This window comes from Meriones unguiculatus, assembly GCF_030254825.1.
Source record: "Meriones unguiculatus strain TT.TT164.6M chromosome X unlocalized genomic scaffold, Bangor_MerUng_6.1 ChrX_unordered_Scaffold_31, whole genome shotgun sequence".
NCBI classification, from domain to species: Eukaryota; Metazoa; Chordata; class Mammalia; order Rodentia; family Muridae; genus Meriones; species Meriones unguiculatus.
Genome location: NW_026843707.1, coordinates 2,444,099 through 2,516,187, shown reverse-complemented (window position 1 = coordinate 2,516,187; position 72,089 = coordinate 2,444,099). Strand labels below are relative to the sequence as shown.

The window sequence follows — 72,089 nt, the reverse complement described above, 5'->3', positions numbered from 1 at the left end:
TCTTCATTCTAGATACCATAGGTCAGCTCCCAGGGGCATGAACACCTTGAGATATCTGACCCAGCTGACCCAATGTCCCCAGAAAATGCTTTCCATTCTGAAGACTCCCAAGATGAAGGCCACACTCGGAGAAAAAAACCAGCAAGCAACTTTTAGCTAGCTTCCTGTTGGTTCCTGTATTCTGGTTAAGGGAAACACTATGTGATGAATTGGGAGAACCAGAAGGGGTTTGTACACCCCCATTCGGGCAATTAGGAGACAAAGGATATTTCTTGGTAATTGGGAGGTTAGCCAGAGCTATCAGTTGTTTTCCAACTTGCCTTGGAGGCCAGCAGGTGACCCCTGCTGAGGCTAAGAGGCTGAAACTTTGGAGTAGCCCAGAACCTTGAGCCCAGAACCTATGTAACAAAGCCAAGGCTTCCCCAGGGTGCCAGAAAGTCCTAGGTTTATTCAAAGAGGCCTCTGAGACAGCCTCCAATCCATTAAATTCTCCTAGTCAGACTATTTAAACCTCTATGCAACACCAATTCAATTGCTTCTGTTGTCATGTCTGTTTTTTGTCTTGTCCTTGTCTGATCTGCCACACTAACTCCAGAGTCTATGTGAGCATAAAAATGTGCTATATAAGCATAAAATTATGCTGTTAAGACGAGGAGACACGTTTCTTATGGGAATCCGCTCCCTGGAAGTCCCTGAATGTTCCCCCTGGCCATCTACACCAAAAAGGTGTACTCTGAAAATCCTGCTTTTTCAGATGAAGGATTGAATGAGCCTTTTGATTTTTCTCTATGATTCCTGGTACAGCACAACTAACTATTCAAGGAAATATATTTTTGATAGATTATTAAAAGCTTTAGCAAGAATAGAGTAAAAGAAAAGTAATGAATTAGATTTAGTATTAGAAAGCATTACAAGAATAGTGAAAAAATAATGGGCTCCTTCTTAGGAAAAAATAGCATAAGCAAGTACAGCAGGCTTGAGCATGCCTCCCTTTAGCGTCTTGTTTCTAAGGAAGATTAAAAATCTTTAGCAAGACATATGGGAGGATGGTTGACCAAGGTGTATTTAGATTTTAATGTAGAAAAAGACTTTGGCAGGTATTTGACTTGGCTGGGAGGACTATTACAGCTTCTGACTTTCCCCTTCACTAGTCAGTGATAATGAAACCACAGTTTGAGGTTTTTGTTTCGTTTGCATTGATCAGAAAGTTACTAGGCCAAGATTTCTTGTGGACACTGCTTTACACTTGGCTACACTATTGCATTAAAACATAAACTTTGTATCCTTGGTAAAAGTTTGAATGTTTTGGAAAGCATGCCAACTTTAAGGTGCTTCCTTATGAAATCACTATAAAATTATTAGCCTGACTTCAGTAAAATCGCAGCAGTAGAATCACTCTCCAGTGTGGTCTCTGACGGTCATTTGCCTGAAACTGTGCCTTCCTGCTGTCCAAACCTCTGATTCTCCCGCGGACGCAGGGAACCCGACTGGGCTGGTCCGTGGCACTGATCCTTCTTCGTGTGTTAGGACTTGGGACAACAAATTTAGGAGACCAAACAATATAAGAAGGACTGATGGACCTCTGAAGCAGAAAGTCCAATTGTTAAATGTCCTCTTAATTTATGTATCTGATCTGTCTTCAGATGTTCTGACTTGGGGCTGTAAGGCAGAGCTGCACATGGGTCTTCAGGTGTCGCCTAGTCCTGTCCCTACCTGCTTCTAGCTCATAGCAAACCTGAGCTTAGAATTTGTGATGTTCTGCCTTACAAACACTGATAAATTACTTTACAATCAGGTCATGTTTTTGTAAAACATAAACATCTTCAATACATTTAAATCTATGCTTATTATCTGTGTTGCTTGTTCTAACATTTCTGGACCACAATAAAATCCTTTAGAAGGACATTTGTCCTAGCTTACATATGAAAACTACTTTCCTTTTTTTTTTTCCTAAAACTTTGACATGGTTCATTGTTGTCTTGAAGATGTATCCTAATATATAGTATTAGGAATTGTATAAAGTATTTTTTGAAATACTAGAAAATGTAAATTTCCATCTTCACTGAATCTTTTTTCTCCTTTCCCATCTCAAACCCAATCCTGGGGAACCTAAAACTCTGCTTACCTCTTTATGGCCCAGTCATATACTTCAGCATCTTTAGTCAGTCAGGGATAATTGGGTAACATTCCTTATCATCACAAGGGATAATTCAACATTTATAAGAATGCCCAATGGCAGGGTAGTAACCAGATCTCACAGCAGAAATCAGCATTTCAAAACACAGTTGAATCTTTCTCCAACATATGTCAGTATACAAAGATCTATACTAATGTAAGTTTTGGCTAGTAGTAGCTCTATAGTTTAAGAGTAGATTAAATAATCTACCCTTTTTCCATATTATTCCTATATACCTCCTTTTTTTCTTTCCACCCTTTCCCCCCAACAGAGATAAGATAAAGAATAAGAGAGAAATTTCTGAGCCTGATCTCCTATGCCTTCTTTCCAACTTGATCAAGAAAATTAACAATTTGTAATTAAATCCCTTTTAACAATAATTATTACCCAACAAATAACCAAAAACTACCCACCCCACATTTTGGTAAATGGGGCATCTTTCTCTAAATATTCCTTTTTGAACCTGGAGATGTTGTTTTCCTGTTTTGGGGGCCCAAGAACACTGGGATATTGGCCAGTCTTAAGAAAGCTAGCTGTAAACCTTTCCAGGTCAGTGTTTGTGTGCTGAGAAAGTGCAGGCTTAAAGGAAGTCTTGAATGGAACAGTCTGAGAGGCTGAACCAATAGTGGTCATTTGGGGTCAGCACCTTCCTTTGAAGTTGTCCTAGAAGAAAGTTTTGATGAAATAGCTATTAAGGCAATCTGAGGTTGATTAATAGGATTTTGGAATAAATGTGTCTTAGTGTCTCATTTGCCTTCTTAGCATCCTGCAGGATGAATCCTGTCAGGGCAGCTCCAACTTCACTGCTGTCTGGTCCTTTTGTTCTGTAAACATATCAACTTTCACAGATAATGTACAATATTGAATTAACACTTGTATGGAAAGTGAAATGTGTACAGATCAGCTCAATATGATTCTCTGATTTTTGTATGATCATGTAAAAGGCATCTGTCATTCTCAGTAAGTTAATTTGGACTGTATAACTGTCATTGTTTGGCTTTTATTGATGTGAAGAGACACTATGACCAAGGCCACTCTTATAAAGAATGAAAACATTTTTAAGACAGGGTTTCTTTGTGCAGCCTTGGTTGGCTTCCTGAACTTGCTTTGTAGAGAAGGTTGGTCACAAACTCAGAGATCCCTGTGCCTTTGTCTCCCCAAGTGCTAGGATTACAAGCATGTGCCACCATGCCTGGCTAGAAGAAAACATTTAATTGGAGCTGGCTTACAGTTTCAGAGTTTCAGTCCATTCTCATGATGGTAGGAAGCATGGCAGTTTGTTAGCAGACATAGTGCTGAAAAAAGAGTTGAACATTCCATCCTGATGCACAGGCAGCAGAAGGGCACTATCATATGCACGCAGCCAGGAGGATGTTCTTATCTGCACTGGGTGAAGCTTGAGCTTACTCCAACAGTGACACATTTCCAGTGAAGGCACACCTCATAATAGTGACACTCCCCATGGGCCAAGAATTCAAATACATGAATCTATGGTAGCCAAACCTATTCAAACCACAATAACCAAGTTTTTTTAATCCATGTCATAAGAAAGGATGGCATGACCAGTCCTGAGAATTTAGAAGCCAACAAGATTTATTGACTGCAGAGCTGAAGGTCATGTCCCCAGCTAGTCTCAGAGCTTTTCCCTTGCAGAGGGATCAGCATTATATTACCTGTTGTTTGTCCTCTTGATTTCTTTCATGTCTTCAGGGGGTCTCCCCTGGTCAAATATTATTTTTATATATTTTGATAGATTCCAGTTTTTTTTCTTGCTGTTCAAAGAGAAACAAAACCTTTCCCCAGCGAAAAAAAACATTTCCTCTCTTCCATTCTGATATTAGGATATTAATATGCACAGGACGACTTAGTTCCGTATTTTCCTACAACCCAATATCTCTCGCCAGCTGTTTTTTTTTTCTCACTAGCATTAAAAATTAAAGTTAAAATAATAAAGGATTACATAAGCAATATTTAGGAGTCTTTGTTACCCCTTTCTGTTTGTTAAGCATCTCTTTTAGCGCATAATAGATCTGTCTACAACTGCTTGTTATGAAGGATTATACCCATAATATGCTTTATATTATGACATGTAAAATGCTTCATTTTCCTAGAGACATACAGGAGCATTGTAATTTTCAATTTGTACAGGAAGTCCCATAAATGCTGTAACATCCAATAAATGTCTAATTATAGAGTCAGGGTTTTAGAACTTAAGCAGTTGCCCAGTGAAATACTGAGTATCTGTCTATGTTACGGTTCACATATTTGAAATTTTCAAACTGTGAAAGGAAACATATCCATTTACCAAATTTCATTTCTTTGGGTAAACTTCTGGGTTACTATCTGCAAATAATGGAGTTTGGTTATATAAAGAATAAGTAGGACATTTTCTTATGATTTCTTTGGCTTGTTGTCAAGACTCCTCTCCCTGCCCCCATTTTTGCACTCAACATGGTGTTTTTTATGAAATTCTGAAGCTTCTAGCACATTTCCTATCAATAGCTGAACAATTTCATGATTACCATGTGCTAAAGGATTTGGTACACATGTATGGGATCTGACATATGTTATATACAATGGATGATTTGCATATACTTTTTGGTAGTTGAAAAAGGTTAATTTTGAATCATCCTGAATAAGTCCAGCAGTTTCTATATGCAAAACAACCTTATGTATACTGAGGCTAAGTAACTATGAGATTCAGGAAAAGGTAATATCGTAAGAATTGCAGACAACTGATTTTTGAACATGTGGGCTTTGAATTACTTATTTTTTTCAGACTTCTAGCCAGCCATTCTTGATTTATTTCTATCAGTATAAACTCTAAGTGCTTCAGAAATTGGTATTCTCACTAGATGGAGGAGAACTCAATTAACTCTTTATAAACTAAACTCACTTGTTCTTATACTTGCTACGTTGTCTCCAAACAGTTCTTATAAGCTCTTTGCCAGTTTTCATTGTTAACCCTTAATGACATAATCTCAGCATTAGTGCCAGGCACTATAATTTCTGGTAGGTCTGTTCATAACATTTAACAAATAAGTTTTCCTTTTATAATGAAATCAGAAACCATGTCTATATAAGTCTTTAATTTTTTTTGTTTGTATGCTAAGATCCATTCTAAAATACTATGTTCCCTTCACATAATGAACCCAGTAGGAGAATGAGCTGAGGGCAAAATAACCAAAGTTCAGAAGTTCAGTCCCCTGTGAATGTCTTCCGAAGTCTCTGGGATGGGGGAGCTTTTAACAATCAGCAGCATGGAACCCACATGACAGCAGAACTAACCTAGAGACACCCTACAGAATGGATCCTCTGGTGGTATATGAGATTTTATCTCTGAACAATAAAATGATTTTATTTCAGATGTTGCAGATATAGGGCCTCTCCCTGATGTGGGTGTGGACCCTCTAGTGTGTGTGGAAGTTTGAAGTCTCATGGAAGCCCTTCCCACACTGTTGAAAAGTGTAGGGTTTCTCCTCCGTGTGGACCCTCTTATGTGTGTGGAAGTTTGAGGCCCAAATGAAGCCCTTCTCACACACTTCATGCTTGTAAGGTTTCTCTCTGGAGAATAGGTAGTGGATGTTCAGATTCCAACTTCAGTGGAAGCCTTTCTCACAGCTGTCGCACCAGTAGGGCTTCTCGTCCCTGTATACACTCTTGTGAGTTTTAAACTTTGAGCTCTACTGAGACTCTTGCCACACTCATGACACTAGTAGTGCTTTTTTCCTGGATGAGCACTGTGTTGAATGGGGACACTGGAGCCCTGTGTGTACTAGGTTCCGGGGACTCCTTTCCTAAAACGACCTGCTGATGGAGTTCTAAACTGTGCCTCTCAATTATGGTTTCTTAGCCTTTGCTGCCCTGGTTAACCCTTCTGTTCTATACACACATGATGTTGGGTGAGGGGTGATGTGGGAAAGATGACTTTACCACAGTCACTGCTGCTGTGGGCTTTGTCTCTTTGATGCAGTATATTATTATCGTGTTGGGAAATAAAACTCAGAATGTCAACACCCTGACCAAACAATCATGTTTTTTTTTTTTTTTACAGAGTCTGTGGACAGTGTTTCTGTCTCCCCCTAAGATGTGTTTTACTCCAAGCATTCTGAGCTCTCCCTGAGAGAAATTCCTGATTTTTCAGTTTTATTGGAATGGTCGCTAGTGAGACTCTCAAGACAGCCATCATTCTCAGAGGTCAGGGAAGGCTCTTCTGCTCCGCAATGGAAGAAGTAGCAGTGCTCTAGGAAGTGAGACACCATTCCTTGGGTGTTTATGACAGCTTCTGGAGCACTGACCAGTGTGTTGACATCATGGCTTGTCACTGGCCACCACTGAGGTCACCTCAGTGAAGGGCACCTTAATTCCGTTGTATGAAAAGTCTCCATCTTGTTTGGATTCTGGCCTCCTGAAAAAAATAGAGAATAGAAGGAGGTATCAGCAAGGATGAGGACACTGAGAGTCTCTGTCCTCACTTTTCTTTCTGGAAACATTAACTAGAGACCAGCATCAAAGATGAACTTCCAAGTACTCTGAGGAACAAAAATCTACAACAATGAGAGTGTACACTCAAGAGCAACCCATGTTTGACCATGGTGTGAAATCTTGGGTCAGCGCAGGAGCTGAGGCTCACAGTCAAATTCAGCTACTGCTGAGTACCTGTCTTGCTGTGCCTATGTGTAGCTGTGCAGAGTGATAACGAGAAGGAAGTACTTTTCAGCACCTAGGTTTTTTTACTTGAGGGATGGTGTGGGATGAAATACATAAGGGTCTGACACCTTCCTGAGCCTGGAGCAAGAAAACAAAACCAGACCTGCCTGGTCCTAACCTGTCTGCAGGTGACATGAAGAGCATCTGGTTCCTCTGACTCAGCGCTGAGGTGAGAGTGTGATGGGATGGTACAAGGAGCGTTGGAACCTGAGGGAAAGAGGAGTTGTACAGTGATTTCTCAGAACAGCAAAGGCCCAGAAGCTGATGTCTAGCTCAAGGAAGCCACTGTGTTTTTGAGCAAACAGACGTGTAGGAGATTGGAATGACTTCAGCACACAAGCTTGCTTAGAAACTATGAGAAGAGAGCTAAAGCATTTAGATGGCAAGACTCAAAACATGTCTGCTGATTAGGAAAGAGCTAGTCTGGGAAAAAGAAAGAATGCAACAGCTTGAGCAAGCGGTTTCCTTAAAATTCCTGGTCTCCAAACTAAGATCACCAACCTCACAAAAAAAAGGGGGGGGGGTGGATGGGGCTCAAAAATCAAGGGAGACCTCAGCTGCCAAACTAAAGCAGCAGATATCCTGAAGGAAGAACAAAGCTTGCAATACTATCTGACAGGTCCCTAAGGAAATGAAAAATGACCTAAGAATAAACTGTGTTGCAGGTCCCTGTGGACAATGCTAAATTTCACACAGAAGCTGCAGAACCCCACAGACCCTGTCACTAGGTACTGTGTCCTCCCCTTCCCTCATACAACCCTGACAGCTCTCAGCTGACATCAGCCTTCTCCCTACCCTGCACCTCTGACAAACCAAAGTTGGGTTTAGGCAACTTCCACCTTGCAAAGGTAAACCGAACAACTTCTGAAGCTGAAAACGGAAACAACTGAAGTAGAAGATCCATTGAAGGGACATAAGAAACTGTTTGATATGTACCCAGCACCCAGTATATGTCCAGCACTTTCATCATTGTCTTTGTTATGCCATTCCATAAAGGCTACAAGTGAAAGTTTCAGAAAAATTGTATTTTTAATCACTTACCAAAGTACCTAAGATTTTTCAAAGTGTCCAGTTTAGGTCAGAATACAGAGAATCAGGGATATCTACTGCCTACAAATTATCTGGGAAAATTACCTTTGTTTTTAGGAAAACAAGCATTTACTCCTTGGAACTGATTATACTGGGCAGCTGAAAAAGTTTTCTGAGCACCATGTCAAATACACCCTTTTGCACTAGTATTCATGTTTCAATTTACTGAGCATGCTTCCTGCATTGGAGTATAATATATGCACTGAGTTGCTGGTGTGTTTCCATCAGAGCACAGGCCTCATCTCATCCTGGCTTGTCTGTGCATGTGTCTGTATGTCTGTCTTTACTGCACTCCTTCATTACCTGAGATGGGTCAAACCTAGAAGTTGTGCAGATGGCGGCAGCCAGACCGTCCCTTGTTACTCAGGATATAAATGCTCAGGATGCCAAATGCAGGAAAGGAGAGTGAGCATGTTTCTGTGCATATGTGTACACATGCATGTAAAATACTTATGAGGGTGCACATGCATGTAGAGGCTAGAGGACAAGCTCTGGTATCCTTCCTCAGGTGCTGGCCACCTTTTCTTATTTTTGCTTTTGAGTAAGGGTCTTCCAGTGGCTTGGAACTTGTCCAGTAGGCTAGGATGGCTGCCAATGAGCACCAGGGTTCTGCCTCTCTCCACAGAGTCCCAGAAACAGTAGAGCCCTCTCCCCAGTCTCCTTCTTCTATTTCAAAATATATTCACCCTTTTATACTTTCACATGTGCAGTGTATTTTGTGCATATTTCCTCCACTATGCTCTTTTCCCTCCTCCAACCAAACCTTTCTTCTCAGCAACATCCCCCCATACTTCCATGAAGTTCAGTGTGGCTCTGCTGCACCATGCTTACCCAGCATGCAGGGGTCCTGTTTTCAATCCCTGGGACTGGGGGCAGTGGGAGATGCAACCTGACTTACCTACAACTTGGTCATGGTTCTCTTCTTCCCTTTGAGATGAGGCAGGGCTCTGGCAAGCAAGCTGGGAGAAGAAAGGTTTTCATGAGAGCTTTGCTAGGACAATCAACCACATGTCTTCCTCAGCTTTTCCAACAGCTCCAAGTGCTGGCCTTCCATGTATGGGCCCATAGACCTGGATTTTCTACCTATTTCCTATTAACCAGCAGAGTAAGCCTCCAGGTTACCAAGCTACACATGCCTCACCTCACTAATGGTTAGGAAAGCCCATATTTGCTGCTTCCAGCAACTTCCAGGTTGTGGAGTGCTCTGGCCCAGGAAAGCAAATTTTAAGGAGCTCTGAACACTGTGATGAATTCTGTGTCTTGACCACTCTCAAAAAGATAACTGTGATGGTTATCTTACATATCATTGTTTCATACAGAGGACTGAAACCCCTGTTTCTTGCTCTAAAAGGTATAAATACTAGTAAACTTCGCAGAACAGTCTTCACAAGTTCTTTTTTACCATGTGCATGAAAATAATGACCAATAAAAACCTAAACCCAGCTAGAGAGATAGCTCTGAGGTTAAGAACACTGGCTGTTCTTCCAAAGGTCCTGAGTTCAATACCCAACAACCACATGGTGGCTCACAACCATCTACAGTGAGATATGGTCCCCTCTTCTGGTGTGCAGGCACCATATATATGCTGTATAAATAAATAAATAGATAAATAAATAGATAAATAAATAAATAAATAACTCTATCTTAAAACAAACAAACAAACAAAACCCTAAACCCTTGTAAGGAAACGGGAGTTTGGCCCTACGGGAGTTTAGCAGGTGAAAATGACTTCCACTGAGCCTCATCGCCTGAGTTTCAGTCTCTGCACACCACATGGTGGCAGGAGAGAGCTGACTCCCACAGGTTGTCTTCTGATTTCCCCAATACACAAGCTGCGGCACGCTCCACTCTCGAAGTAAGTAAATACATGGAATATCATTTAAAAATAGCAGTTACATACCTCTTAAAGCTTCAGGGCACTGGCCTTCTGGCGTCACAGCTCCTCCGCCAGACTCCGTGAGAAGCTTGACTCTACCAGAGCTCCGCAAGCAGCTGAGATGGTCCAGGAATCCTGAGCAGAACTACCAGAGAGAGGACCCTGCCGCCACTCCGCCTCCCGCTTCTTCCCAGGCCACAGCCTCGATCCGCGAGGGGAGACACCGGGAGCAAGAGCATTCAAGAAGGGCCGCGGGACCTCCATGATCTCACCTCACCAGGAGGTCTGGCAGGAAGCACACCCTTACTTGAGCACAAGCGACCTTGGCCGCCGCTGGCGCCGGAACTACAATTCCCAGAAGGCCTCAGCGGAAGCCCCTAGCTCTGGTACCTTTTTCCGGAATAGCGTCCATAAATTCCGGGATGTTTTAACTAGAGTGAGGTTAGCGGAAATTGCTTTTCGGGAGCTCGCTCTTCCACCTTGCTTTTCGCCTTGTTTATTTTTGAAATGTCATGAAATACAATTGTTAATGCTTTTTTGGTGTTATTTTGTTTGTTTGTTTTCTGAGACAGTTTTTCTATGTAGCCATGGCTATCCTGCAACTCCCTCTGTAGACCAGTCTTGCCTCAAACTCATAGAACCTCTTAGCACTACCTCCCCAGTGCTGTTATTAAAGGCGTGTGCTACCTTGCCTAACTGTGCATACTTCTTAAAAACATTGAAGTCATATATTATATTGCATTATAAAAGTTAAAGCACAAACTGCTCAGCTATAGGAGCATGACTCAACACTAGAGTTAAGAATCTATGCCTAGAAACCTTCAGTGAAGGGCTGTGGGCCCTGGTGGTAAAACTAAGGCTATCTGCATCACTATTGCTGTAAAGGCACATCATGACCAATGAAACTCTTAAAATTGAGAAATTTGAGGGGTTGTTTACAATTTCAGAGGCTTAGTCCATTAACATCATGACAGGAAGCATGGCAGAATGCTATGACCAACCATTCAAATATATGAACCTATGTGGGCCAATCTTGTTCAAACCACCACACTCCACTCCCTGGCTCCTGTAGGCTTGTAGCCATATCAGAATGCAAAGTGCATTCAGTCCAGCTTCAAAAGCCCCTTTAATCACAGAGTCAACACTGTTTAAATGTCTAAAGTTCAAAATCTTCTGAAACTCATGACAATGTCTTAACTGCAATACCCTGTAAAATCAAAGTAAAAAAGCAGATCACATACTTTGAACATGCAATGGCACAGTGTTAGGAACAATGTAATGATGATGGGCACAACAGATTTTATATGAAAGAGGTTTATTGGATGGAGATGAAGAGGGAGAAAGGAGAGAGGGAGACATGATAGGGGTAAGAGAGGGGGCGCCCTGACAGAAAAGGGAGAGAACAGGAGAGGGAGAGAGGGAGAGGGCAAGAGGGCAAGAGAGAGAGACAAATTGGCAGTTGATCCTTTCATGGAGCTACTGAACCATGTCTGCCAGTTGTGGCTGCCTGGTGGGGAAACATGATGACATCATAGGTTGCTAGGCAACCCAGAAGTAGGATGTCTAAATACTAACACACAGAATATACATTGACATGGCAAAAGGGACGAGGTGAGGTATAGTGAGGAAAGAGTGGGCCAAAGGGAGACTGAAAACCAGAAGACAAACTCCAAACTCTGCATTTTCATGCTGATGTCAAATCACTCATGAGATCTCCGACTCCTTTCAGCTTTGTTGACTGAACACTTCTCTCTCTTGGGCTGGGTTTACCCTCCGTCTGTAGCTCTCCCATGCCTCTGGCATCTCCAACATCTTGGGATCTACAACATAATCCTGGCTTTGTCTTCACATCCTTGATGCAGAGACACCCTGCCTCACACCCACCTTTTAGCAGCTTTCCTTAATCAAGGAGGTGATAAGAAAAGGCCTGATTCCTCCCCATCCCTAAAAAAGTTATCAGTCCCAGGAACTAGGCCTTAGGTTACCAATTTCAGGAACAAGACCATAAAATCTCCTATGCAAGGAATAGCCTGTAGATAACCACAAAAATGGAAAGGTATCTTATCTCAGGGTGGGGCACCTGTGCTGGGCAGCCTTATCTTCATTAATGCAGCACACCGACCACCTGGGTGCAAGCTAGTCAAAAGCTGACCCATGTAACTTCTCTGACACCCACCAGTTTGGGCTCCTTTGAAACAGTTTAGAGAATCCCCAACCCCTAATTAAGCCCTAGCTAGCCCTAGGCAAACATGGATGCTTTTGACCTATGCCAATCACAATGAAGATGACCCTACTGTCCCTGAAATTCCCCTAGTTTCCTATAAAAAGACCTGCACATCTTTTCCTAGGGTTGCCATCTTGCCTGGATGGCTCCAGCATGCTGGTCTTCTGCAGAATAAACACCTTTTGTTGCTTCCATGCTACTTGAGTCTGGGGTCGTTCTTTGAGTGTCTTCTGGACTCTAATAGAGGGTGATTCCATAACCCTTTTCTTGTATCCTTGACTCTAAAGCCAAAACCAGGAGGCTAAAGCTGCCAAGTTCTGCTGCTTGATGGGTCTTGTTCCCTCCAGACCCATTTGTATCACCTTTCTGAAGTTATTGGTTTCACTCACTGCTTCAATTTGTATTTAATTTCTTTTCACAAGTGGAACCTTAGCTGGGTGGTGTCTTGCCCTGAGCTCATCACTCCCTTGTTCTAGTCCTCTGAGAGATGTGAATATACATGTACCTTTCTGGTTCATTCTTGGAGTAGCAGCTGGAAATGTACCTGCAACCTGCTAATTCTAGATGGTCTACAGAGTGAGCTCCAGGACAGCCAGGGCTATACAGGAAACCTTATTTCAAATAAGCAAACACACAAAACTAAAAACAACACCAAAAATATATTCTAACAAAATTCTTAGACCTCCTTCCTTTGTTTTGCTTTGGACAGCTGAACCCCACATGGGGAGGGCTTCACCCCCTATGAGATTATCTTTGGAAAACCTCCTCCACTGCTTCTCAGGCTCAGCAACCAGCACTCGGCAGAAAATTCTAAACATTCTTTTGTCAAGTCACTACAGGGCCCTCCAGTTCTTCCTATAGGCTATTCATCAGGCTATCCAAGAGACCGAAGAGAACTTTGAATCCACCACCAGGTTCCCTTTGTTCACTGATAAAATCTCAGTCAAAAGGGTAGCAAAAGGAACTACCCTGGAATGGTCCCTACATGGGGATTCTCTTAAATTCTATGCTGTGAAGGTAGTTGTCATTACCTCATGATTCCACTACACTCACGTCAAGAAAATGTTCCTATGCACCCTGGACTACAAAAGAAAAAGACCTGCACCTGTCCTCATCCCACTTCTGGTTGTAGCAGGGAGAACTGGCTCAGCACCCATAGGCATACATTCCTTTTTTATGGGATATAAAATCTTTAAGAAACTAAGTAGGCAGGTTGATCAGGACCTACATGCATTATAAGTTTCCATTTCTGGCCTTTAACCTCAGAAGAATCCTGATCTACAGACTGAGTTCCAGGACAGCCAGGGCTACACAAAGAAACCCTGTCTGAAAGAAACAAAAAGACAAAAACAAACCTTCCATTTCTGACTTAAAAACAACAGTTAAACCCCCCTACAGAAGTGTTCCTACAAAATCCAGAAGCTTAGACCTACTTCTCGTGCGATAAGGGAGACTATGTATGGCTATAGGGGAAACCTGTTGTTTCTATGCTAATTGATAAGGAGTAATTAGAGAAATCTTTTCACATTTAGGAAAAACCTCAATAATAAAAAAAGAAAGAAAAGAAAAAAAGAGACAAAGACATAAATCAGATAATTAATACCAGTCCCTATTCTCTTGGTTTTCTTGGTTAAGTACTCTGCTATCAGTACTGACTACACACCTTTCTCATTCTGATTATAATAACCACGACCCTAAAATCTTAAGCTATATATCCAATTATATATCAGTTCAGTAAAATTAATGGTCTTTAGGACTAACTTCACCTCTTTAAAACAAGATAGGACCATTATTTGACTCTTTTACCAATAACAATGGGGAATGTATCAGGTCCTGAGACTTTAGTACAACTGACTCCATGATGGAAATACCATCAGGCTGTAAAACTCAGCAGCACATAGACAACACCTAAACAAAAAGAAAGATATAATCCATCAGAGTCCATAGATCTGGGAAAGTCTCTAAATGTACTAGCCTTGCTTTTTTGTTTCTATAGTTCTGCTTCTACTTAACTATTCTTGTGAACTGAAGTATGTCAACCCAGTACATGGTCTTTGTGCTTAAAAGCTCAATCTGAGAAAGACTCGAGGCTACAATGGGATTCTGAAAACCTGCTGCCTAATAAAAACTTGTGATTGGTTTAACCCCATGTCTAAGCAGTCTCCTCTCGTGGATACTCCACAACACCTTTCAACAGAACCCATCTTCATGGAGGAAGAGACAAGTTTCTATGCAAATATGTCTCATGGTACACTTGGGGTTGTGTTAAACGAGGAAGCTTTTTTCCAAACTGCATTGTTCTTTAACATGCTTGAAATAATCTGCCTGGGGCCAGACTCTAGAAGTTTGAGTCAACACAGGTTCCTGAGTCCTGTTTGACTAGACTTCATTCTTGCCTCACAGGGATGGTTACTCTGCTGGCCATGGTGTCTGCAGAGACCCTGACAACTGGCACCCTACTCTAAGGACTCCACCCTTAGAGAAAGTAAGAAAAAATTTCTTTCTTTTTATTTTTGGCTTTTTGAGAAAGGGTTTTTCTTTGTAGCCTTAGCCAAACCAGAATTCACTCTGTAGACCAAGCTGGCCTCGAACTCATATATTGGCCTACCTCTGTCTCTTCAGTGCTGAGATCAAAGACATGTGTCACCACCTCCTTGCTAAGCCAAAGCATTTTATTTAATTATTGAGATGTTTGGTAAGATCCAGAGGAGAAAAATACTCAGTGTTCCTGCTCTGCAACTCTGTCCAGATGACTGCAAAATTCAGTCCTTGGTTTCTGACCAAATGAGTTTCTGAATCATAGTTCTGCCATCTCATGAAAGCACTCCTAAGAATACTTTAATGCTAAAACTATCTTGGGTAAAACTGGTCTGTCAGACCAGCCAAAAACTCGTACACCATGTGACCCTGAGCTAAGGTTAACTGCCTGATCATTAAGCTGTTCTCTCTCCACTTCTGTAAACCAAACCTGATTGCTGCATATAGAGAGCTGCCTCTCTATATACATACCAATTGTGGGGGCTTTACCCTTAAAAACTCAAAACAACCTAGAAGTCAAGGTCGATTCCTGCTTAATCTCCTTGGGACAATTACACCAGCTATTAAAGTTAATAAAGATTCCATTTGATTTATTCAGGTGTCTTGGGAGTATTTTCTTTTGGTACTCCATAACATTTGGAGGTACCAAGAAGATTCCTGAGTAGAAGACACCTGAGCCTTGAGATGGGCTCCTCCTAGGCAATGGTAAGGGGTATCATATTTAGGGAAGAGGACAAAGAATATGTTCCTAGGCTCCAGAAAAAGACTATCTCTCACCAATTTTCCCCTAAAATTTTTCTTTGAAGGAGCATACATGCATATCTATACTTGGGGTTTCAGATTTAAACAATTAAGCCAGGCAGTGGTAATCTCTGAGTTTGAGGCCAGCCTCTTCTGCAAAATAAGTTCTGGGACAGCCAGAGTGACACAGAGAAATCCAGTCTGAAAACAAAACAAAACAAAACAAATTAAATCTAAGTTCAGGTTTCTGGTTGGTGTGGGGCACCAACTGGGAATTCATGGAAAAAGCTGGATGCTGCATAAGAATTCTTGAGTTCAGGGTCATGGTGGCTGGACATGGCATGTCCTGCAGATCCGGTTTGTCTTCGTGGCCACTGATCTGTGATCTGTGTTTGTTGGGCTTATTTTTGTCGTCTCTATCTTTTATATGTGTCTATGCATTCCTGTTAAACTTATAAAGCTTACTTTTTTGTTAAAACCATAGCAAGGTTATTTTGTAAATATAGGAGAACCCACTATATTAATCTAACTGGAGAAAATAATACATTCTTACAAACTCGTTCTACTGTGAACCAAGGCTATTCAGAGAAGCCTCAAAATAGAGAACATCATAGCTTAAATTTGCCAATTTAGGCAATTTTTGTCAAGATAAAAAATTTTGGAGTGTCCCCCATAGTGTTGCTCAGTAAACTGTCCACGCCTAGAAAATAAGTCACACTGTGTTTTCAATTCCACTGCTGGTCCAATTTACAGGTCAAGATAGGCTAAACATTACCTGGGAAAAATAAAACAGGCCACCCCCTCAAGCATTAAAGATGTTCCCTGATGTAGTAATTTAGAACTGTAGATAGATTTCTGGGAAGTGAAAAAGCTACATTTATTTGAGGAGAATTTTATGGTCTTCAGAAACAGAATTCCTTTACAGAAGATTACAAAACATTGATAATACAAGTGGTTCCACTTAAAATAATAAAACAGTTAAATTGTAGTAGTAAAAAGTCAAAATTAATCTGAGTAAGAAAGGTAAATACGAATTATTTTATATTGATATTCATTTTAGTTCAATATAAATTAATACAAACTTTAAACTTAACATAGTATATAAAAATCAATTTACAAGTTAATGTGTGTTTTAATCCATAAATATATTTATGTTGTGATTATTATAGTAAACACAGATGTTCAAAAACTTCAAAATAAGGAAATCTGTATCCAGGATAATATTCTTAAGTTGACTTGATAGGAAACCTTTTTTTGAAGCTGTACATTTCATTTTAAAAGATTAACAAAGAAGTGACATATTTTTTTCTTCAGTTTTAATCACATTTTAATAGGCCACTTACAGTTAAATAATCCATGGAATAGATTTAGAAAAACTGAACATTCCAAAGAATAATTATTTTAAAAGAAGAATAATGAAGTCATGGATATAAGGATATTGTAAAATAATAAAATATTTTAAGTTCAATATAGTTATTTAAAGGAATTACAGTGCTTATGCATAGCAAAATACACTTGGAAAACTTGTTCCTTCTGTCTTTTGGATAACTAAGAATATTGTTACAAATACTATTAAGTCTTTTTATTGATTCAGACAAGAGAGACTTAAAATAGAAATGACCTGGTATCATTTTTATTACTGCAAACTTATTAGAAATTAAGGATTTACTACAAAGAATATTATGAATAGAGCACACTGACTAATTTTCTCCTTTCTGTGGATTTTTCTCCTCTTGAGAAAAATGGTCTTAATATCATTTTAGTAACTATATTTAGAATTGTACACCTTTAAAATGTAGTATAAGAAGGTCAATAATATTTTATAAGAGTGAATTATATTAATCGTTGAGACTAGAAAGCATGATATATTAATTAGGGAGACTTGAAAATATCGCTGTTTTCCTCCACCTTATCATCTTTTGCTTGAAAGTACAATATTCTGTTAAACAAATCTTTTTACTTCAAATCTGAATGGTATACTTAGCAACAGATAGTACAGAGGACCATTTACTGAGGAAAAACAAAACAAAACAAAACATGGCTGTAGCTCTAAGATAGCAGTTTCCTCACATATCACTTAAGTTTTCTATGATAAATGTCGTACTAAAGTATAGAGAAAATGTCAGCAAAAGGCTCTCATTAAGGGTCCTGATACTGGACCCACATTAAAGAGAAGTAAGGGAAAGAAAATAATATAAAAACAGATTCATGTGTGTATCACCTTCAGACAGACTTAAAGAGAGTTTCACTAAAATTTTATCGTTACAGTGAGATGATACTCATTTCCAAAATGAATGTTAAATAAATGTTAAGCAAAGGATGAGATTCAGATAATTTTTTTTTTTACCAAATCTTAATTAAATAATCTGGACTAAATGAATTAGAAAATGTAGAAGAATTAAAGGAAGCTTTTTTCATTTTTAAAAAAATTATTTATATTTTTATAAATTACAGTTCATTCATCTTGTATCCCCACTGTATCCCCATCTCTCATCCCCTCCCAATCCTGACTGAGCTGCCATGGGCTACATCTGTGTAAGAGTTCTAGGATATATCCATACATGATCCTTGGCTGGAGTATCAGTCTCAGAAAAGACCCCTGTACCCAGATATTTTGGTTGTGTTGCTCTCCTTGAGGAGCTCCTGTCCTCTCCAGATCTATCTCCCCCTTCTTTCATAAGACTCCCTGCACTCTGCCCAAAGTTTGGCTATAAGTCTCAGGATCTGCTCTGATACCCTGCAGGGTAGAGCATTTCAGAGGCCCTCTGTGGTAGGCTCCTGTCCTATTCTCTGTTTTTTCCCTCTTTTCTGCATGAGGATTGGTCATCTTATCCAGGGTCCTCCTCCTTGCTGAGCTTCTTCAAGTGTTCAGATTTTAGTATAGTTATCCTATATTATATGTCTAATATCCACTTACAAGACAATATATAACATGTGTCTTTCTGCTTCTGGGATACCTCACTCAGGATGATCTTTTCTAATTCTCACCATTTGCCTGCAAATTTCATGATATCCTCGTTTTTAATTGCTGAGTAGTATTCCATTGTGTAAATGTACCAAAATTTTTGTATCTGTTCCTCTGTTGAGGGACTTCTGGGTTGTTTCCCGATTCTGGCTATAACAACTAAAGCTGCTACAAACATGGTTGAGCAAATGTCCTTGTATACTTGAGCATGTTTTAGTTATATGACTAGGAAAGATATAGCTGCATCTTGAGGAAGCACTATTCCTATTTGACTGAGAAGGCAACAGACTGATTTCCAAAGTCGTTGTACAAGTTTACATCCCCACCAGCAATGGAGGAGAGTTCGCCTTTCTCAATATCTTCTCCAGCATATGTTCTCACTTGACTTTCGATCTTAGTCATTCTGATTCGTGCAAGGTAAAATATCAGGGTCATTTTGACTTGAAAATACCTGATGACTAGGGATGTTAAGCATTTCTTTAAGTGTTTCTCTGCAATTCAAAAATTCCTCTATTGAGAATTCTCTGTTTAGCTATGAAACCCAATTTTTAATTGGGTTACTTGATTTTTGGTGGTTAACTTCTTGAGTTCTTTATGTATTCTGGATATTAGCCTTCTGTCAGATATAGAGTGGGTGAAGAACCTTTCCCAGTCTGAAGGCTGTTGTTTTGTTTTGACAAAAGTGTTCTTGCATTACAGAAGCCTTTCAGTTTGATTAGATCCCATTTCTTGATTGTAGATCTTGGAGCCTGTGCTGTTGGTGTTCTGTTCAGGAAGTTGTCTCTCATGCCAATGTGTTCAAGGCTTTTCCCCCTTTTTCTTCTAAGAGTTGTAGTGTGTCTGGGTTTATGTTGAGGTCTTTGATCCACTCTTACTTTAGTTTTGTGCAGGGTGATAAATATAGATCTATTTGCATTTTTCTACATGTAAAGATCAATTTACACCATCACCATTTGTTGAAGATGCTATCTTTTTTCCATTGTATGGTTTTCGCTTCTTTGTCAAAAATCAAATATAAAAATCAAGTATCCATTGGTGTGTGGGTTTATTTCTGAGTCTTCTATTCAATTCCATTGAGCTACCATTCTGTTTCAATGCCAGTACCATGCAGTTTTTATTACTATTGCTTTGTAGTACAGCTTGAGATCAGGGATGGAGATACCTCCAAACAATTTATTGTTGTATAGCATTGTTTTAGCAATTCTGGAGTTTTTGTTTTTCCATCTTAAATTAAGAATTATTTTTGCAATGTCTGTAAAGAATTGAATTGGTAATTTAATGAGAAATGAGTTGAATCTGTAGATTGTTTTTGGCATGATGTCCATTTCACTATATTAAACCTACCAAATGAGCATGGGAGATCTTTCCATCTTCTGATATCTTCTTCAATTTCTTTCTTCAGACACTTGAAGTATTTTTTTTCAAACAGGTATTCACATGCTGGGTTAGAGTCACACCAAGGTACTTTAGGTTAATAGTGGCTACTGTGAAGGGTGTTGTTTTGAAAGGGTTAGACTAACTTTGTAACCTGTATGTCTTCTAAAGCCTATAGTTTTGAGTTTTAGGTTCAGGTTAAGCTAAAGCCTCTTAGTACCTTTCCAGAGAATGAAAAAATGTGACCCTATCTATGAGGACAGATAGAAAAAAGGCAAGCAAGCAATGACCTTCACTCAGCAAATAGAAGGACTCTTGTCTTTGAGATGGTGTTTCTTAGCAACAAACCCAAACTTCTTCTGAGTAGCTTTTGACCTTCAGGCAAAAGTCTGCAGCCTCTAATCTAGAAGGATGAGCTAACCACCCCCACCTTAAATTGCAGCTGCATCCACACTTGTCACAACTGGCCAAGCTTGAGCACCTAAGACTAACCAATTATCTTACTTTATAACTTCCTCATCCAATCCTAAATTGCCAAAACTACAACTTCAAATTTCATGCAATTTTTCTTTTAAAAACCTAAAGGCCTTTGTCTCCCGGTGTCACTCTTTGCTGACCGGCAGGGGTGACCCCATTGCGCAATGGTTAGTAAACCTCTTGCTTTTACAATGAGTCGTGGTCTGGGGGAGTTTCTGGGAAGGGCACGATCTTGAACTCCTGAGCTGTGAGACCCTAGGTCTTACAGTTTCCCTAATTACTTTCTCAGACCTTTTATCTTTTGTATACAGGAGGGCTACTTTTTTTTTTTTTTTTAGTTAATTTTGTATCCAGCCACTTTGCTGAAGGTGTTTATCAGCTGAAGGAGTTCTTTGGTTGAATATTTGGGTTTGCTTATGTATACTATTATATCATCTGCAAATAATGATACTTTTACTTCTTCCTTTCTGAGTTGTATCTCGTTGATCTCCTTTAGATGACTTATTGCTCTAGCCAGAACTTCAAGTTCTATGTTGAAGAGATACAGAGAGAGTCCACAGCCTTGCCTTGTACCTCAATTCAGTGGAATTGAGTTAAGTTTTTCACCATTTAGTTTGATTTGGTTATAAGCTTGCTGTATATTGACTTTACCATGTTTAGATATATGCCTTATATCAGTGATTTCTCCGAGACTTTAAACATGAATGGGTGTTAGATTTGTTAATTGCTTTTTTTGACAACTAAGGAGAAGATCATGTAGTTTTTCTCCTTCGGTTTTGTTTTATGGTGGATTACATTGATGTATTTCCGTATACTGAACCACCCCTGCATGCCTGGGAAGAAGCCTATTTGGTTATGGACGATGATATCTTTTATGCTTTCTTGGATTCGGTTTGCAAGTATTTTATTGAGATTTTGCATCAATGTTCATAAGACTAATAGGTCTCAAGTTCTCTTTTATTGTTGGGTCTTTGTGCCATTTAGGTATTAAACTCACTGTGGCTTCATAGGATAAGTTTGGTAATGTTCTTTTCTGCTTCTATTTTGTAGAATAGTTTGAAGAGAATTGGAGTTATTGCTTCTTTGATGGTCTGGTAGAATTCTGTACTGAAACTGTCTGGTCCTAGGCTTTTTTTGTCAGGGAGAATTTTAATGACTGCTTTTATTTCCTTGGGGAATATATGACTATTTAATCTATTTATCTAATCATGATTTAATTTTGGTAGATAGAATCTATCAAGAAAATTGTCCATTTCATTTGGGTTTTCAAAATTTGTGACATACAGGCTTTTGTAGTTAGACCTAATGATTGTTTGGATTTCCTCAGTGTAAGTCATTATGCTCCCCTTTTCATTTCTGATTTTGCTGATTTGGATAGTTTCTCTCCTTGTTTTAGTTAGTTTGGCTAAGACTTTGTCTATCGTGTTGATTTTCTCAAAGAACCAACTCTTTGTCCCATTTATTCGTTGAATTGTTTTATTTTTTTTTCTAATTCATTGATTTCAGCATTGAGTTTGAGTGTTTCCAATCTTCTCTTCCCATTGGGTGTGTCTTCTTCTTCTTTTTTTTTTCCCTAATGTTTTTAGGTGTGCCATTAAATTGCTTGTATGAAATGTCTTGAACCTCATTTTGTAAGCAGTTATTGCTATGAACTCTTAGTGTTGCTTTCATTGTGTACTACACTTTTGGGTAAGTTGTGCCTTCATTTTCATTGAATTTTAGGAAGTATTGAAATTCTTTTTTCATTTCTTCCTTGTCCACACTGTCATTGATTAGAGAGTTGTTGAGTTTCCATGTGTATGTAGGCTTTTTGTTATTTCTGTTGTGTTGAGGACTAGTTTTAGGCCATTATGGTTTGATAGGATTCAAAGGTTTATTTCGATCTTCTTGTGTCTGCTGAGGCTTGCTTTGTGCCTCAGTATATGATCTATTTTTGAGAAGGTTCCATGATGAGCTGAAAAGAAGGCATACTCTTCTAAGTTTAGTTCCATTTGAATAGGACCTCCGTGTCGTTATTTCCCTATTTAGTTTCTGTCTAGATGATCTGTCCCTTGGTGAGAGTGGAGTGTTGAAGTCTCCCACTATTAAAGCGTTGGGATCAATGTGTGATTTTAAGCTTTAATAATGTTTCATTTACAAATGCAGGTGACCAGGGTTGGAGAGATGGCTCAGAGGTTAAGAGCACTGACTGTTCTTCCTAAAGGTCCTGAGTTCAATTCCCAGCAACCGCATGGTGGCTCACAACCATCTATAATGAGACCTGGCCTGCAAGAGCACATGCAGGCAGGACACTGTATACATAATAAAAAAAAAATGTTTAAAAAAGTGCAGGTGACCTTTATTTAGGGCATAGATATTCAGAATTCTGGTGTCCTCCTGGTGGATTTTTCCTTTGATGAGAAGGAAATACCAGTCCTCATTTTTTTTTTTTTTATTAATTTTGGTTAAAGCCTATTTTACTATATATTAGGATTGTTACCTCAGCTCATTGTCTGGGCTCCTCTGCTTGAAAAACACCTTTTTCAGCTCTTTACTCTGAAGTAGTGTTTATCTTTGTTGCAGAGGTGTGTTTCTTGGATGCAGCAGAATGTTGGATACTGTTTCTGCAACCATTTTGTTAGGCTGTGTTTTTTTATTGGAGAGTTGAATCTCTTGATGATGATAGATAATAGTGACCAATGAATGTTAGTTCCTTTTATTGTGGAGTTGGTGGTGTTACTGTTTCAATGCTTGTTTTCTTTTATTTCTTTATTGTGAATGTATCTATATCCTATCCTGTGTTTTCTTGGGTGTAGTTGATTTTGTTGGATTGGAGTTTTCCTTCTAGTATCTTCTCTAGGACAGGGATGCTGTGTAGATTTGTTTAAGTTTAATCTTTTCTTGGAATATTTTGTTTTCTCCATCTATGTTGATTGAATCCTTTGCTGATTATAGTAGTCTGAGTTGGCATCTGTGGTTTCTTAGAGTCTGCATGACATCTGTCCAGGCCCTGCTGGCTTTTATAATTTCTGATGAGAAGTCTGGTGTGATATGATAAGTCTACCTTTATATGTTATTTGGCCTTTTTCCCTTGCTGCTTTTAATATTTTTTCTTTGTTCTGTAGATTTAGTGTTTTGACTCTTATGTGACATGAGGAATTTCTTTTCTGGTCTAGTCTATTTGATGTTCCCTAGGCTTGTGTTATGTTTATTAACATCTCTTTTTTTAAGTTGGGAAAATTTTCTTCTATGATTTTCTTGAAAATATTTTCTGGACTTTGGAACCTGGAATTTTCTTTTTTGTATATTTCTATTATTCTTTTTTTTAATTCTTTATTAATTACACTTTATTCACTTTGTATCCCCCCTGTGGATCCCTCCCTCCTCCTGTTCCAATCCCTCCTTTCCTCTACCCTCTGCATGCATGACCCTCCCCAAGTCCACTGATAGAGGAGGACTTCTTTTCCTTCCTTCTGATCCTAGTCAATTAGCTCTCTTCAGGAGTGGCTGCATTGTCTTCTTCTGTGGCCTGGTAATGCTGCTTCCCCCTCAGGGGGAGGCGATCAAAAAGCAGGCCAATCAGTTCATGTCAGAGGCAGTCCCTGTTCCTATTACAATGGAACCCATTTGGATACTGAACTGTCATGGGCTACATCTGTGTAGGGGTCTTAGGTTATCTCCATGCGTAGTCCTTGGTTGGAGTACCTTATACCTATCAGAATGGCTAAGATCAAAAACTCAAGTGACACCTGCTGGAGAGGTTGTGGAGAAAGACAAACCCTCCTCCACTGCTGGTGGGAATGTAAACTTGTACAACCACTCTGGAAAGCAATCTGGTGCTTCCTCAGACAACTAGGAATAGCGCTTCCTCAAAATCCAGCTATACCACTCCTTGGCATATACCCAAAAGAGGCTCAAGTACACAATAAGGACATTTGCTCATCTGTTCCTATTATTCTTAAATTTTGTCTTTTCAATTGTGTCCTTGATTTCTTGGATGTTTTGTGTTTGGATATTTTCTGATTTTATTTTATTGAGAGATTTATCCATTTTTGAATTTGTATCTTCAGCGCTTGAGATTTTCTCTACCATCTCTTGTATTCTGTTGGTAATGTTTACCTTTGTGGTTCTTGATCTTTTCTCTAGTTCTCCAGCTCCAGAGTTTTCTTTGTTTGTGTTTTCTTTATTGATTCTAATTCTGTTTTCATGTTTTGCATCATTTCCTTCTTCTGTTTGAATGTGGATTCCCGTCATTCCATAATGGCCTCTATTTTATTGTTAGTTTCCTCTCTATATGACATTAATTGTGCCTCTACTTGGACCTCTACCTGTGCCTCTGTTTCTTTGGCTGTATTTGCCTATGTGTCTCTGAGAGCTTTTATCATTTCCTCTTTATATGCCTCTAATAACTGGGAAAGTATAGCTTTAAATAATTTTGATGTTTTTCTGATGAATTAAAATATCCATTTATTTTGGGGGTTGCTGATGAAGCCATGATGTCCTGATTTTTGTTAAATGTGTTCTTAAGTGGTCCTCTAGCCATCTGCTTATCTGTAAACTTCACTGTTTGTTCTTGCAGTCTTTACTTCAGACTGGGTCCATTTGTCTCTGGTGTTATCTTCAGGAAGATGAGGGAGGTCCACTGGTTTGAAAGCAGATGTTGGTGTTTTAGCTGTATCTGAGGGAGGAAAGTTGAAGGTGCTTATAAGCAAGTGTGTGTGTGTGTGTGGCAGTGTGCTTTGAGGGAGAGGATTCTAGAGCTTGTAGATGCCTGAATGTTGGCACTTCAGTGAGGGGAAGTTGAGGGGGGATTTACCTGTGGTGGCACTGTTTGTGGGTGCAATGTGCATGAGCTGGAGTCCTGAGTATCTCTGTGGCCTACAAGCTTGTTGTACTGTCCTCCTGGTATTCAGATCTGTCTGGGCTCCAGGAATTGTTTGACTGGACTCTACTGGGAGACCCACAGACAAGAGGCTTCAATGTTGAAAACACTGTCCCAAGGATCTCTATGTTGCCCACAGTGAGAGTGTGGGTAGGAGGGATGAGGTGATTGGCTGCTAGAGTAGAGGTACCCTGGTCCTGGAGCACTGGAAGCACTCAGTTGCTCACAGGCATAATCAGAAAGCACAGGGGATCCTCCTGTTCTTTACTCACAGATTTGGGTCCTCAGGGGCAAATGAGAGTGCAGGAGATCTATCAGCTCAGTGCTGTCCACTGTTTGGCTGCATGGCAGGTATGCCTCTGTAGACTCAGTCACAGAGCATGCAGAGGATCCTGCTTGTACTAGTTGCTGTCCCGCCTCATCAGCAGCTCTGGAGTCCTACCTGTGCTGTTTCAGTCATTGAATGGGAAAAGGTTTGTACTTGGACTAGCTGCCACTCTGCTGCTGTAACAGCAGCCCCAGGAGACCCTCATGTGCCTTTTCAGTCAGTTCTTGTGCCTTTTCAGTCACTGAGCATGGAGGCTTGTGCTTGGGACAATCACTGAAATCTCAGCCAAGCATTCTCAGTGTTTGGGAAAAGGTCAGTGTTGGCTGCCTTGTTGAGCAAGGATACCCTTTGCTTGGGGAAAGGGGTAGTGCAAGGGGGTTGAATATTCTCCATTCACATTTCCTGGAGACGTCCACAGGTGGCCTAGATCCAAACTTTCCCAGCTCCTGGGTTGTCCCTTTTCATCGAGGAAGCCTCAGTGTGGATGTTCTGGCTTTGGCTGCACCTCCACTCACCAATTTCGGAGTTTCAGATCCTGTGCCCCTCAGGTAAGGTGCACACTGGTTGCTGCTATCTTCAAACCCCTTTAAGGTAATTTCTAAGAACAAATACAGATAACATTTTAAGAAACTTGTGACCCATGACTACCTCAATTTTTTTATACATATTAAGAAGTGTAATTTACATAGCAATGCCAAGTAGTTTTAGAATTGTTAGGCCAATAGATAACTTAACAAATTATGTCCCAATTCTACAACAATATACATCTTATACAGTAGAAGAAAATGGAAGAAAAATTCAACTATATCACACTTTAGTAGGACTCTCTTCTTATTGCTGCCCTTTTTTTTCCTGGACAAGAATCTAAGCATGGTGATGAAGAGATGAAAGTTGAACAGATGCAAATGAAGAGTGAGGGATAATCTCAGGTGAAATTTTTTTAGGGAACATCATCTTCATGATTAAAAACATACAAACAGAGCTCCTATAATGAACGAGGATCTCTTTGTCTCTGTATGAAAATACTCCCTCTAAACTTATCAAAGTCCTGAGGCAGAAAAATGATGGTTTAAAATGTAGCAAAAAATCACTGGAGCTAATAAGTGATATTTTAATATTACTCTATTTAACTCTCATAAATAAAAATTATCTAATATTCTTTTTATTCTTTCACTCACAATAAACAGGAGATTGTAATAAAAATCAATACCAATGAAAAAAATATACCATGAGGGGCAAGCATAAAATTGTAGTAAAAAATGTCAGTCTAATTTTTGTATGTCTATAATTCATTATTTCTTCTTTTTTAATTATTATTTTTATACTTTTTTCAATTTTTTCCCTTTTTTTAAAATTTTTCATCAATTACACTTTATTCATTCTGCATCCCCCCATAAGCTCCTCCCTCTCCCCTCCCAATCCCAACCTCCCTCCTCCCTCTGCTTGCATGCCACTCCCCAAGTCCACTAATAGGGGAGGTTCTCCTCTCCTTTCTGATCTTAGTCTGTCAGTTCACATCAAAAGTGGCTGCATTGTCCTCTACTATGGCCTGGTAAGGCTGCTCCCCCCCAGAGGGAGGTGATCAAAGAGCAGGTCAATCAGATTATGTCAGAGGCAGTCCCTCTTCACATTACTATGTAACCCAATTGGACTCTGAACTGCCCTGGGCTACATCTGTGCAGGGGTTCTGGGTTATCTCCATGAATAGTCCTTGGTTGGAGTATGAGTCTCTGGGAAGTTCCCTGTGTTCAAATTTTCTTGTTCTGTTGCTCTCCTTGTGGAGACCCTGTCCTCTCCAGCTCTTACTATTTCCCAGTTCTTACCTAAAATTCCATTCACTCTGCCCAACAGTTGCCCATCAGGCTCAGCATCTACTTTGATAGTCTGAAGGGCAGAGGCTTTCAGAGGCCCTCTGTGGTAGGTTCCTAGGTTGTTTCCTGTTTTCTTCTTCTTCTGATGTCCATCCTCTTTGCCTTTCCGGATGGGGATTGGACATTTTAGTTAGGGTCCTCTCTCTTGCTTAGTTTCTTTAGATGCACAGGTTTTAGTGGGTTTGTCCTATGTTGTATGTCTATATGAGTGAGTAGATACCATGTGTGTCTTTTTGCTTCTGGGACAACTCACTCAGGATGATCCTTTCCAGATCCCACCATTTACCTGCAAATTTCATGATTTCCTTATTTTTCATTGCTGAGTAATATTCCATTGTGTAGATGTACCACAATTTCTGCATCCATTCTTCAGTTGAGGGGCATCTGGGTTGTTTCCAGCTTCTGGCTATTACAAATAAAGCTGCTACAAACATGGTTGAGCAAATTTCCTTTCTGTGTACTTGAGCCTCTTTTGGATATATGCCCAGTAGTGGTATGGCTGGATCTTGAGGAAGCGCCATTCCTAGTTGTCTGAGAAAGCACCAGATTGATTTCCAGAGTGGTTGTACAAGTTTACATTCCCACCAGCAGTGGAAAAGGGTTCCCCTTTCTCCACAACCTCTCCAGCATGTGTGTCACTTGAGTTTTTGATCTTGGCCGTTCTCATGGGTGTAAGGTGAAATCTCAGGGTTGTTTTGATTTGCATTTCCCTAATGGCTAGTGAGGTTGAGCATTTCTTTAAGTGCTTCTCTGCCATTTGGTATTCCTCTACAGAGAATTCTCTGTTTAGCTCTGTTCCCCATTTTTTAAGTGGGTTATTTGGTTTGCTGCTTTTCAGCTTCTTTAGTTCTTTATATATACTGGATATGAGTCCTCTGTCAGATAAAGGGTTGGTGAAGATTCTTTCCCAATCTGTAGGTGGTCGCCTTGTTTTGATAACGGTGTCCTTTGCTTTACAGAAGCTTTTCAGTTTCATGAGGTCCCATTTATTGACTGTTGCTCTTAGAGCCTGTGCTGTTGGTGTTCTGTTCAGGAAGTTTTCCCCTGTACCAATGAGTTTTAGGGTATTTCCCACTTTTTTTTCAAGCCGATTTAATGTGTCTGGTTTTATGTTGAGGTCTTTGATGCACTTGGACTTCAGTTTTGTGCAGGGTGATAAGTATGGATCTATTTTCATTTTTCTACATGGAGACATCCAGTTGGACCAGCACCATTTGTTGAAGATGCTATCTTTTTTCCATTGTATGGTTTTGGCGTCTTTGTCAAAGATCAGGTGTCCATAAGTGTGTGGGTTTATTTCTGGGTCCTCTGTTCGGTTCCATTGATCCACCATTCTGTTTCTATGCCAGTACCATGCAGTTTTTAAAACTGTTGCTCTATAGTACAACTTAAGATCAGGGGTGGAGATACCTCTGGAAGATCTTTTATTGTAGAGGATTGTTTTAGCAATTCTGGGTTTCTTGTTATTCCATATGAAGTTGAGAATTTTACTTTCCAGGTCTGTAAAGAATTGTGTTGGTAATTTGATGGGCATTGCATTGAATCTGTAGATTGCTTTTGGTAAGATGGCCATTTTTACTATGTTAATCTTGCCAAGCCATGAGCATGGGAGATCTTTCCATCTTCTCATATCTTCTTCTAATTCTTTCTTCAGAGATTTGAAATTTTTTTCATACAAGTCTTTGACTTCCTGGGTTAGGGTTACTCCGAGGTACCTTATGTCATTTGTGGCTATTGTGAAGGGTGTTGTTTCCCTAATTTCTTTCTCAGCCCTTTTGTCTTTTGTATACAGGAGGGCTACTGATATTTTTGCGTTAATTTTGTATCCGGCCACTTTGCTGAAAGTGTTTATCAGCTGTAGGAGTTCCCTGGTAGAGTTTTTGGGGTCACTCACGTATACTATCATATCATCTGCAAATAGGGATAATTAGACTTCTTCCTTTCCAATTTGTATCCCCTTGATCTCCTTCAACTGTCTTATTGCTCTAGCAAGGACTTCCAGCACTATGTTGAAGAGATATGGAGAGAGTGGGCAGCCTTGTCTTGTCCCTGATTTCAGTGGGATTGCTTTAAGTTTCTCTCCGTTCAGTTTGATGTTGGGTATAGGCTTGCTGTATATCGCCTTAACTATGTTTAGATATGTGCCTTGTATCCCTGATCTCTCAAATACTTTAAAACATGAATGGATGTTGGATTTTGTCAAATGCTTTTTCAGCATCTAGGGAGATTATCATGTGGTTTTTTTCTTTCAGTTTGTTAATATGGTGGATCACATTGATGGATTTCCATATATTGAACCACCCCTGTATACCTCGGATGAAGCCTACTTGGTCATAGTGGATAATATCTTTGATGTGTTCTTGTATTCGGTTTGCAAGTGTTTTGTTAAGTATTTTTGCATCAATGTTCATAAGGGAGATTGGCCTGAAATTCTCACTCTTTGTTGAGTCTTTGTGAGGTTTAGGTACCAAGGTGACTGTGGCTTCATAGAATGAGTTTGGTAATGTTCCTTCTGTTTCTATTTTGTGGAATAGTTTGAAGAGAATTGGTGTTAGCTCTTCTTTGAAGGTCTGGTAGAATTCTGTGCTGAAGCCATCTGGTCCTGGGCTTTTTTTGGATGGGAGACTTTTGATGACCGCTTCTATTTCTTTGGGGGATATAGGACTATTTAGTTGATTTACCTGGTCCTGATTCAGCTTTGGTAAGTCAAATCGATCAAGAAAATTGTCCATTTCATTTAGATTTTCAAATTTTGTGGCATATAGACTTTTGAAGTAAGTCCTAATGATTGTTTGGATTTCCTCAGTGTCTGTAGTTATATCCCCCTTTTCATTTCTGATTTTGTTGATTTGGGTGGTGTCTGTCTGCCTTTTAGTTAGCCTGGCTAAGGGTTTGTCGATCTTGTTGATTTTCTCAAAGAACCAGCTCTTGGTTTCATTGATTCTTTGAATTGTTTTATTTGTTTTCAATTGATTGATTTCAGCCCTGAGTTTGATTATTTCCAGCCGTCTACTCCTTCTTGGTGTGTCTGCTTCTTCTTTTTCTAGGGTTTTTAAGTGAGCCATTAGGGTACTTGAACGAGTTGTCTCGAATTTCTTCTTTAAGGCACTTAGTGCTATGAACTTTCCTCTTAGCACTGCTTTCATTGTGTCCCACAAGTTCGGGTATGTTGTGTCTCCATTTTCATTGAGTTCTAGGAAGACTGTAATTTCTTTCTTCATTTCTTCCCTGACCCAGCTTTCATTTAGTAACAAGTTGTTCAGTTTCCATGTGTGTGTAGGATTTTTGTTATTTCTGTTTTTGTTGAAGTCCAGCTTTATTCCACGGTGATCAGACAAAATACAAGGGATTATTTCAATCTTCTTGTATCTGTTAAGGCTTGCTTTGTGACCCACTATATGTTCTATATTGGAGAAGGTTCCATGAGGTGCTGAGAAGAAGGTAAATTCTTTTGTGTTTGGGTGTAAAGTTCTGTAAATGTCTGTTAGGTCCATTTGATTCATGACCTCTGTCAGAGACATTGTTTCTTTGTTTAATTTCTGTTCTGTTGACCTGTCCTTTGTTGAGAGTGGGGTGTTGAATTCTCCCACTATTAATGTGTGGGCATCTATATGTGCTTTAAATTTTATCAATGTTTCTTTCACAAATGTGGGTGCCCTTGTATTTGGGGCATAGATGTTCAGGATTGTGATGTCTTCCTGGTGGAATTTTCCCTTGATGAGTATGAAGTGTCCTTCCCCATCTCTTTTGATTAATTTTGGTTGAAAGTCTATTTTATCAGATATTAGAATGGCTACTCCTGCTTGCTTCTTGGGTCCGTTTGCTTGGAAAGTCGTCTTCCAATCCTTTACCCTCAGGTAATGTCTATCTTTGTGTCTTAGGTGTGTTTTTTGTATGTAACAGATTGCTGGGTTTTGTTTACATATCCATTCTTTTAATCTGTGTTTTTTTTATTGGACAGTTGAGTCCATTGATGTTGAGAGAGATTAATGACCAGTGGCTGTTAGATCTCTTGATTTTGATGTTGGCTGTGGTCATACTGTTGTGTGCTTGGTTGCTTTTTGTTTTACTGAAGTGAGGTTATTTATTTCCTGTGTTTTCTTGAATGTAGCTAGCTTTCTTGGGTTGTATTTTCCCTTCCAGTGTCTTCTGTAATGCTGGATTTGTTTGTAGGTATTGTTGAAATTTGTTTTTGTCATTGAATATCTTGTTTTCTTCATCTATGAGGACTGAGAGTTTTGCTGGGTATAGTAGCCTTGGTTGACATCTGTGTTCTCTTAGGGTCTGCATGATATCCGTCCAGGCCCTTCTGGCTTTCATAGTCTCTGTTGAAAAGTCAGGTGTGATTCTAATGGGTTTGCCATTATATGTTACTTGGCCTTTTTCCCTTGGAGCTTTTAGTAGTTTTTCTTTGTTCTGTATACTTACTGTTTTGATTATTATGTGGCGGGAAGATTTTCTTTTCTGGTCAAATTTTTTGGGTGTTCTGTAGGCCTCATGTATTCTAATTGGCCTCTCCTTTAGCTTGGGGAAATTTTCTTAAATGATTTTGTTGAAAATATTTTCTGGGCCTTGGAGAAGGGAGTCTTCTTTTTCCTCTATACCTATTATTCTTAGGTTTTGTCTTTTCATATTGTCTTGCATTTCTTGGACGGTCTGTGTCAGGAATTTTTCGGATTTAACATTTTCTTTGACAGATACATCGATTTCTTCCATTGTATCTTCTACACCTGAGATTCTTTCTTCCATCTCTTGTAGTCTGTTGGTTATGCTTATCTCTGTAGTTCCTGTTTTCTTCCCTAGATTCTTCCTTTCCATTATTTCTTCCATTTGTGTTTTCTTTAATTTTTCCAATTCTATCTTCAGGTCTTGAGTTGTTTTGTCTACTTCCTTCACCTGTCTGATTGTACTTTCCTGTTTTTCTTTTGGTTCCTTCAACTCTGTTTCTATCATTTCATTCAGTGTTTTAAGCATTTCCTTTCTAAAGGCCATAAACTGTTTGGCTGCAGCTTCCTCTATTTCTTTACGGATGGCAATATTCTGTTTGAATTTATCTTCCCCTATGTCTTTACGAATCTTATTTATTTCCTCTGTTATCATCTTCATGAGCATACTTTTTAGGTCATTTTCTTGGATTTCAGTTATGGTGGGGTGTCCAGGGCTACTTGCCCCTGGGTAACTGGGTTCTGGAGATGCCATATTGCTCTGTTTTGTTGCTTGAGCTTTTACGCTGGCCTCTACCCATTGTGTTATCTTTGGTGTTTGGGGTTATTTTCTGGTGGTTCCTGGGGATCCTGTGGTGGAGAGAATCCCCTTTGCAGAAAGGTGGTTTTTCCTGAAGGATGTCTTCTCAGCTTTTTGGGTATAGTCCCTGGATGGCTGGTGTTTTTTCAGGAGTTGCTCACCTCAGGGATATAGACCTGACTGGTAACTGTGGTCTTTGTTAGTCGAGAGGGTTCTCCTCTCACCCAGGGAAGTCCTGAGGGCAGCTGCCCTGTTTCTGGGTTTCTTGTTGTAAATTTAATGATCAGCTGCTGTGACCCAGTTGGACATCAGGCACGCCTCAACTGTTTGTGCCTGTGTCTGGAGCACAGCTGAGTGCTGGCGCCTCGGCCCCACTAGACTGCTAGACTTTTTCTAGGGAAGGATTGGGTGATTTAGGTCAGTACAGTTTCCTTCCTTCCCCGTGGATTCTCTGGAGACACGGACTCCCAGTGTCTTTTTTTGCGCTGGTGCACACTGTTCAGTGTCCGCCAGCTGGCTGGCCGAAGAAACTGCCTGTGCCTGGAGCACAGCTGTGTGATGGCGGCTCAGTCTCTGCCAGCTGTCTGGTGCGCAGAAACTGCCTGTGTCTGCCTTTGCGGCTTTTGGGAGCCTGAGTGCCTCCCTAAGCTGGGTAATTTTCCGGGGACCTTTTCAGGTTTGGGGTGAGCTGAGTGCTCTGAGATCAGACCCGCCGTTTCTATCTCCGGTGGCGAATCAGGCGCGCAGGCAGGCAGGGCTCTGTGCCAGAACCTGGGTCCCCGGCTCTGGCTCCGGGCTGGCTCCTGGGGTGCCCATGGAACCCGCCCGAGTCTTTTCCAGGGGATGTCTGGGTGACCTAAGGCTGGTCCCAATCGTTTCCTGTACCCTGGGGTTATCTCTCGACTGAAAATTCCAGTCTCTGCTAGTGTGGTGCACACGGTTCAGTCTGGGACCGTGAACAGAGACACTGGCTTGTGGCTCTGGGCTGGGGCTGGGGCTGGCGGCCGGCAGCCAAGCGTCTGGCGGAACCAGGATCTCTTCCGTGGTTTAGCCGGGTGAGTTATTTTTTATACTTTATTCACTTTGTACCCACCCATAAGCACCTCCCTCCTCACCTCCCGGTCCCACCCTCCCTCCCCCTTCTTCATGCATGCCCCTCCCCATGTCCACTGATAGGGGAGGTCCTCCTCTTCTTCCTTCTGATCTTAGTCTATCAGATCACATCAGGAGTGGCTGTATTGTCATCTTCTGTGGCCTGGTAAGACTGCTCTCCTCTCAGGGGGAGGTGATCAAAGAGCAGGCCTATCAGATTGTGTCACATGCAGTCCCTCTTCCCATTACTATGTAACCCACTTAGACACTAAATTGCCATGGTCACCTTGGTACCTAAACCTCACAAAGACTCAACAAAGAAAAAGAATTTCAGGCCAATCTCCCTTATGAACATTGATGCAAAAATGCTCAACAAAATACTTGCAAACCGAATACAAGAACACATCAAAGATATTATCCACTATGACCAAGTAAGCTTCATCTCAGGTATAATTCTTTTAAAACATGAAGTTAAAATGCTTAGTTGAATACCAGGTTCATGGTTAACTTCAAATTTCTGATGGGGCGCTGAGTGTTTAACTGATGCCCTCCATACATAGTACGATGCTTCTCCTCTACTGCTCTCTTACCCACATCCTGTTAAAAAAATATATGTTCCTGAGCTGTTTTAAATGAATGAAAATTCCTAAATAATATAATTCATAAATACTTTTTTAACCATGCTATCTCAAATTTTTGTCATCATTGCTAAGTTGCTTCTAATTATGGGGTAAATGAGGGAAGCATATGGAAATTTAATTATAAAATAGGAAACTTTGAAATAAATTAATAGTGTTGTTCTCAAATCAGCAAAAGAAAAATCTTTGAAATTTTTAATCACAAACTATAATATTTGAACAAATAAACAACAGTATTTGTCTTTGAAACACACTATGCATTGGTATGTACAATTTTATATTTTTATTTTTTGTTTTAACTGAAATTATGTTTTTTTCATATAACACATTCTCATTATGGTTTTCCCTTACATAAATCCTCTTACTCAAATACATGCCCCTTTGTCATTAAAAAACAAAACAGGCATCTGGAAATAATAAGAAATAAAATATTATACAAAAACAGACTAGAATAAGGTCAAACAAACAGAAGAAAACAGAAAATGAGCCAAAGAAAAACACAAGCACATATCACAGAGACACATATATTCACACATTGAAATCCCAATAATCACCAAACTGGAAGTCATAATACATATTCAAAAGAAAATTTTGAGTTTTTAAGATCACCTCCCCCTGAGGGGTGTGTAGCCTTGCCAGCCCACAGAGGAAGACAATGCATCCAGTCCTGATAAGAGCTAATAGGCTAGGGTCAAAGGGAAAGGGACGTGCTCTTCCCCTATCAGACGACTTGGAGAGGGGCATGGGAGTTGATGAGGGAGGAAGGGTGAAGTTGGGAGGGAATGAGAGAGGAGGCTATAGCTGAGATACAAAGTGAATAAACTATAATTAATAAAAATAAATAAACAAATTTAAAAATGTTTAAAAAAAACATTATGGGACAAAGAACCTCTCAAAACGCCATTTGATTGGTTTTGTGTTGGCCATCTACTATTGGGCATGGGGTCTGCCCTAGAGTGGTTTGTACACCCAGTGAGATTGTATTGGAGAAAACTAATTTGTCTTTTTCCTGTAGTTATCAATTGGAGATAACTTATGGATTACGGTGAGGACAACTTTATTTTATATTTCCAGTCAAGGTTTTAAAATTGTTATTTGCAAAATATTAATGATACACTTTTCCTGATATATTTTCTTCTAAACTTCTTTAAAATTCTATTTTATACCAAGCAAATGTATATCTTAGATAAGCCTGAAGTTGGAGTTACAGACAGTTGTAAATGACTTCCCATGTGGGTGTTAGTAATCAAACATGTTTTTTGTAATAACAGAGATCTTTTTTGATTTTTTTTGTTTAGATTTTCTTTTCTTTTTTAAAATTATTTATTATAATTTATTCACTTTGTATCCAGGATGTAGCCCACTCCTTCATCTCCTCTGATTCCCACTCTCCCTCCCTGTTCTACCTTTATGTCCCTCCTTTAGTCCAGTGATAGGGGAGGAACTCCTCCCCTTCTATCTGACCCTTTCCTATCAGGTCTCATCAGGACTGGCTGCATTGCCTTTCTCTGTGGGCTGGCAAGGCTGCACCCCACAGGGGTAGGTGATCAGAGAGTCTGCCAATGAGTTCATGTCAGAGACAGCCCCTGTTCCCCTTACCATGGAACCCACGTGAAGACTGAGTCTATGGGAGACATTTGAGCAGGTATTTTGGCCATCTCCATGCATGGTCCTTGGATGGGGTTTCAGTCACTGCAGGGCCCCCAGGGACCAATATTTTTGGCGCTGTTAGTCTTCTTTTGAAGCTCTTGTCCCTTCCAAGTCTTTCTATCTCTCCCTTATTTCATAAAATTTCATGTACTCTGCCCGAAGTTTGGCTATGAGCCTCAGCCTTTGCTGGGATATCTCTATCAGTAGTCTTTCAGAGGCCCTCTCTGGTAACCTCCTCAGACAGTGTTTTTAATTGATGAGGCAACTTTTCATCCCAGTTAAGGGATTGTCAGAATAATAAATACTGATTTCAGACATAATACATATTTGTTTATTTATTTTTCACATGTGTCTTGACCATAGTTTAGTAAACACAGATGTGTAGATTGAGGTGGTTTACTTTTGAAGGCGTTTTAGAAAAAACTATACAGCAACAATATATAAGATCTAAAATAGCTAAAGGTAAAATTTGTAAGCAGCAATACTTTTTAAAGTACAAGCAATATATCAGATAATGATTATCTACACTAAACAGGATGTGTAGATATTAGGATGAAATTTCTAACACTAAAAGGAAATAAAACAATATGTGTTGACTTAATCTCCTTCACAGATGAGCTATCAACAAACACCACAAGAAGGAAATCTAAATGATCTGAAGAAATATCTAGGATTTTCAGATACGCCTCACCTGCAACAGTTTCTATTCAGACCATTGATTGTCATGTATTTCTTTATCCTATTAGGCAACACACCATTGTACAAATCACAAAGTGTACTCTACTCTTCAGACTCCTATCTATTTTTTTTGGCAACTTTTCTTTTTTTAGAGATATGTTTTATATCAAATACCCTTCCAAGAATGGTCTTCAACCTTTGGAAACTGAGAAGAACCATCTCTTTCATTGTCTGTGCTACACAAATGTGATGCACTCTTATTCTGTTGGCCACAGCGTGTTTACTCCTGGCTGTGGTGGCCTATGATGGCTATTTGGCTATCTGTAACCCTCTGCACTATCCTCTAGTTATAAACCAAAGGGTGTATTCTCAGCTGGTGTTTGGCTCCTATGTCAATGGAATTACAGTACAGATAGGGCAGAGATACATCACAGAATTTTTTCTATCATTTTGTGGTTCTAGCCTAATCAACCACTTCTTTTCTGACATTCCCCCAGTACTTCATCTGGCCTGTGGGGACATGTTTATGAATGAGATGATGGTTTTATTAGGTGTTATGTTATTTGTCTTGGTTACATTCCTGTTAATATTCTTTTCTAGCCGGACCAGAGCTGCACGCCTGCATGCCCCGATCACCTTCCCAGGCTGAACGGTAGGCACAAAAAACACCAGAGACTGGGAGTCCCAGTCGGGAGAAAAACTCACAGGGAAGGAAAGTAGCGGGACTGGCTACGGGTCCCCTAGTCTTCCACAGGAAAAAAGTCTCACAGACCAGAGGGTACAAGCCGCCATCACTGAACTGGGCTCCAAGTGCCAGCACGTAGAGGGGTGGCATGCCCCACTATCTAGCACAGATGGAGCTGTGTACCCTAGTGCAACAGAGTATGGGAGTTCCTGTCCTGAGAGGCCCCCACAGGGAAGGAGGGAAACAGTACTGACTTGGGACACCCAGGATTTCCCCGGGGAAATCTCTCTCAGACTGGCGGGTATGAGCCGCCATCACTGATCTGGCCCCAAGCTGGAAGCACAGAGTGTAGTTGGGCACCCAGCTCCCGCAAACTAGCAGGCAGGCCCACGTGCCTCCAGCCCAAAGACCAGCTTTGTACCAACTATTCCTCACAGACAGAACTGTGCGCCCCAGGACACCAGAGACTTGTAGTCATTGTCTGGAGAAATCCTCACAGGGAAGTAAGCAAAGGGGACAGACTTAGACCACCCAGTATATCCCCAGAAAAGGTCCCGCAGACTGGCACAAACCAGGGACATGCTGTGCACCAGTTAGCCTGCTGTTATCAGGAGAGCAGTACTCACTTGCCACAGATTACTGCTTGGGTACTGGGGAACAGAGCCCCAACATCAGACTTACAAAAGCCCGGGATCCCCGAGATCAACCCCCAGATACTGCTCCAAGGGGCAACCAGTTATCCCTAACAAAACTGACCAAACTATGGGACACACAGGTAACAGCAGCAGATCACTAAATTCACAGCAAGAAACTGGGCAGCTGTCTTCAAGACTTCTCCTAGTGAGAGGAGAGCCCTCTCGACTAATAAGGACCACAGTTGCCAATCACTTCTCTATGCCTGAGGTGAACAGCGGCAACTCCTGAAAAACACAAGCCATCCAGTGACTTTACCCAAAAAGCAGAGAAGGCTTCCTTCAAGAAAAACTAACTTCCTGCCAAAGGGATTAGTTCTACCACAGGATTCCAGGAACCACCAGAAACCAACTCCAAACACCTAAGATAACCCAATGGGTAGAGGCCAGCGTAAAAGCTCAACCAACAAAAGCCAGAACAATATGGCATCTCCAGAACACAGTTATCCAGGGACAAGTAGCCCTAGACACCCCAGCATAACTGAAATTCAAGAAGATGACCTAACATCTATGCTCATGAAGAGGATAACAGGGGAAACAAATAAAATGCATAAAGAAATAGAGGAAGATAAAAACAAACAGATTATGGCCATCTGTAAAGAAATAGAGGAAATTGCAACCAAATAGTTTGTGGCCTATAGAGAGGAAATGCTTAAATCACTGAATGAAATAAAAGAAAAAGAGGATTGTTCAAACAAACAGCTGAAGGAATTGATGGAAAAACAGGAAAATACAGTGAGACAGGAAAAGGAAATAAAAAAAATGGCTCAAGACCTGAAGATAGAATTGGAAAACTTAAAGAAAACACAAATGGAAGAAATTGTGGAAAGAAAGAACTTAGGGAAGAAAACAGGAACCACAGAGGTAAGCATAACCAATAGACTACAAGAGATGGAAGAATCTCAGGTGTGGAAGATACAATGGAAGAAATCGATGTATCTGTCAAAGAAAATGTTAAATCTAAAAAATTCCTGACACAGACCATCCAAGAAATTCAAGACAAAATAAAAAGACAAAACCTAAGAATAATAGGTATAGAGGAAAAAGAAGATTCCCTGCTCCAAGGCCCAGAAAATATTTTCAACAAAATCAATGAAGAAAATTTCACCAACTTAAGGAGAGGCCAATAAGAATACAAGAGGCCTATAGAACACCTAACAAATTAGACCAGAAAAGAAAATCTTCCTGCCACATGATAATCAAAACAGTAAGTACACAGAACAAAGAAAAGATACTAACAGCTACAAGGGAAAAAGGTCAAGTAACATATAATGGCAAACTCATGAGAATCACACCTGACTTTTCAACAGAGACTATGAAAGCCAGAAGGGCCTGGACAGATATCATGCAGACCCTAAGAGAACACAGATGTCAGCCCAGTCTACTATACCCAGCAAAACTCTCAGTCCTCATAGATGGAGAAAACAAGATATTGAATGACAAAAACAAATTTCAACAATACCTACACACAAATCCAGTGTTACAGAAGACACTAGAAGGGAAAATATAACCCAAGAAAACCAGCTACTTTCAAGAAAACACAGGTAATAATTGACCTAACTACGGTAAAACAAAAAGCAAGCAAGAACACAACCTTATGACCACAGCTAACATCAAAATCAAAGGATCTAACAGCCACTGGTCATTAATCTCTCTCAACATCAATGGACTCAATTTTCCAATAAAAAGACACAGACTAACAGAATGGATGCTGAAACAAAACCCAGCAATCTGTTGCATACAAGAAACACACCTAAGACACAAAGATAGACATTACCTGAGGATAAAGTTTGGAAGATGGCTTTCCAAGCAAATGGACCCAAGAAGCAAGCAGGAGGAGCCATTCTAACAGCTGATAAAACAGACTTTCAACCAAAATTAATCAAAAGAGATGGGGAAGGACACTTCATACTTATCAAGGGAAAATTCCAACAAGAAGACATCACAATCCTGAACATATGTGTCCCAAATACAAGGGCACCCACATTTGTAAAAAAGACACTGATAAAACTTAAACCACACATAGATCCCCACACACTAATAGTGGGAGACTTCAACACCCCACTCTCAACAAAGGACAGGTCAACAAGACTGAAATTAAACAAAGAAATAATGTCTCTAACAGAGGTCATGAATCAAGTGAACCTGAGAGATATTTACAGAACCTTACACCCAAATACAAAAGAATTTACCTTCTTTTCAGCATCTCATGGAACTTTCTCCAAAATAGACCATATAGTTGGTCACAAAGCAAGCCTCAACAGATACAAGAAGATTGAAATAATCCCCTGTACCCTTTCTGATCACCAGGGAATAAAGCTGGACCTCAAAAACAACAGAAAGAGCAATAAGCCTATGCACACATGGAAACTGAACAATTTGCTACTAAATGACAGCTGGGTTAGGGAAGAAATAAAGAAAGAAATTAAAGTCTTCATAGAACTCAATCAAAATGAAGAGACAACACACCCAAACTTGTGGGACACAATGAAAGCAGTGCTAAGAGGAAAGTTCATAGCACTAAGTGCCTTCAAGAAGAAATTCGAGACAGCTCGTTAAAGCAACTTAATGCCCCACTTAAAAACCCTAGAAAAAAGAAGAAGCAGACACACAAAAAAGGAGTAGACGGCTGGAAATAATCAAACTCAGGGCTGAAATCAATCAATTAGAAACAAATAAAACAATTCAAAGAATCAATGAAACCAAGAGCTGGTTCTTTGAGAAAATCAACAAGATAAACAAATCCTTAGCCAAGCTAACTAAAAGGCAGAGAGACACCAGCGAAATCAACAAAATCAGAAATGAAAAAGGGGACATAATTACAGACACTAAGGAAATCCAAACAATCATTAGGACTTACTTCAAAAGTCTATGTGCCACAAAATTTGAAAATCTAAATGAAATGCACAATTTTCTTGATCGATTCCACTTACCAATGCTGAATCAGGACCGGGTAAATCAAATAAACAGTTCTATATCCCCCAAGGAAATAGAAGCAGTCATCAAAAGTCTCCCATCCAAAAAAAGCCCAGGACCAGATGGTTTTAGTGCAGAATTCTACCAGACTTTCAAAGAAGAGCTAACTCTCATTCTCTTCAAACTATTCCACAAAATAGAAACAGAAGGAACATTACCAAACTCATTCTATGAAGCCACAGTCATCTTGGTACCTAAACCACATAAAGATTCAACAAAGAAAGAGAATTTCAAGCCAATCTCCCTCATGAACATTGATGCAAAAATACTCAACAAAATACTTGCAAACCGAATACAAGAACACATCAAATATATTATCCACTATGACCAGGTATGTTTCATCCCAGGTATACAGGGGTGGTTCCATATACAGAAATCCATCAATGTGATCCACTATATTAATAAACTGAAAGAAAAAACCACATGATAATCTCCCTAGATGCTGAAAAAGCATTTGAGAAATTCCAACATATATTCATATTTAAAGTATTGGAGAGATCAAGGATACAAGGCACATATCTAAACATAGTAAAGGCGATATACATCATGCCTATAGCCAACATCAAACTGAACGGAGAGAAACTTAAAGCATTCCCACTGAAATCAGGGACAAGACAAGGCTGCCCACTCTCCCCATATCTCTTCAACATAGTGCTGGAAGTCCTTGCTAGAGCAATAAGATAGTTGAAGGAGATCAAGGGGATACAAATTGGAAAGGAAGAAGTCAAAGTATCACTATTTGCAGATGACACGATAATATACATGATTGACCCTAAAAACTCTACCAGGGAACTCCTAAAGCTAATAAACACCTTCAGGAAAGTGGCCAGATACAAAATTAACTCAAAAAAACCAGTAGCCCTCCTGTATACAAAAGACAAAAGTATGAAACAGAAATTAGGGAAACAACACCCTTCACATTAGCCACAAATGACATAAATTACCTTGTTGTAACCCTAACCAAGCAAGTCAAAGACTTGTATGAAAAAAATTTCAAGTGTCTGAAGAAAGTACTAGAAGAAGATATCAGAAGATGGAAAGATCTTCCATGCTCATGGCTTGGCAGGATTAACATAGTAAAAATGACCATTTTACCATTTTTCCTTAAGTGTTTCTCTGCATTTTGATATTCCTCTATCTCAAATTCTCTGTTTAGTTCTGATTCCCATTTTTTAATTTGATTGCTGAATTTGTTGATTTTTTACTTCTGTAGTTCTTTATAAATTCTGGATATTAGCCCACTGTCAGATAGAGAGTTGGTGAAGATCCTTTCCCAGTCTGTATGTAGTCATTTTGTTTTTGTGTCCTTTGCTTTACAGAAGCTTTTCAGTTTCATGAGGTCCCATTTATTGATTGTTGCTCTTAGAGCCTGTTGGTGTTTTGTTCAAGAAGTTGTCTCCTGTGCTAATGAGTTCAAGAGTATTCCCCACTTTTTCTTCCAAGTGGTTTAATGTGTCTGGTTTTATGTTGAGGTCTTTGATCCACTTGGACTTTAGTTTTGTGCAGGGTGATAAGTATGGATCTATTTGCATTTTTCCACATGTAGACTTTCAGTTAGACCAGCACCATTTGTTGATGATGCTGTCTTTTTTCCATTGAATTGATTTGGCATCTTTGTCAAAAATCAGGTGTCCATAAGTGTATGGATTCATGTCAGGGCCTTCTTTTCGATTCCATTGAACTGCCAGTACCATGCAGATTTTAGTATTATTGATCTATTGTACTGCTTGAGATCAGGGATGGAGATACCTCCTGAAGATCTTTTACCGTAGAGAATTGTTTTAGCAATTTTGAGTTTCTAGTTGTTCCATATGAAGGTGAGAATTTTTCTTTCAAGGTCTTTCATTAGGTACTTAAGAATTTAAAAATCAATGCAGAGAAGTACAGTCAAACATTAGAAGGACAGAAGGCCATAGCTTTATACAAACAAATAATCATGAACACAATAGTATTTGGGTAATTGCATGTACACAAACAGTTGAATGCAATGAAATATGTAAATAATTTCTCATAACTTGATGGAGGCACATGTATTGAATTAGATAGTTGATGTAGGAATGAAGTTAGTATTGGTATTCTCTTTCACAGTTACATAGAATTTCGAGGCAGAAAATCCATATGCCATATCCTATGTTCTACTTCAGTTCTGAGTTCCAAAATTGTGTATCTTTAATAGTCATATTGGGAAACTGAAGAGCACAATTGATTCAGTATGATTACTGTAGTTTAGGACATCTTATACGATTTTAAAATTGCTCCACCTTGTTTCATATCTATTGTAACTAATATGTAATTATTCACAGGTATAATAAGGGTGTGGATAATTTAATAAAACAGTATATAAGAAAGAAAGTGTTTGTTATTTGCACTCCATTGTTACTTTTGCATTGTCTATACATTAATATATTTTTATGAATGTTTTCTCATATGTTGCTATCTTGTAATTTTTTTTTTTACTACAAAAACTATATTCAGAGACTATTCAGTATCAAAATCATAGAGTTTTACATAGTGGAGTATATTGTACTCCCACACTCAAAGTGAACACTGCAAATAATTGTCACATGATTTTAAACCAGTAGACATTTAGCAAGATGTATAGTTAAAGACAGCTTTCAAGAGGACAAAATAGAGAGCTACAGAGACAGAGAGAGTTAAATAGAGTGAGAGAGAGACAGTGACAGAGATAGAGACAAAGAATGAAAGATAAAGAGAGAGAAGGATATAGGACAGACCCAGAGATTCAGAAAGACAAAGACCGTAAGGGTAGAGAGAGACAGAGAAGATGGAGAAAGAGAAAGAGTTGGGAAATAAAGGAGAAACAGGAAAGGAAGGAGATTTGAAAGAAAAGAGAAGAGAAGCAATCATACATAATTCACAACTCAGGTCTGAGGTTGTTGTGTTACATCATGGCACTAGCAGATATGATTTCTGGAAAAAACTCAATTTTCGTTTTATTGACAGTCTAATTTTACTGGCTTTTCTTAGTATAATGGGCTAGATAGAGATCCAGGTGCTTAAAATTTCATTCAAAAGTGTCATTTCTGAATATTCTGGGCTTATAAATTTATATTATTCAAAAGTACTTACAACCTAACATCATTGCTCCAAGTATGAGGAACTCAATATATAGAAAAGCCACAGTAATGCCCATAAGTCATCACTTTAATACACTAGAACTTAATAAAAACGAGATGTTGTTGAAAAAATACCAAATGGCACAGGAATGGGGAGCAGAGGGGAGAGGGAAGGACTGGGAGAAGAGAATGGACATAAAAAAATTAATTATTCTTTCATAAAAATTATGAAAGTCCTGAGAATATAGGTAATGTCTATATCTTTAACTTGAATAAAAGAGTCATTTTTAACAATCTAGAGGTTCCTCTGAGAATCAATACAAAAATAACATTTAAAATCTGCAACCAGCAAAATTTAGGAAAGCTTAATGCAACTAAAATTGAATGAAATAATAAATACAATTTTTACAACTGAAATAATAAGGAAAATGTTTACACTTATGTACCACATACAAACAATATAGAAATAACAAAACACTTATCATTGGTATAACAACAATAGCTTATCTCTAAAATTTGAAGGAAATCTGTATTTTAATTTGTTTAATTCAATGACACAGCTTTTCTATGATTGACACAATATAATTTCATTCTAATCACTGAAATAATTTGCACAAGTACAAACATAATACAATTATTTAAAGCACCGCTTATTTCTCAGTTTGTATAGTGCTTCTTTCACATCCTTGTTCCTCAGTCTGTGGATTAGAGGGCTGAGCATGGGAATCACCACTATATAAAACAATGAGACCATTTTGTCTTCATCTAGAGCATAGGAAGAACTTGGTTGGAAGTACATAAAGAGCAGAGTTCCTTGAAAAATTGCAATTGCAGTCAGGTGGGAGGCACAAGTGGAGAAAGCTTTGAGCCTCCCCTCATCAGAGCAGATCTTTAAGACCGATGACAGGATGTAATAGTAAGAGACAAGAAGTCCTGAAATGGTGCAGAGCTCAACAAATCCAGAAAGCACAAGTATTGCTAACTCATTGACATGTGTATCTGAGCAAGTTAGTAACAGGATAAGAAGGAAGACCACAGGAAAAAAAAAAGATTCATCTCATTTGACCTATAGAAACATAGCACAAAGGTTATTATAGTGTGCATAAGTGTATCTATCATCCCTCATATGTAAACTCCATCTAGGAGTTGGTAGCAAAATCTACTGGATATGTCTATGGCATGCATGAAAGGGTTGCTGATGGCCTTGTACCAATCAAAGGTCATTACTGCCAACAGCATGCACTCAACATCTATAAAAATACAAGTGAAGAAAAATTGCAAGGCACAGCTAACAAAAGATATAGATTTGTATTTGGCCAGTATCTGCATCATTGGTCCAACTGCAGTGAAATAAAAGAGATCTGAAAAGGAGAGGTAGCTGAGAAAAAAGTACATTGGTAAGTGAAGCTGGGGATCCATTCTGAGCAAAATAATCATTCCAATATTTGCAACAAGAAAAATGAGATAGATGAAAAGAAATAAAATGAATAGAACCACTTCCATTACAAGATTATTAGTAATTTACAATAAAAGAAATTTGGTGAATGAAGAGCAGTTCTCTTTGTACATTTTTTCTTTGCTCTTTGTATTAATTTTATAAAAAGCGTTTAAAATAAACTAGAATTTATTTATCTAATCAAGAAAATTTTAGTCAATATTCAGACTTCAATTTCATTATGTAGAAAATATTGTGTATTCAGAACTATCTAGAAACAAATCATTCATAAAGTGACATGCTCCCTAAAACTTCTCTTAAATTTTTAATTTGGGAAGTTTTTAAATACTAATTATAATAATAATATGTTAATAATTTTAACATTAAGTTCAAAAAAAGTCCATGTTTTAATTGGTTATAAAAGAATGTGATCAAGACAGTATTAGAAAATGCCTTTGTCAGGCAAACATGATAACCACTACACAATGGTTGTATCATTGGTTTCCAAATAACCTGAAAATTCCTAAAAACATAGGGCCTTCTGATGAAGATATCTTCTGTCTCTTTTATCTTTCTTTATATAAATGTTTGTCAGAGAATGCTTTTTCATCTTCATTGAAAAATGAATCTAGAGAGATACAAGATGGTGTTGTAAGGAGGACACTGTTTCTGACCAGTAGAACAGCACGGACTAGCAGATGGAATGCTGGGTCCTAAAACACCAGCAATTATGTTTCTGAGGTGAGAGGAAACTCCATGGTGTGGGAGTCAATTGGGTTTCAGGTCACCCAGCTAAGCCCCCGAAGACTTCGTTGGTCACCAACCCATAGCCACATGTCTGTGTGCTCTGATCACCATCCCAGACTGAACTGTGGACTCCACAACACCAGAGACTGGCATTTCCAGTTGAGAAAAAAAAAACACATTGAAGGAAGCAATTGGGGCGGACCTCAGGTCACACAGACAATCCTTGGAAAAGGTGCCAGGTTCCATTGGGTGCTAAGCCACCAGCCCAGAGTGGGGTGGTCAGCCACCAACCAGAGACCTGCCGGTGTGCTAGACTTACCATCCCCAAAAGAACTGTGGGTTCCAGGGCACCAGAGTCTGGGTTTTCTGTTGGGAGCAAACCCCATGGTGAGGAAAACAGCAGGTTCTACCTTATGTCACTATGCTGACCCCTCCCCCCAAAAAATCTTGGTAAAGGTTCCCAGATTTATGCAGGTGTCCAGGGACCCAGCTGACCATGAGGCAGAGCCACTCTCCTGCACCTGTGTGCTCTACTTGCCATCCCAGACATAACTGTGGACCCCAAAGCACCACAGAATGGGTCTTCATGTTGGGAGGAAACCCCACTGTGTGGGAAATAACAGGTCTGACCTTAAGATGCCCAGCTCCAGAAAAGTTTCTGTGTTTCCACAGGCACTAGGCTCTGGCCTCCTGCTGCACATATGAGTGCTGTGTTCACCTGCCACTGATTAGCTCAAGATACTGGGGTATACAGCTCTAATCTCAAACCTACAGGGGCCTGCGAGCCACTGGATCAACCCACAGATACTGCTCCAAGGTGCAACCAGTTACACCTACCTAAACTGAGGAAAACCATGAGGTTCCCTGGTTCTTCAAGAGGGCTACCCTAGTAAACAAAGCATAAGAGCAGCAACAGCCCCTCATTAAATTCAGAGCAAGAAACCCAGTGGCAGGGAAGTTGTCTCCAGGAATTCTCCTGGCTAGAGGAGAGTCCCCCTGACTACCAGTGACCACAGTTACCACAGAGGTCCATACACCTGAGGTGAACCATAGCAATTCTTGAGAAGCACCGCCATTCAGTTGACCATACCCAAAAAGCTGAGGAGCCCTCCTTCAGAACACTGCCAAGAGGATTCTCCCCACCCGAGGATTTCAGCAGGCACCAGAAATTAAAGCCAATACCTGAGACAGCATACATGGGTAGAGGCCAGCGTAAAAGCACAGCCAACAAAATGAAAAGCAATTCGGCATCTCCAGAACCCAGTTATCCAGGGACAAGTAGCGCAAGACACTCTAACTTAAGTGAGATTCAAGAAGATGACCTTACATCTATGATAATAAAGAGGACAATGGAGGAATAAAAAAGAAATGCTTAACGAATAAGAGGAAGATAAAGTCAAACAGACTATGGCCATCTGTAAATAAATATAGGAAGATGCAGCCAAACAGTTTGTAGCTTTCAGAGAGGAAATGATTAAATCACTGAAATAAAACGAAAGAAACAGATTAATGTTCAAAATACAGGTGAAGGAATTGAAGGAAAACACACTCAGAGAGATGAAGGAAATAAACAAAACGGTTGAAGTTCTGAAGATAGAATTGGAAAATTTAAAGGAACCCCAAAGGAGAAAATCATGGAAAGGTAGGACTTTGGGAAGCAGGATCTATAGATGTAAGCATAACCAACAGACTACAAAAGATAGAAGAAAGAATCGCAGGTGTTGAAGGTACAATGGTAGAAACTGATGTGTCCATAAAAAAATAATAAATCTAAAAATTTCCTAACACAAACTACCCAAGATATCCAAGAAAACATGAAAAGTCAAAACCAAACAATAAAAGGAATAGAGGAAAAAGAAGATTCCCATCTCCAAGGTCCAGAAAATATTTTCAACAAAATTGTTGAAGAAAATTTCCCCAAGTTAAAGGAGAGAACTATAAGAATACAAGCGGCCTACAGAACACCCAATAAATTATACCAGAAAAGAAAATCCTACCTCCTCATAATAATAAAAAAATAAGCATACAAAACAAAGAAAAAAATATGAAAAGCTGCAAGGGAAAAAGGCAAAGTAGCATATAATGGCAAACCCATCAGAACCACACCTGACTTCTCAACAGAAACTAAGAAAGCCAGAAGGGCCTGGGCAGGTATCATGCAGACCCTAAGAGAACACAAATGTCAGCCCTATACCCAGCAAAACTCTCAGTTCTCAAAGAAGGAGAAAACAATATATTCAATGAAAAAAAATTTAAAAAATACCTACCCACAAAACCAGTGTTATAGAAGATACTAGAAGGAAAATTACAACTCATGAAAACTAAATACTTCCAGGAAAACACAGGAAATAAATAACCTCACTACAACAAAAGTAGCCAAGCACACAAACACACTACCACAATCAACATCAAAATGAAAGTATCTAACAGCCACTGGTCATTAATCTCTCTCATCATCAGTGGACTCAATTCTCCAATAAAAAGACACAGACTAACAAAATGGATGAGTAAACAAGTCCCAAGAACCTGTTGAATACAAGAAACACACCTAAGTCAAAAAGATAGACATTACCTGAGAGTAAAGGGCTGGGAGACCATTTTCCAAGCAAATAGAGCTAAGAAGCAAGCAGGAGTAACCATTGTAATATCTAATAAAACAGACTTTCAAACAAAATTAATCAAAAGAAATGGGGAAGTTGACTTTATACTCATCAAATGAAAATTCTACAAAGAAAACAACACAGTCCTGAATATCTATGCCCCAAATACAAACACACCCACATTTGTAAAAGAAACATTAATAAAACTTAATCCACACATAGATCGCCATACATTAATAATCAGAGACTTCAACATCCCACTCTCAACAAAGGACAGGTCAACAAAACATAAATTAAACAAAGAAGCAAAGACTCTTACGGAGGTCATGATCAAATGGACCTCACAGACATGGAAAGAACCATTCACAAAAGAATTTACCTTCCTGACAGCACCTCATGGAACCTTCTCCAAAACAGACCATATAGTTGGACACAAAGCAAACCTTAACAAATATAAGATTGAAATAATACCTTGCATCCTATCTAACCATCATGCACTAAAGCTGTACCTGAACAACAGAAATAGCAAAAATCCTACACACACAAGGAAACTGAATGACTCGCTACACAATGACAGCTGGGTCAGGGAAGAAATAAAAAAATAAATTAAAGTCTTCCTAGAATTCAATGAAAATGAAGGCACAACATACTCAAACTTATGGTACACAATGAAAGCAGTTCTAAGAGGAAAAATTCATAGCAAAAAGTGCCTTCAAGAAGAAATTTAAAATATGTCATTCAAGCAACTTACTGGCTCTCCTAAAAGCCCTAGAAAAAAGAAGCAGACACATCAAAGAGGAGCAGACAGCTGAAATTATCAAATTCAGGGCTGAAATCAATAAATTAGAAACAAATAAAACAGTTCAAAGAATCAATGAAACCAAGAGCTGGTTCTTTGAGAAAATCAACAAGATAGACAAACCCTCAACCAAATTAACTAAAAGGCAGAGAGAAACTATCCACACAAACAAAATCAGAAAGGAAAATGGGATACATAACCACAGACACTGAGGAAATCCAAATGATCATTTGGTCTTACTTTAAAAGCCTAAATACCATAAAATTTGAAAATCTAATTGAAATGGACAATTTTCTGTATAGATTCCATTTATCAAAATTAAATCAAAATCAGGCAAATAGATTAAAGAGTCCTATATCCCCTAAGGAAATTAAAGCTGTCATCAAAGTCTCCCATCCAAAAAAAAAAAAAAAAAAAAGCCCAGGGCCAGACAGTTGCAGTGCAGAATTCTATCATACCTTCAAAGAAGACCTAACACCAATACTCTTCATATCATTCCACAAAATAGAAACAGAAGGAGCACTACCAAACTCATTCTATGAAACCACAGTCACCTTGGTACCTAAACTTTACAAAGTCCCCACAAAGAAAGAGAATTTCAGGCCAATCTCCCTTATAAACATTGATGCAAAAATATTCAACGAAATACTTGCAAACTGAATCCAAGAACATATCAAAGATATCATCCACTATGACCAAGTAGGCTTCATCCCAGGCATGCAGGTGTGGTTCAATATATGCTAATCCATCAATGTAATCCACCAAATAAACAAACTGAACAACAACAAAAAAACACACATGATAATCCCTTTAGATGCTGAAAAAGCATTTGATAAAATCCAACACCCACTCATTTTTAAAGTCTTGGAGAGATCAGGGATACAAGGCACATATCTAAACATAGTAAAGGCAATATACAGCAATCTTATAGCCAACATTAAACTAAATGTAGAATAACTTAAATCAGTCCCACTGAAATCAGGGAAAAGGCAAGGCTGCCCACTCTCTCCATATCTCTTTAACACAGTTCTTGTAGTCCTTCCTAGAGCAACAAGACAATTAAAGGAGATCAAGGGGATACAAATTGGAAAGGAAGAAGTCAAAGTAACTATTTGCAGATGATATGATAGTATAGATCAGTGACCCTAAAATTTCTACCAGAGAACTCCTACAGCTGATAAAGAGCAAAGTGGTTAGATACAAAATTAACTAAAAAAAAAAAAAAAAAAAAAAAAAAATCAGTAGCCCTCCTGTATATGAAAGACAAAAGGGCTGACAAAGAAATTACGGAAACAACACCCTTCACAAAAGTCACAAAGTACATAAACTACTTTGCTGTGACTCTAACCAAGCAAGTCAAAGACATGTATGAAAAAAAAATTACATTCTCAGAAAAGAAATGAATAGAAGATATCAGAAGATAGGAAGGTCTCCCATGCTCATGGCTTGGCAGGATTAACATAAAAAAATGGTACATCTTACCAAAGCAATCTACAGATCCAGTGCAATTCCCATCAAATTACCCACACAATTCTTTACAGATGTTGCAAGAAAAATTCACAACATTATATGGAATAACAGGAAACCCAGAATTGCCGAAACAGTGCTCTTCAATAAACGATCTTCTGGAGGTATCTCCATCCCTGATCTCAAGATGTACTATAGAGCAACCGTAGTAAAACCTGCATGGTACTGGCATAGAAGCCAACTGGTGGATCAATGGAATCGAATATAAGATCCTGAAATAAACCCACACACTATGGACACCTGATATTTGACAAAGATGCCAAAACCATACAATGGAAAAAAAGACAGCATCTTCAACAAATGGTGCTGGTCTAACTAGATGTGTACATGAAGAAAAATGGTAATAGATCCATACTTATCACCCTGCACAAAACTAAAGTCCAAGTGGATCAAAGACCTCAACATAAAACCAGACACATTAAATCCTTTAGAAGAAATAGTGGGGAAGAGCCTTGGACTTATTGGCACAGGAGACAACTTCCTGAACAGAACACCAACAGCACAGGCTCTAGGAGCATTAATCAATAAATGGCACATCATGAAACTACAAAGCTTGTGTAAAGCAAAGGACATTGTAGCCAGAACAAAATGACTGCCTCCAGATTGGGAAAGCATCTTCACCAACCCTATATCTGACAGAGGACTAATATCCAGAATATATAAAGAACTCAAGAACTTAAACAACAACACATCAATTAAAAATGGGGTGCAGTGCTAAACAGAATTCTCAATAGAGGAATATCAAATTGCAGAGAAACACCCAAAGAAGTGTTCAACGTCCTTCCTCAGCAGGGATATGCAAGTCAAAATAACACTGAGATTTCACCTTACACCCATCAGAATGGCTAAGATCAATTGACACACATGTGGGAAAGGATGTGGAGAAAGAGGAACCTTCTTCATTTTCTGGTGGGAATGTAAACTTTACAAGCACTTTGGAAATCAATCTGGTGCTTTCTCAGATAATTAGGAAAAGCGCTTCCTCAAGAACCAGATATAACACTCCTAGGCATATATCCAAAAGATTCTCAAGTACACAATGAAGAAATTTGCTTAACCATGTTTGAAGCTGCTTTATTCATAATACCCAGAAGTCGGAAACAACACAGATGACCCTCAGTTGAGGAATAGATACAGAAATTGTGGTACATTTACACAATGCAATTAAATTACACAATGCATTTACACTCAGCAATTAAAAACAAGGAAATCATGAAATTTGTAGGTAAATGGTGGCGTCTAGAAAATATCATCTTGAATGAGGTAACCTAGAATCAGAAAGACACAAAGGGTATATATTCACTCATAAGTGGCTATTAGACCTAAAATATTGCATAAACATACTAAAATCTGTACACCTAAAGAAGCTAATCAAGAAGGAGGACTCTGAGTAAGAAACTCCATTGTTATTCAGAAAGGCAAAGGGGATGGACATCAGAAGAGGGAGAAAACAGGGAACAGGACAGGAGCCTACCACAGAAGATCTCTGGAAGACTCTACCCTGCAGGTTATAAAGTAGATGCTGAGACCCATAACCAATCTTTGGGCAGATTTCTGGGAATCTTATGAAAGAAGAGGGAGATAGAAAGACCTGGATGGGACCGGAGCTCCACAAAGAGAGCAACAGGACAAAAAAATCTACACACAGGAGTCTTTCCTGATACTGATACTCCAACCAAAGACCACTCATGGAGATAACCTAGAAATCCTGCACAGATGTAGCCCATGGTAGTTCAGGGTCCAAGTGCTTTTCTTAGTAATGGGAATAGGGACTGTCTTTGACATGAACTCAGTGGCTTGCTCTTTGAAGACCTACCCCTCAAGGGGTACAGCCTTACCAGACCACAGTGGAAGACAATACAGCCAATCTTGATGAGACCTGATAGAATAGGATCAGAAGGAATGGGAGGAGGACCTCTCCTATTATTGGAATGTGGGACAAGTTTGGATGGTGAAGAGGGAAGGAGGGTGGGATTGGTAGTGGAAGAGGGAGGGAGCTACAGATAGGATACAAAGTGAATAAACTGTAATTAATAAAATAGAAATTAAAATAACTTAAAAAGAAGAAAAATGAATCTACTGTTTTGATACTGAATCCTTTTGGCATGTAGTTTCTATAGACTTGAATTGACATGGATTTGTATCTGTTATGCTTTGATTTTACTATTATTTGAGAAAATATGGAAAAATAAAATTGTTTACCTTTATAATATCACTTACAGAGTCATTTTAAAAATGGATATTTATTACTAATTTAGCAGCTGAATCATTTACAAAATTATGCAAGGGGAAATTAAGGCATTCAAATTCATACAATTACAGCAAAAAACAAAACAAAACAACAACAACAAAAAAACATTGGCCAGAGGATTCAGTGTAAACTTCATAGTCCATTCTAATCAATGTGATCATTTCAGCAGATTAGTGAGATAAACAACTAGAAACACCATGAACAAAACTGCTTTAATGTCAGTAATAATAACTCCAAAACCAAGAATTATCTGGAAATGAAGAAGAACCTTCTTCATTCATTCATCTTTGTTCTTGGTCTAAGTGATCAGAAAAATTATCAGTGTTGTGTTAGGGTAGCATTTTTTGTCTGAATACATGAAATTACTATCCATAAATCAAGACATGATGCCACTTTAATGTAGTTTTAAGTATATAAATTAAACTGAATAAGTAGCACAGTTAAGGGTAATTTTTTGTTCTTGACAAAAGCTTTTGTTGTAGAAATTTAACCTATATTGAATTACAAATGTAGATATCACTCATTTTTTTCTGACTTGTCAAGTCTCTTCTACATATTATGAGGAAATGTATTAGAATTAAGTAGAAACTCATTCAAATGCAATAAAACAGATAGAAAATATCAAATTAACAGATAAGCCATACAGAGCCTCTTATTCTCTTATTCAAGAAGATCAGAGTTCCTACTTTTCAGTACATTAACTTTCTTTGCTATATTATTCACTTAAATTACTTTTGAAACACAGTCAATTTCTTAGATAATGAAAAATTTTCTGTCACTGTTATTAATTTTATAGCATTTATTGTACATGAAAAGTGATTTATTTAAAAGTTTGAGCACTCCTCTTCAAAGGTTCACAATTTCTTAACTGCTGTTTTTCCCCTCATGGGCCCAACTTATGAATCTTCAGAAGACTTAAGAACCAAAAAAATGAATTGAGAACAACAGAGTTTAACCAATACCACTGACTATTTTCACTTACATAGTGATTCTTTTTTGGGGGGGAAATAGGAACAGAAAAAAAAAGTCTATCCTATCTTAATATGTGAATTTTATTTGTTCATGTAACATGTCTCTGAGGTTCTTTGTTGTTACATGAAAAAGCTAATGTCGATTGTGTCATGTAATTCCAGAATATCATTGTTGATATTATATAGACTTGAGTTTTTATATTGCTATCCCTATTATTTGAAATTTATTATTATTGAAATATAGTAAGACCTGGAAAGGACAGGAGCTCCATAAGGAGAGCAACAGAACAAAAAATATGGGTACAGGGGTCTTTTCTGAGACTGACACTCCAACCAAGGACCATTCAGGGAGATAACCTATGAGCCCTGCACAGATGTAGTTTAGTGTCCAAGTGGTTTCCATAGTAATGGAAACAGGGACTGTCTCTGGTATGAACTGATTGGCCTGCTCTTTAATCACCTCCCCCTGAGGGGGGAGCAGCATTACCAGGACACAGAGGAAAACAATGCAGCCACTCCTTATGAGACCTGATATACTAGGATCATAAGGAAGGAGAAGAAGACCTCCCCATCAGTGGACTTCAGGGGGGGGCATGGGTGGAGAAGGGGTAGGGAGGGTTAGATTGGGAGGGGAGGAGGGACTGAGCTACAGGGGAGATACAGAATGAATAAACTGCAATTAATAAAAAATAAAAAAAGAAATAGAAAAAAATATATTGAAAGAAATTAATGAATTGCCCATACCACATCATGGGTGCACAGCTTTGAAAAGGGAATTGTGTCTTAATAAAAATTGCTTAAAAAAGGAAAAATATCATAAACATTTACCAACCTTATATAAACAAATGAAGGCACTCCAATTTACAAACCTATATTTATAAAAGTGGTTCTTTGTTAGGTGGCAGAATTTATGTAACTACATAAACAGATGAGACATGTAGTTTTTCGTTTGTCAACAATATTGACCACGTTTCAAAGAATTACAGTGATATTTGCCTAGTTTTGCAACTAGCCATTCATATACTTACCTGAGTCCAGGCAGTCTTTCTTTCTTTACTTCCAGTGACAGAACAATCTTGATGAATACATTTATGTTCTATTGGAACTGTGGGGACATAATTTTTTTGAGGTCAAGCCTTTCTAATTTGTTTTATATTAATGTGGTATTTAATTAGCTTCCTGGCTCAGAATTTTCATGGGAATCTTCAACAACTGCATTCCTGAATATCTTCTTCAAAGTTTATGCTTGATGCTGACAATCAGTGATAGACACTGATTTGAAATTACAGAGAAACTCAATGAAACAAATTTCTCTGTCTTTAATGACTTCCCCAGTTTGTATTGTTTCATACTAACTCTTCCATCTTTTTGGATACATTTCATTTGATCATCAGGACATACTCTCAAACCCATAGCAACCAACTCATTTCATGCTCATTATTTTATGAATGAATGTGCTGTCAACACCATAGCAACAATACTCAATTCATACTCATTATTTTATGACTGACTGTTCATATAGTTGAAAACCTGATACATTCCTCTTGGTTTCTTATATCTGATTACACTGTCTTATTTATTACTACATCCACAAGGTTATACATAAGCAATGAGTCATTAAAAGTGTTTTGTTACATAACATGTCATTAACTTTGTGGATGCACATAGATGGTTTTAGTTTCAAAATGTGCATTAGGGAAATTTTGTTTTTGACATTGGAGCCAGGATTGTGTTACATGCCCTTAATCCCAGCACTCAGGAGCCAGAGTCAGTCTTATCTCTGTGAGTTTGAGGCCAGCCTGGTCTATAAAGTGACTCCAAGATAGCCAAGGTTACACAGAGAAACCTTGTCTCAAAAAAGAAAACAAAAATTATTTTTTAACTTTACTTAGTTGTTCATTTCACATGTCAATTGTTGTTTACATCCTCCACGTCTCCTGATCCTACCCTCCCTCCATCTTACCCCATCATCATCCCCTTCCCCTCAGGAAATGGGCCCTCCACTCACCCACCCCAACACTGCATGTCACATCAGGATTTAGTAATCCTCTTAAAGGGTGACTTGATAAGGCATCCTCACCAGGGGAAGTAATAAAAAAAACAGGCAAAAGAGTCCACATAAGAAACAACCCCTGCTTCCCTTACTAGGGTACCCACCAGAAGACAAAGTTTCCCATTTCGTATATATGGGGCCTAGATCTAATCTATGCATAATAATTGGTTTGAGCTTCAGGCCTTGGTTTGGTCCCAGGTTAATTGGCACTGTTGGTCTTCTTGTGAAGCTTCTGTCATCTCTGTGTCTTTCTATCTATCCCCAACTCTTCCACAAGGCTTTTTGCACTCTGCCTAATCTTTGACTGTGAGTCTCGCCATCTCTTTCCATCCTTGCTCTGTGGAGCCTCTCAGAAGACAGCTGCGCAAGGCTCCCATCTGCAAGCATAGCAGAGTGTCTTTGTTAGTGTCAGGGGTTGGCTCTTTCCCATGGAGTATGTCTCAGGTTGGGCCAGGGATTGGTTGGACATTCCCTCCATCTCTCTTCTATGGTGGAGAATGAAATTAGGGAAACAGTACCTTTCACAATAGCCACAAATAGTATAAAGTATCCTGGTGTAAATCTAAGAAAGCAAGTGAAAGACCTGTATGAAAATAACTTCAAACCTCTAAAGAAATAAGTTAAATAAGATAGCAGAAGATGGGAAGATTCCCCATGCCCATGGATTGGTAGGATTAACATAGTAAAAATGTTCATTTTACCAAGGGCAATCTATAGATTCAAGGTAATTCTCATCAAAATACTAAGACAGTTATTTAAAGATTTTAGAAGAACAAGTCTCAACTTCATTTGAAACAAACAAACAAACAAACAAAAAACAAAGTAGCTAGAACAATCCACCTACATAATAAAAAGAATTTCTGGTGGTATCTCCATCAGTGACTTCAAGCTGTACTGCAGAATAATGAAAACTGCATGACACTGGCATTGAAACATATTGGTCAATCAATAGAATTGTATTGAATACTCAGAATTAAACCTAAACATATACAGACACCTGATTTATTACAAAACAGCCAAAATCATACAGTGGAAAAATGATAACCTCTTCAACAAGTGGTACTGGTCTAAATAGATGTCTACATGAAGAAAAATGAAAATAGATCATATTTATCATTCAGCATAAAATTCAAGGTCAAGTAATTCAATTATCAGCAAAAACCAGACATACTAAATCTGTTAGAAGAGAAAGTGGGAATATGCATTGAACTCATTGGCACAGGAGACAACTTCCTGAACAGAACACTAACACTGATCAGTCCCTAATATCAATAATTAACAAAGGGGACCTCATGAAACTGAAAGGCTTCTCTAAGGCAAAGGACACTGCCAACAGAACAAAACAGCAGCTTACAGACTATGAAAAGATCTTCACCAATCCTACATCTGAGAAAGTGATAATATCCAAAATACATCAAGAACTAAAGAAATTAAACACCAACAAAGCAAACAATACAATTTAAAAATGGGAATAAAGCTAAATAGAGAATCATTTCTCTATCTCTCTATCTGTCTATCTATCCATCCATCGTCTGTCTATGTATTTATGTATGTATGTATGTATGTATGTATGTATCTATGTATCTATCTATCTATGTATCTATCTATGTATCTATCTATCTATCTATCTATCTATCTATCTATCTATCTATCTATCATTACAATTTATTCACTTTCTATCTTAGCAGTAGCCCTCTCCATCATCTCTTCCCAGTCTTACTCCCTTTACCTCTTTTCCTCCTATGACCTTCCCCCAGTCCACTGATGGGGAGGCTCTCCTCCCCTTCTATCTAACCATGGCCTATCAGGTCTCATCAGGACTGGCTGCATTGTTTTCCTCTGTGGTCTGGCAAGACTACTCCTCCACAGAGAGGTGATCAAAGAGCTGGACACTGGGTTCATGTCAGAGAGAGCCCCTGCTCCCCTCACTAAAGAACTCATTTGGAGAATGAGCTTCCAGGGGCTATATCTGAGCAGGGGTCCTCTCCATGCATGGGGCTTGGTAAACAGATAATTTTTAAAAGAAGAATCTCAGATGGTCAAGAAGCAGTTAAAGAAATGTTCAATGTCATTAGTCATCAGAGAAATATATATATATGTATATATATATATATATATATATATATATCAAAATGACTCTGAGAGTCCGTCTTACACCTGTCAGAATGGTTAAGATAAAATCCTCAAATGACAGCACATGCTGGTGAGGATGTGAAAAGGGGATCACCCCTCCATTGCTGGTGGGATTGCAAACTTGTACAAATATTTCAGAAATCAATCTGACACTTTCTCAGAAATTTGTGCATACCTTTACCTCAAGATCAATCTATAGCACTCCTGACTATATATCCAAAAGGTGCTCAACCATACAACAAAGACAATTGATCAACTATGGTCATGGCAGCTTTATTTGTAATAGCCGAAAACTGGAAACAATCCAGATGATCCTCAACTAAAGAATGGATAAAGAAACTGTGGTACATTTACACAATGAAATGCTACTCAGTTATTAAAAACAAGGAATTTATGAAATTTACAGACAAATGGATGGAGCTGGTAAAGAAAATCTTGAGTGAGGTAACCTTGACCTAAAATGGCACATACTATATGTACTCACTTACAAAAATATAATAGCCATATATTACAAGACAACCATACTATAACTCACAGACACAAAGAAACTAAGTAACAAGGAGGGACCAAGGCATGAAGCTTGAAATTCACTCAGAAGAGGAAATAGAATAGGCTTGACATGCTTCAAGACACAGAACAGGATAGGAGATGAAGTATGGAGTGAAACAAGGGTTGAGAGCATGGGTGGGAGGAGAGAGGCTTACACAGAGAAGAGAAAATGTGGGAGGTACCACTTCTGAGACAATCTGGAGACATACAAAAGGGTAGGCTCAAAAAAGGATATGGGGGTGGCTCTAGCTGAAGTCCTTAGTAGTAGGGGTCATGAAACTGAAGATGTTACCCTCTAACAACACAGAAAAAAAAATTATTTTAAAGGGAAGTCCTCTATATTATTTTTATTTATTTTTCTTTATTATTGTTATAATTTATTATAATTTATTCACTTTGTATCCCAGCTGTAGCCCACTCCTTCATCTCCTGGTCCCACCTACCTTTCCTCTTCCACCCACTCCTATGTTCAATCCTAATCCACTGATAGAGGAGGTGCTCCTCCTTACTATCTGACCCTAGCCTATCACGTTTAGGACTGCTTGGATCCTCTTTCTCTGTGGCCAAGTATGGCCACCTTGCCCAGGGGAAGTGATCAAAGAGCAGGCAACAAAGTTCATGCCAGTGACTGACCCTGCTCCCATTACTAATGAACTCACATGGAGACTGAGATGTCTATGGGCTACATCTGAGCATGTGTTCTAGGTTCTCTCCATGCATGGCCATTGGTTGATTCACCAGTCTCAGCAAGAAAACCGGAGCCCTGAATTTTTGGCTTTGTTGGTCTCCTTAAATAGCATCTGTCTCCTCCACGTCTATTTCCCCCTTCTTTCATAAGATTCCCTGCAGTCTTACCAAAGTTTTTCTATGAATCTCAGCATCTGCTTTGATACTCTGATGGGTAGAGTCTTTCAGAGGCATCCTGTGGAAAGCATCTACATTGTTCCCTGTCTTTTCCTACTTTTAAGGTCTATCCTGTTTTCCCTTCTGAATGAGGATTAAGGCTCTTCCCCAGAGTTTCTCATTGTTTAACTTCTTTAGGACTATAGATTTTAGTATGTTTATCCTATATTATTTGGCTAAAATCCACTTGTAAGTGAGTATATACCATGTGTGTCCTTCTGCTTCTAGGATACCTCACTAAGGATGATCTTTTCTTCCCACAATTTGCCTAAAAATTTCATGATTTCCTTCTTTTTAATTGCTGAGTAGTATTCAATTGTGTAAATGTACCACAATTTCTGTATCCATATCTCTGTTGAGGGACATCCAGGTTATTTCCAGATTCTGGCTTTTATGAATAAACCTACTATAAATACAGTTGAGCAAATGTTCTTGTTGTGTACTTAAGCATCATTCAGATATATGTCCAGGAGTGCTATAGCAGCATCTCGAGGTAGCACTATTCCTAATTTTCCAAGAAATCACCGGATTGATTTCCAAAGTGGTTGTGCAAGCTTACAGCCCTACCAGGGATGGAGAAGGGTCCTCTTTTCTCAACAACCTGTCCAGCATGCATTGTCCCTTAGTTTTTCCTCTTAGCCATTCTAAGGGTATAAGTTGAAATCTCAGGGTTGTTTTGATATGCATTTCCCTGTTAATTAAGAGTTTCTCCACCATTCCATAGTCCACTGTTGAGAATTCTCTGTTTAGCACTTTCACCTTTTTTTATTAGTTTCTTTTTCTTTTTTTATTATTATTGTTTATTATTATTAGTTACATTTTATTAACTCTGTATCCCAGCTGTATCCCACTCCCTTATTCCCTCCCAACCTCACCCTCCCTCCCCCAGCTTCTCCCTGCCTCTTTCCAAGTCCACAGATTGGGGAGGACCTCCTCCCCTTTCGTCTGGCCCTGTTTTATCAGGTATCTTCAGGACTGGCTGCAAAGTCCTCCTCTGTGGCCTAGCAGGACTGCTCCTCCCTTGGGGGACGGGGAGGTCAAAGAGCCTGCCATTGAGTTCCTGTCAGAGATAGTCCCTGTTCCCCTTACTATGGGAAACCAATTGGTTATTGAGCTACCACGAGCTTCGTCCGAGCAAAGGTTCTAGGTTATATCCATACATGGTCCTTGGTTGGAGAAACAGTTTCAGAAAAAAACCTTGAGCCCAGATATATTTGGTCCTTGTGAAGCTCCTATCCTTTCCACAACATACTAACTACTCTTCTGCAGAAGGTTTGGTTATGAGTCTTAGGATCTGTTTTGAAACGCTGCTTGGTAGAGTCTTTCAGATGACTTCTGCGGTAGACTCCTGTCATACGTCCAATGCACATCTCATTTGTCTTTCTAAGTGAGGATTGATCATCTTACCCCTTGTCTTCTTTCTTGTTTATCTTCTTTAGGTGTATAGACTTCATTATGTTAATCATATCTTGTAGGTCTATATAAGCAAGTATATACCATGTTTGTCTTTCTCTAAATCAGGATTGATCATCCTACCCCGTGTCGGCTCTCTTGATTATCTTTTATAGGTGTATAGATTTCATTATGTTTATCCTATCTTATATGTCTATATAATCAAGTATATACTGTGTTTGTCTTTATCCTTCTGGGATATTTCACTCAGAATGATCTTTTCTAGATCGCACCATTTGCCTGCAAATTTCATGATTTCTTCCTTTTTGATTGCTGAGTAGTATTCCATTGTGTAAAAATACCACAATTTCTGTATCCATTCCTCCATTGATGGACATCTGGGTTGTTTCCAGGTTCTGGCTATTACAAATAGAGCTGCTACAAACATCGTTGCACAAATATCCTTGTTGTGTACTTGAGCAAATTTTGGCTATATACCTAGCAGTGGTATAGCTGGGTCTTGAAAAAGCATTATTCCTAATTTTCTGAGTAAGCACCAGATTGACTTCCAAAGTGGTTGCACCAGTTTACATTCCCACCAACAATGGAGGAGTGTTCCCCTTTCTCCACAACCTCTCCAGCATGTGTTGTCACTTGAGTTTTTCATCTTGGCCATTCTGATGGGTGTAAGGTGAAATCTCAGGGTGGTTTTGTTTTGCATTTTCCTAATGGCTAGTGAGGTTAGGAATTTCTTTAAGTGTTTCTCTGCCATTCGATATTCCTCTATTGAGAATTCTCTGTTTAGCTCTGTTCCCCATTTTTTAATTAGATTACTTGGTTTGTTGTTTTTATTTTCTTTAGTTCTTTATATATACTGGATATTATCCCTCTGTCAGTTAAAGGGTTGGTGAAGAATCTTTCCCAATCTGTAGGCAGTCATTTTGTTTTGATGATGGTGTCCTTTGCTTTACAGAATCTTTTCAGTTTCATGAGGTCCCATTTATTGATTGTTACTCTTAGAGCCTGTTCTGTTGGTGTTCTGTTCAGGAAGTTGTCTCCTGTGCCAATGAGTTCTAGGCTGTTTCCCACTTTTTTTTCTAACCGATTTAGAATATCTGGTTTTATGCTGAGGTCTTTGATCCACTTGGACTTTAGTTTTGTGCAGGGTGATAAATATGGATCTATTTTCATTTTTCTACATGTAGACATCCAGTTGAACCAGCACCATTTGTTGAAGATGCTGTCTTTTTTCCATTGAATGGTTTTGGCTGCTTATCAAAAATCAAGTATTCATAGGTGTGTGGGATTATTTCTGGGTCTTCTATTCGGTTCCATTGATCCTCCTTTCTGTTGTTATGCCAATACCATGCAGTTTTTATTACTATTGCTATGTATTACAGGTTGAGATCGGGGATGGAGATACCTCCAGATGATCTGTTGTTGTACAGGATTGTTTTGGAGATTCTGGATTTTTTGTTTCTCCATATGAAGCTGAGAATCTTTTTTTCAAGGTCTGTAAAGAAATGAGTTGGTATTTTGATGAGTATTGCGTTGAATCTGTGGACTGCTTTTGGCAGGATGGCCATTTTTACAATGTTAATCATACCAATTCATGAGCATGGGAGATCTTTCCATCTTCTGATATCTTCTTCAATTTCTTTCTTCAGAGACTTGAAGTTTTTCTCAAACAGGTCTTTCACTTGCTTGGTTAGTGGTTAGTGTCACCCCAAGGTACTTTAGGTGATTAGTGGCTATTGTGAAGGGTGTTGTTTCCCTTATTTCTTTCTCAGCCCTTTTGTTTTTGGTATACAGGAGGTCTTCTGATTTTTTTGAGATGATTTTTTTATCCAGCCACTTTGCTGAATGTGTTTATCAGCTGAAGGAGTTCCCTGGTTGAATTTTTGGGGTCACTCATGCATACTATCATATCATCTGCGAATAGTGACACGTTGACCTCTTCTTTTCCAATTTGTATCCCCTTGATCTCCTTTAGTTGTCTTATTGCTCTGGCTAGGACTTCAAGTACTATGTTGAAGAGGTATGGTGAGAGTGGGCAGCCTTGTCTTGTCCCTGATTTCAGTGGGATTGATTTAAGTTTCTCTCCATTGAGTTTGATGTTGGCTGTAGGCTTGCTGTATATCTCCTTTACTATGTTTAGATATGTGTCTTGTATCCCTGATCTCTCCAAGACTTTAAACATGAATGGGTGTTGGACTTTGTCAAATGCTTTTTCAGCATCTAAGGAGATGACCATATGGTTTTTCTCCTTCCATTTGTTTATGTGGTGGATTACATTGATGGATTTCCCTATGCTGAACCACCCTTGCATGCCTGGGATGAAGCTTACTTGATCATGGTGGATGAAATCTTTGATGTGTTCTTGGATTCGGTTTGCAAGTATTTTATTGAGTATTTTTGCGTCAATGTTCATTAGAGAGATAGGTCTGAAGTTCTTTTTTTTTGTTGGGTCTTTGTGTGGTTTAGGTATCAAGGCGATTGTGGCTTCATAGAATGAGTTTGGTAATGTTCCTTCTGTTTCTATTTTGTGGAAGAGTTTGGAGAGAATTGGCGTTAGCACTTCTTTGAAGTTATGGTAGAATTCTGCGCTGCATCCATCTGGCCCAGGACTTTTTTTGGAAGGGAGACGGTTGATGACTGCTTCTATAATCTTTCTACCTGATCCTGACTTAATTTTGGTAAATGGAATCTATCAAGGACATTGTCAATTTCTTTTAGATTTTCGAATTTTGTAGCACATAGGCTTTTGTAATATGATCAAATGATTGTTTGGATTGCCTCAGTGTCTGTAGTGTCCCCCTTTTCATTTCTGATTTTTCTGATTTGGATAGTTTCTCTCTGCCTTTTGGTTAGTTTGGCTAAAGGTTTGTTTATCTTGTTGTTTTTTTTTTAAAGAACCAGCTCTTGGTTTCATTGATTCTTTGAATAGTTTTATTTGTTTCTAGTTGATTGATTTCAGCCCTGAGTTTGAATATTTCTAGCCATCTGCTCCTCTTGGGTGCATTTGCTTCTTTTTTCTCTAGGGCTTTCAGTTTGGCCATTAAGTTGCTTGTATGAGATGTCACAAATTTCTTCTTGAAGTCACTTAGTGCTATGAATTTTCCTCTGAGCACTGCTTTCATTGTGTCCCATAAATTAGGGTATGTTGTACCTTCATTTTCAATGAATTTTAGGAAGTCTTTAATTTCTTTCTTTATTTCTTCCTTAACCCAGCTCTCATTGAGCAGTAAGTTGTTCAGTTTCCATGTGCTTGTAGGCTTTTTTCTAATTCCATTGTTATTGATGTCCAGCTTTATTCCATGGTGGTCAGATAGAATACAGGGGATTATTTCAATCTTCTTATATCTGTTGAGGCTTGTTTTGTGACCAACTATATGGTCTATTTTGATAAGGTTCCATGAGGTGCTGAAAAAAAGGTATACTCTTTTGTGTTTTGGTGGAAATATCTGTAGACATCTATTAGGTCAATTTGATTTAGGTCCTCTTCACCCTTTTTTTTTTTAATTGGATCACTTGGTCTGTTGGTATTAACTTTATATATTCTGGATATTAAACTTCTGTCATATATATGGATGGTGAAGATCTTTTCCCAATCTGTATGCTGTCTATATTCTTTATGCCTGGCTGTCAGTTTTATTAATGTTTAATTCAAATCAACTCCAGGAAAAACTGAAGAAAGCAAGTGACATGGAAAAAAAATCATGAGAGATGACAAGAAAACAGAAGGTTTAATCAAGTCTTCATGCTTTCCTAATCTGTACCAAACTCTGTGCAGCGCTTGTTTTGGCTTTGTTACACAGTGCCTTAATACACAACTTCTGACGTAATTCACTATCTGCCTCAAAGGGAACATCTTTTTTCTTAAGTCTTTTAAATTTCTTTTTTTTTATTAATTAGAGTTCATTCTCTTTGTATTCCACTTGTAGCTCCCCCTCCCTTCCCAAACTCACCCACCCTTCCTTTCTCCCACCCATACCCCTCCCCTAGTCCACTGATAGGGGAGGTCTTCCTCCTCTTTCTTCTGATCCCAGTCTTTCAGGTCTTATCAGGAGTGGCTACATTGTCTTACTCTGTGGCCTGGTAAGGCTGCACCCTACTGAGGAGAAGGTGATCAAAGAGCAGGCCAAACAGTTCATGTCACAGACAGTCCCTGTTCCCACTACTATGGAACCCACTTGGACACTGAATTGCCACAGGCTATATATGTTCAGGGGTTCTCGGTTATCTCCATGAATGGTCCTTGGTTGAGGTATCAGTTTCAGGAAAGACCCTTTTGTCCAGATTTTTGTTTCTGTTGCTCTCTTTGTGGAGTTCCTGTCCTTTCCAGATCTTAATATTTCACACTTCTCTCATAAGATTCCCTGCACTATGGGCAAAGTCTGGCTATAGGTCTCAGCATCTGCTTTGATACCCTGCAGGGCAGAGTCTTTCAGAGGCCTTCTATGGTAGGCTCCTGTCCTGTTCCCTGTTTTCTCCCTTCTTTGATATCCATCTCCTTTGTCTTTCTGAATGACAGTGAAGTATCTCACCCAGCGTCCTGCTTCCTGTTTAGCTTCTTTAGGTGTACAGATTTTAGTATGGTTTATGCTATATTTTAGGTCTAATAGCCACTCATGAGTGAGTATATACCCTTTGTGTCTTTCTGATTCTGGGTTTCCTCACTCATAATGATCTTTTCTAGATTCCACCATTTACCTACAAATTTCATGATTCCCTTGTTTTTAATTGCTGAGTAGTATTCCATTGTGTAAATGTACCACAATTTGCGTATCCATTCTGTAGGTTCAGACAAATAGGAATAGTGCTATCTCAAGATCCAGCTATGCTACTCCTAGGCATATATTCAAAATATGCTCAAGTATACAACAAGGACATTTTCTCAACCATGCTTTTAACAGCTTTATTTGTAATAGCTAGAAACAATCCAGATGCCCTTCAAGGGAGAAATGGATACAGACGTTGTGGTACATTTACAAAATGGGGGCTCCCCTTTTCTGAGTAGAAAGAGAGGGAACATAGGAGGAAAAGTGGGGCAGGGAGGGACAGGGAGGAGAGGAAAGAGGGGCCTATGATTGGGATATAAAATGATATATAAATTAAAAATAAAATTTAAAAAGTCTCTAATGCTAAACACACCACACATTTTTGTCACAGATCATGCAGAAATCAGGCTGGTACTCAAGTAGAACTGTCATTCGACTGATTAGCATTTATGCTGATAGAGTGTGTAAGAATACTGGGGGAAGAAAATAATCATCAGTCTCACCCAGCTGAGAAGCTTGCAAGACACAACAATTACTGGCCTGACAAATATGCCCACTAGTCCAGTAATGAAATTAATGTTATTGGAGTAACCAGCTACTGTCTGATTGTATTTAGGTTCTGCTTCAAACGATAAAAGCTGTTTGTGTCACTCTTAAAGAGATCGGTAACCTGCAGATAGTTCATAGTTCTTAGTGGAGATCTCGGTTTACTATTTTTATTTATGTAGATAATGTTAAAATGACTCCTAAGTGACTTATTGATAAATATATAATAAAATGTCTTTCAAAGCTCACCAGAGAAACTTTCCCTTCAGTAGGTGACAATTAAGACAGAAATCTTCAAATGGCCAACATGTACAGAATAAAAGACTGTGAACTTTTTAACCCTAAATGGGACATACACATCACATTCCTTCTCAAGACTCAGACATCATTGCAGCCGAGGAGGAAGAAAGATTGTAAGAACTAGATGTGGTTAATAATGACACAATAAAAACATGTTTTCTAGACACAACAGGGCATTTGCAAATAAGAGTATGTTACAGTGGATGTGACAGCATGAACAAGTTTGTAGAACCTCAAACCAAGACCAAAAAAAGACCAAGTGTAGATTGGGAGAATCTTTATTGCTTTAATGGTGCGACCTCTGGTAAGTCCACTAAAGTTCAAGGAAAGCCCCACTCCCTACACTTCTTTTTTTTTTATTTTATTTTTCTTATTAGTTACATCTTGTTAACTCTGTGTCCCAGCTGTAGCCTGCTCCCTCATTCCATCCAACTCCACCCTCCCTCCCTCATCTCCTCCCTAACCCTTTCCAAGTCCACTGATTGGGGAGCACCTCCTCCCCTTTCATTTGACCCTGTTTTATCAGGTATCTTGAGGGCTGGCTGGAAAGTCCTCCTCTGTGGCCTAACAGGACTGCTCCTCTCCTGGGGGAGGGGGGGGTCAAAGAGCCTGCCCTTGAGATCCTGTTAGAAATAGTCCTTGTTCCCCTTACTTTGGAAAACTACTTGGTTACTGAGCTACCACGGGCCACATCCGAGCAGAAGTTCTAGGTTATATCCATAGATGGTCCTTGGTTGAGTGTCAGTCTCAGAAAAGACCCTGTGCCCGGATATATTTGGTCCTTGTAGAGCTCCTATCCTTTCCATATCATCCTAACTCCCCTTCTTTCATATAGACTTCTTGAAAAGAAAAACATCAGCAACAGCAGCAACAACAATAATAATATTAAAACAATAATAAACAATATTTCATGGAGCAATGTGGAAGAAAAGAAAACCAAAAGTTTGGTGGGTAAAAAGTAGAGTGTAGAGAGGCTGTATATATGAGATGCTAGTGGAGTGTGTTCAAAACAAGTTCTAAATACATTGTATGAAGTTCTTAAATCATTAATGAAAATGTTGCTTAAATTCAGCATGATTTACTTATTACATAATTGTTTGATTGACTCTGGCTCCATCTAGTGCCCTGAAGTTGTAAAAGCATTTGTTCTGAGGCTAAAGTGGTGAACTTTGTTTTTGTCTTTTGAGTCCTCAGATTTAAAAGCTTACTCCCACATTTCTTCTCACATAGTGATCTACCTGGTCTCAGTCATGATCCTCATCTATCATCTGTCCATAATTGTTCTTTTTTTCTACTTGTCTATAAGGGTTAGATCTCAGTGTATTTTTAAAAATCATCTATTTATTAGAGAGTTAGGTTACAACTTTTATGTAAACAGAAAGTTCAGCAAAAACTGAACAGGTGTTTATCCCATAGAGTAATATGTTTCTAAATATCAATATTTTAAATTTAAATTAATCAAGTTGTAACCAGAAAAATCTCTTCAGAAAATATGTTCTAAAGAGTAAATTATTAAACATTCACACCTTATAAGGTTATTATTCAAGTAAATACTAAGTTTTTGCTAAACTTACAAACTTTTATTTATATTTAGAGTTAATTCCCATGCACAGAGATTACCAATTTGCCTCCAAGTTTACAACAGAAGGTTAATGTGTGTGTTTAGACAAAAAGATTGCACTTAAAGTAATGACAGATAAGAATTGAGGTTTGAGTTGCATATGTCAAATATCATCAATAGTTATTTGCAGGGTGAATACGTGCTATGGTATGCTTGCTCTGAGGATTAATTGAGGTTGGAAAAGATTGGTAATCTTTAGCTACAAATAGCTAGGTATTGAAATTTAATTGCTTCCAGTAAACTATAACAGACAATATAAAATAGCCAACTAAACTGATGTGTTTACTCACTCTGCTATGAAATGTTTTAATGTCACTTCCATCTTTTCTGAAAATATCTGTTCTTAGCAACATGTGCACAAGAGCTCCTGAATAGGTTCTCAAGGTAAGCAAGCAATTATAAATATACAACATTGATATTTTACAATAACATTTTTACTTTTTCTTGTCACATTTGAAAATTAGATACAAAGATTGAAATATTACTAATTTCAAGGAGCTTTTATTTAGGAAAGAATTTTTTTTAAGATTCCAAGTCATTAAAATTCACCTCAGGACTAGGGCCATTAGCTCATTATTAGAGCGTACCTGTCTATCATGTTTGAGTCCCTAAAGTTTGTTCCCAGTTCTGAAGAGAAAAGTAAAGGTAACAACTGAACTATTACTGAGAGTGGTAATTACCTTTTCAAATAATTAACAGTGACAGTATTTTTCCAGTAATTAGCAATGTATTTATAAGAACACATATCCCAGTGTCAGTAATTGCATTAGAGATCTGCAGAATCTTTTGGAAAGATACATTTGAGATCTCAGTGATTAGACCCCTAATGCTATGAAAATGTAGTAAAAGCCCTTCATTCTTCTCGAAATTATTCATTTAATCTATTGGAAAACAGTTCTTTCCTTTACTAAGTCATTTTGTGGGAGTTAGATGGGCTTTCACCAAATAAAAAGTAGTTTTGTGGATCTGAGATAAATAAAAAAATGATGAATCATGACAAAATTTGTAGGAAAATGTACTTCAAATTGCTTTTGTCTGCATGAGTGATTTGTTCTTACTTTATCTGACAACACTTGTACAATAATCTGTAACATCTTTGTATAAATACACATTTTGTTATAGCTAAGAAATTACCTATGCTGTCTGTCTGATAATTTGAAATATTTTATGTTATAATTGAACATTGTCTTATGTGTGGAAAGATTTTTGTGAATTTGATTTATAATTAGACTTCTGAAAAGTTGAGATTTTCCTTCTACTACTACTACTTCTTCTTTTCTTTTTTTTTTTTTTGTACCTTCTCATGTTAGCATAACTACCACAACACATGTTTTATCCCAACTTTCCAAGACTAGTTGCCATGCTTTTCTGGGAAATGAGAAAACTTTTCCCACACTTCAGCCTGTCTCAATGAGATCTAACCAGAAAGTCTTGACACCCCTGAAGTTTGTTCCTCCTTCTTTTCTCTGACTAAAAGTGTATTGCAGTTTAAGTCATACCTGACAACGCCTAGCTGAATATCTCTGTATGTTATTCTAAACACGCACCTGACATTTATTATGAATAAGAAAGTAGTTCATGCAAAGCTAATAATACATCCTTCAACTGTGGGATCATGATTTTTTTTTTTTTATCTCCATTTTCTTTCAATTTCTCCTTAACCTCAAAATTTCTATTTCTTCCTTTTTTGGTCTGTAAGACAAGGCTGATAATGATAGTAAGTCTCACAAATGTTTTAAATTGTTTGGTGACAAATCAATAAGCTACAGCAAAAGTACCTGGAAATTGGCATTATACACTAGAAGCCTTACACAGCTAGTACTTACTGAGTTGTGTAAGCACACAGCTAGTACTTACTAAGTTGTGTAAGCATAATTAAAATACTGTTTTCTACATGCAAGTCTGTCTATACAGTGAAGCATGATGGAGACAAATAGAAAGTGGAGGCATAATAGGTAGTTGATATACAGATGGACTGACAGATGAACAATGCACAGATGTGATAGATAGATAGATAAAAAGTAGATAGATAATTCTGTAATTAAATACAAAATCACTGTAAGATATGTCAATGTTGTTTTTAGATTATAATGTATGTTAAGTTACACAAAATTATACAACACGAATATAGCCAAAACACATTCTAACTTAATTCACACTAACTAAAAACTAATGTCTTGGTAAATATCTTGATACTTTATTAGCAGATAAAATATAAGAAATACTTTTCACTATTCTAATAGAATGTAGTACACCTATACATGTTCTGTTGATACACCTTTACAGCTTCTGATAAAGGACCTTCTGCTCACTGATGTGACCATGTTGTACAGACATTTTAATCATTTAATATGAAAGGTATCATCCTTATTTTCTACACTCTTAGCATTTGTTACACTAATGAACAAAAGATTCAGAAACAGTTATCTTTCCTTTCATGGCTTTGAATACTTTGTTCATTTCTTTTACATTTCCACAGGAATTCATTTTAGTCTTCTTTTTAAAAAAATATTTATTTCTTTTATAAATTATAAATTTTATAATTTTTTTTAATAAATTACATTTTGTATCCTAGCAGTAGTCTCCTCCTTCTTCTCTTCCCAAACTCACCTTCCATCCCTAATCTTCTGCCATGCCATTCCCAAGTCCACTGGGAGGGAGGTCTTCCTCCCCTTCCATCTGACCCTAGCCTCTCAGGTCTCACCAGAACCTCCAAAGCATTTTTAAAGATTAAATACAGAGTTGTTTTACTTCAAATCTGAATTACATGAAATCATTCAAGTACTTCATGAAATACCTTTAAATAACTTGATAGCACAAAAAGATTCATTGACCAACATAGCAGATAGAAGTACTTATTTTAAGTTATAATAAAATTGGCAGCTTTAATGGGTATTACTTTTAAGTAAGCATATTTTACCAAAGATACAAAAACAAATGATCCACATAAACAACTTTTTAAATGTATGTAATATACTTATGGAATTATCTCAACTATTGTATTATGGAAACATACCCAACTTACAGTCTTGGAAAATTGGTTTACTTTCACTCATAATGCTTCTGATTTTTACTTGGAAAATATAAGTGGCTACTTAGTATGCGTTTTGTTATAGGACTACATCCACACATACAAAAGACAAACCATCTGTCTTTGTTAGAATTACTGTTGCTGTAATGAATCCCCATGTCCAAAGCAACTTCAGGAGGAATGAATTTATATGTCTTACACTTCCACATTACTGTTTTTCATCAACAGAAATCAGGGGAGGAACTTAAAACATGCAGGAACCTGGAGGCAGGAAGTGATGCAGAGGGCATGAATGGATCCTGCTTACTGGCTTTCTCAGACAGTTCTCTTTTAGAACCCAGAACCACCAGTAGTTGGGCCCTTCCACATAAATCATTAATTAAGTAAATTTTACACAGTATTGTCTACAGTACAATAAATGAGGAATTTTATCAATTGATGTTCTCCTTTCCTCTTCAATGACCCTAGCTTGTGTCTACATAAAACTA

General features: G+C 38.5%; 3 pseudogenes; 1 reads left to right on the top strand and 2 right to left on the bottom strand.

The window, feature by feature from the left end:
- Positions 1 to 5,762: 5,762 nt before the first annotated feature.
- On the bottom strand, positions 5,763 to 10,115 carry LOC110542953 (zinc finger protein 235-like; annotated as a pseudogene).
- A 26,352-nt stretch (positions 10,116 to 36,467) lies between these two features.
- LOC132651543 (olfactory receptor 10AG1-like) lies at positions 36,468 to 37,181 on the top strand (annotated as a pseudogene).
- Positions 37,182 to 44,596: 7,415 nt separating this feature from the next.
- LOC110543397 (olfactory receptor-like protein OLF2) lies at positions 44,597 to 52,474 on the bottom strand (annotated as a pseudogene).
- Between the last annotated feature and the right edge of the window lie 19,615 nt (positions 52,475 to 72,089).